General features: G+C 39.2%; 1 protein-coding gene across 5 annotated transcripts; it reads left to right on the forward strand.

The window, feature by feature from the left end:
• The first annotated feature begins 47,602 nt into the window (after positions 1-47,602).
• On the forward strand, positions 47,603-58,678 carry LOC130987392 (paired amphipathic helix protein Sin3-like 2). 5 transcript variants are annotated; one of them, XM_057910908.1, is made up of 25 exons: positions 47,604-47,893; positions 48,061-48,139; positions 49,138-49,431; positions 49,517-49,700; positions 49,794-49,892; positions 49,965-50,138; positions 50,214-50,493; positions 50,813-50,949; positions 51,316-51,391; positions 51,470-51,499; positions 51,664-51,857; positions 51,957-52,111; positions 52,329-52,456; positions 52,787-53,041; positions 53,691-54,233; positions 54,429-54,520; positions 54,744-54,858; positions 54,973-55,361; positions 55,615-55,712; positions 55,792-55,930; positions 56,009-56,161; positions 56,254-56,417; positions 57,107-57,218; positions 57,966-58,128; positions 58,224-58,678. In XM_057910908.1, exons 2-24 carry the CDS (start codon positions 48,063-48,065, stop codon positions 58,095-58,097), a joined length of 4,020 nt encoding a protein of 1,339 aa, XP_057766891.1. In that variant the 5' UTR covers positions 47,604-47,893; positions 48,061-48,062; the 3' UTR covers positions 58,098-58,128; positions 58,224-58,678. The 5 variants fall into 5 exon arrangements, 4 of the variants coding, with proteins under 4 accessions (XP_057766891.1, XP_057766892.1, XP_057766889.1 ...); XM_057910909.1 differs by having other exon boundaries at positions 51,667-51,857; XR_009089713.1 differs by having other exon boundaries at positions 47,603-47,893; positions 54,744-55,361; positions 57,982-58,128.
• The last annotated feature ends 4,388 nt before the right edge of the window (positions 58,679-63,066 follow it).

The raw sequence follows: 63,066 nt of genomic DNA on the forward strand, positions 1-63,066 counted from the left end.
GAACAGAGGAGCATTTGTCGGCTCAATATGAGCGTTAATTCCCATATTTTGGAGACATTCCTTATACAAGATGTTTACAGCGCTGCCCGAATCCACGAAAATACGGTGAATAATGCAGCCGGCAATGTCCGCCGTGATGACCAGCGCATCATCATGCGGATACATTAGTGTGCGTATATCCTCTGCTCCAAAGGTGATTGCCGGCTCCTCTGCCGCGCTAGTGACTTCCATGACCCTTTTAGGATAATATCCTGTTTTTACTGCTCTGACGACTTGTTTTTTAGCCCGATTTGATGTGGGCATCCCGTTCTCTCCGCAAATCATGTGAACTTCCCTCCTGTACGGGGGGGAGGAAGAGCTTGCCTGTCTGCCCCCTCTCTGCGATTATCCTGGTTGTCATCAAGCCTGCGATCTCTGTTGTTGTTCCCTTGTTCTCGTCGCTGATCCCGGTTATTTCTTTGATCCCTCTGATCTCGCTGATCTCTCTGATCCCTCTGATCCCGCTGATCTCTCTGATCAGTCCTCCTCTGACCTTCATTTCCCCTGTCAATAAGATGGTCGAGATATCCCTGACGCACCAGTAATTCCAACTGGTGCTTAAGGTGTCCACAATATTTCGTGTAATGCCCGAAGGAATTGTGATATTCACACAACTTATTGTTAGGCCCTTCCTGCGGCGGCCCAGTCCGGTAAGTCCCCGGTGCCCTAAAGAACGGCTGATCCTTTATCAGATGAAAAATTTCTTCTTGTGGTTTATTCAAGGGCGTGTATTCGGTAAACCGCGTTACTTCATTCACTGTGCGCTGTTGATTAGATGGCATTCCTCCCTGGGGTGGGAGTACCCTGGGAGGCAACCCTCTGAATGGGGCCCTATCTTGCTGTCTCTGTCTTTCGGGTGCTTCCTCAGCTTTCTTGACCCTGTGTTTCTCATTTTCCACCTTCCTCGCCATTTTGGCATCCTCCAACTGTAGATAACCTGGCAGCCTTGCCATGATGTCATCAAAATCCCTTGCTGGTCGAATTTGTAATTCGTCAAAAAAGATCCCCGGCCTGAGTCCTCTGACATAGGCGCAGTTTTTAATTTGCGATTCTGCCTCTGGCACCTCCAGAGCGGCAAGGTTAAACCTCGCTGTGTACTCCCGTAGCGTTTCTCCCTGTTCCTGCTTAATATCCATCAGCGAAAGGGCTGACTTCCCTACCCTTCGTGAACTCGCGAACTGCCGCAAAAAACGAGTCTGTAATTCTTCGAAAGAGTGAATGGAATTTGGGGGCAGCGTCCCAAACCATAACTGAGCCGGTCCAGTAAGCGTAGTTGAGAAGATTCGGCACTTAATGCCTTCAGTGTACATGTGCAACGTGACCAACCCTTCAAACCGATTGAGGTGTACCTCCGGATCGGTAGTGCCATCGTAATCCAGTGAGATGGGCTTGTAGCTTCTAGGTAAGGTATCTGCCAAGATATCGTCCGAGAAAGGACTGCGGTTGTTGATCGGGTGGAGCCTTGATGTCTTAGCTCTCTTGTCCCCCTTATGCCTCCCCTACTCCCTTCTGTCTCTGGGCGCATCACGAGCGTGGCGTTTGTGGACTCTATATTCATGTCTGCCAGAGGAATACTCCAGCTCCCTCTCCTCTGACCTCTCTGTGTAGCGCGATTTTTCCGATCGATGGGACTTCTCCACCCGATGCGATTTTCCTGACCTTTGTTCCCTATCCTCCCTTCGGGATTTCTCCCTAAGTGATTCCTCCAGATCCTGGAGTTGATGTTTCAGCTGAGACACTTGGTTTTTTAACCGAGCCTTCTCCCTTGGTCTCTCCTCCTCGAACACCAGGGAGACGGATTGACTATCAGACTCGTCAACCCTCTCCTTTCTCACAACACTGTTGAGTCTGACCCGGCTCCCCTCTGGTCTTCTTTCCACTTCCCTGTCAGCCGGGTCCCCTTGCACTTCCAGAGGCATCGCAGCTTGTTTGTTGATTGCTAAAGTGTTTACCTCCTGAGCAGCGGGAGGTGGGGCCTCAGTGCCCTGCAAAGTAGCCGTTCCCACCAGTGGAGCTACAGTGGGAACAGTGGACAACATGGGAGTTCCTAGTGCTTGACGCACAGCGGAGTAGTGAAGCAGCGCCATCATCTGTTCCATTGACCCAAACGTAAGCTGTCCCGCTCCAGGCGCGGGAGTTAAGCTTGGCATATCAGATCCCGGAGTTACCAGAGCAGATCTCTGGAGACTTGCATTCAGCCCTGTCAACGGAGTGGCGGAGATAGCCTGAAACCCTGGTGGTGCAGCGAAGGCAGCATTGCCCTGTAGGCCAGTGAACAAGGAGGCAGGCACCTCAGTGGTGAGAGCAGCGGAGTCGAACTCTTTCTCCAGGTTGCGGTGAGCATCTGACGATCCCATAGTACCTACATGTAAGCAAAGTGAGAAAAGTCCCAAGGACAAAAGAACAAACCCTCCGTTACCGATAGGAGTCCCAATATAAGAAATCCAATAAAGAATCCCGAGCACCGGTACAAAGACCGTTAAAAAGTTCCGAGTAATTCTACACTCTGGAAAATAAACCCAGAGTATAGATTGAGAAAAACAGAGCCCTCAGTAAAATCCAGCAGACGCGAGATACCCAGAGATGAGTGCAAACAGAGCAACCACCAGAAGACATGTTAGCACGATTCATTAAACATGATAACAAAAAGAATTATGTAAAATACTACCATAATACGAAGATTAGTCAAGGAAAACATGGAGTAGTTTCCCATAAGTGAAGATCGTCCACAAAACAACAATATGAATCTCACCACAGCTAAGACAAAGTGTTTAATTATCATATTACTGAGGTAAATCCCTTGCATCGACGACAATAAATACTCTTGAGATCGAAGACAAGCCACAAAACCCATAGATCCACAGCAAGAAACCCCAATATATCAGGAACAGAACAGAACTTCCAATTCAATCATCGAAATCGAAGATCAACCACGAAAAACATGGAAAACGCCCATAAACCCCCTCCCTTAAACGAAAAACGTCTATAAACCCCCGGCACAGAACCATCGTAACAAAAACAGATTATCACCCCCGATTCAGCGATACAAAGCGAGGATTAGTCACCAAAACATAGGAAGTAACGGTAATTATCAATTGCAAACAAAGAATACCCACGGATTAGCAATGCGAACCCGAGCACAACAGAAGCAAAGTATTAATCGGCGTATTATCGATGCAAACCCATGAATTAACAGTAATAACCACACGCTTCACCGCAAACAAGATAAAACACGAAGATCGCCCACAATTATCGCACTAATACGCAAAACAACCACATACAAGCAACATAAACCCAAAATATCGGGGATCCGTAAGGAAACGACGAACACAATCGGAACAGAGCACCCAATTACAATTTCCTCATGCAAAATATTAGATCGGCGAGGAAAACCTCAATTCTACAAGAGAACCCCTTATTCGCAGATAGCTACCCCAAACAAGCGGTAAATAATCGTAAATTTTCCCCGATTCATGTTTTACGCCCGTCGCCACCTTTCCCCATGCACCCAAAACACAAATCAACGCAGAGCTCAGCAGATTAACAACATATTAAACCAGAAAACACAATTAACTGATTAAACACAGCTGGGTGTCCGGATTATCGGACCAATCGGTGCCAACGCCCGCAAATCCGATTGGATTCACAGATCTGCGTACGTCGGCGACCGTAACCTCACGTCTTAATTCAGTAGCTTTCCCACAGACGGCGCCAGTTGGTGTTTAACGTAACCAACACCTAAATCTATAAAGGGAAAACATAAAATTCTACCTAGTCGAGAAGGCTGGAAAGAGTAAAAATAGCTGATCGGAAACCTTGCACGAGAAAGAAAACAACTATTGTATTCGAAAATATGAGAGAGCGTAAGTCATAATACACGAGCTCGGGCCCTATTTATAGATTTACAAGCGGAGGGGTAAAATAGTAAAAACATCTTCGGTGCATGCGTCTTGCATGGTGGAAGGGTACGCTGGTAATTTCGATAATACGCAGGAGACCTTCCCGCGCATTTAACAACTCCTCTGGTGGAAGATATCTCCTCTGGCAAAAGCGTCTTCTCTGGCGATGTAATCTCTGGTGGAGATGACCCTTCTGGCAAACACGTCGTCTCTGGCAAAGGCGTCTCCTCTGGCAATGGTGACCTCTCTGGCGAGGATGACTCCTCTGACGAAGGTAGTTCCCCTGGTGAGGGTGACTTCCCCATATCCGCGATTTCTCTGGCAAGAGCCATTCCTCTGATGGATGAAATCCCTCTGGTAAGAATGATTCTTCTGACCCATACGGCTCCTCTGACGAAAGTGATTCCTCTGATTTGTACTCTCTCCCTACTCTGCACATATTGCTCCTCACCAAAAAGTAAAGAAATTCACTAAACATAAATTAATCAAATACACTAATCAAGTGTGCCACAACACTTTAATCCCTAATTTAACTTACATTAATTTCCGTGCCCAAATGAAGTGTGTCTTGGTTATTGGGACGGATGGAGTATAATGCATTACATGCTATTGTCAATGTGAATTTTTATCATATTATAGATAAATCTTTTTATAAATATATATTGTTGCTTTTTATTATATAAGTGAAAATAGACATCATATAATCATTGATAATAAAATTTTGATAATCGTGAGATTTAGAATTAGTGAAAATGGATATACCCATATTTTTGCAGAGAAGACAAATCTATAATCTATAATATATTAAAAAGATTTCAATTTGAAACCAATTTTAAATTGATTTCAAAATTGAGTGACAATTTGGTAGTTATTATATTCATAAATAGTAATACTATGATGATTGAGTTGGTATCAATTTTATATAAATATATAAATATAAAAATATTTTTCGCGCATTGCACGGAGTGCGAATGCTAGTGCAGTTTATGTCATAGCCATATAAAATAGTAAAAATCAATAATTATCCTGAAACATAGTTTCAATAAATTGTAGCTAAAATTAAGTGTTTTGGAATGAACTACCTTAGAGTTTATAAGGATTAAGAATGAGATTCATGGTTAATACTATGATAAGGTGAAAGGAATGACGATTCTCATAAACGTAGGAATGGTAATTTCTATAAAAAAAAAAATTACCATGCAAATGAATGGAATGAAGTAGGAATCATCATTTCATTCCCTTCTACATTTCATCATTCCTATTCTTCAAATCGAGATTCGGGCGAATCTTGGATTATGGTGAAATATCATTCTCGATTGTATGTCTTAAAATTGGGGATGTCTTCTTCTTCTTCTTAATTTAGAGGGCAACAACCGGTTTGGTTTTTGGGAATGAATATGTTGTTTGTTTGTTTGTTATTAGTGCAAATCATAATAAAGTAAATAAATTTCAAAAGGTATCTATCGTATAATTACAAAAGGTTAAATTGATATAAGGTTAAAGTAGTGTGTAGGTAATTATTTTAATTATATTTATAATTATAATAAATAAAATAATATTTATACCAAAGTAATGAATTTGCTATGTAAATAATGATTTTATTGTTTGTTTTCATTTAAAAAATGAACAGTGACTTGTGTTAAATATCCACACATATTTACAAATATAATTTATCATAATAATTGGTTATCCATATCATTAGAGACTCCAATATTGAAGAATAAACATTCATATTCAAAATTAAGAGAAAAAAATTAGAAAAAAAAATCATGTAAACATGTTGATAAAATGTTCGTATCCGTAAAAAATGTATGTTACTCATACCCAGATAATTTGAATAACAAAACAATTAAAATTAGAGAAAATTCCACTCGTCCCAATTTTGATTAGTTACACGAACTCATTTAATTTTATAGATATAAGCTGTTACAAATTTATATATTTATTCTCTTTTATAATTTATATGCTCATATTAATCTCAAATTCAATTAAAATATATTTGTGTACCCATTCATGTTTCAATCTCTTATAGTAATATTCGCCACTTAAATAATATACTCCCTTCGTCCCCCCAAATAACTTCCTATCTTTCTTTTTTTGGGTCGTTCCCCAAATAGCTTCATATCCATTTTGGGACACTACTTCAGCACTAATAATATCCAAATTATTCTCATTTTTAATCTTTTCACCACTTTCAATACTAATTGGGTAAATATCATGAAAACCCCTGAAGTATACCCGCTTTATCAAAAATACTGTGAAACTTTCAAAATGTTCTCTAAACCCTCAAACTATCTGATTTTTATCAAATATATCCCGCATTTATTTTTCGGTCCGCATTTATTTTTCGGTCACCAAAACCATGACGTGACTCGCCGGATACCACAATGTAATTTATATTCTATTTTTTAAATGCAATGGCAAAATGGCGTCGTTTCATACCATATCATTTAAAAAAATTCACTTTGAAATTTAAAATTCGCTCCTATCGTATTTGAAATTCACGCTAATAACCCAGAATTATGGATAAACATGATAGAATATGGTACGAAACGAAGTCGTTTTTTCCATGTCATTTAAAAAAAATAGAATATAAATTACATTGCGGCATCCGGCGAGACACATCACGTTTTTGGTAACCGAAAAATAGATGCGGTATACATTTGATTAAAATCTGATAGTTTGAGGGTTTAGATTAACATTTCAAAAGTTTCAGAGTATTTTTGATAAAATGAGTATACTTTAAAGGTTTTCATGATATTTACCCATACTAATTACTATGGTTTTCAGTTTAGGATTAGTCAGGACTAAAATTATCCAGAGAAATTAGCGTGGATTATTTTGGATTACTATTATTGGATGGGTGTTTGATATCATGGCTAATTAATCTTAAAATGTGTTTGATATCTATATGATTATGTTGGATAAACTTATCAAATACCAAAATTATCCTCATCTAATTTTTAAAATTCCTTGCGTATCCTCCAACAAAGCCCACTGCCCATTTATCACCCACACAAGCAATTTGCATCGAGATGAGTGAAAAGAGTATCAAAAGTTAATCAAGAATGGCAGTACAAAAATAATTGAAGGGGGCGGCGGATTATTAGTGTGGGTTATTCCCACAAAATAATACAGAGAGGTGGGATAAAGTTGGAGTTGACCGTATAAATATAACATAATACCAAACACTACACAAATCTGTATTAACTTAACTTATCGTGGATATAAACCAATATCAAACAACTATCTTTATAAATAACCCATCTTAACCATAAAAAAAATATTTTCTATTACTATATTTTATCAATAACCTACTTCAACCTAAAATATTTTATTATACTATTATTTATTGTTATATATATATATTTTATAACTAACATGTCATGATAATAACTTAATAAGAGAGATAATGGATTATCTTAGGTTGGTCTGTGCACTATGCACATGACCATATATTTATTTTCTTTTATAATTTATGTACTCATATTAATCTCAAATTCAATTAAAATATATTTTTGTACCCATTCATGTTTCAATCTCTTATATTGATTTTCTTTTATAAAATTGTAACATATGTTTAAAGAAAATTATAATATTAAAAATCATATACTTAGTTATATTGATTTTATTTCACACATTCTTAGAATTTCATGAATCAAATATCACATTTATATATATAATATTCTCAAATACAATAAAAATTATATTGTGTAAAAAATGAGAGAGATGAGAGAAAAATGTTTTATTTTAAAACTTCTAGTTTGTATAAATGGTTAATTGCCTATAAATACACGAACTATACTTAAATTTTGGTTTTTTGACCAGATCTATTTATTTGGTCAAAAAATATATAAACTTTTATATTTTTGGAATTTGACCGGAGCCGAAAGTTCGACGGCTAAATTGAAAACCCACTTCGCCCCCCTCCTCCCTCTCTCCTCCACTCAGATACCAAATTTCAGATACCAAATTTGAAGAGGCTCGGGGCGTTAGGCAGCGTGACTGGGAGACAGAGGCTCACCGGAGAAGGCAAGTCAGGGCGGCGATTCTATTTACGGCGCAAACCCTAGGCGGCACGAAGAGGGGGCAAAACCCTAGCTGCAACTCTGAAAACGTGGGTCAGAGAGAAGGGTTCTTAGGTCGGATCTTTGGAGCGCGGAGCCTTTGAGGAGAGCGGTCATCGGGGCAATCTGTAACATACTGGGATGAAGGCGGTAGTCTGCCGGTTTTTTGGAGGAGATAAGCGGCGGCGATCGGACTTTGAGAAGAAGGTGGTGGACGTGGCAGAACGGCGACAAATTGAAGAATAACAAGCACGAAATGTATAATAAATACTACGTTGTTTTATTAACAAGCCGGCGTGTCCACGTCACTTAATTTTGATTCCACGTGTGATCGAATTTGGCCTGAAATTCCGTCATGAGAAAATTAGGAAAAATCAATAGTTGGTGGTTTTTTATGGGAAGTACAAAGATTGAGGGAAAAAACGGAAAATGACTATAGTTTAACGATTTAGAGATAATTAACCCTAAAAAAATGGCATGAAAGTTGAGGTCATGAAACTTTATATTTTTTCTTTTTTTTTCGACCACTTCCGGTTACCAAAACCCAACAATATAAGTATAATTAGAAAGACAACGTCAATAGCTTTTCAACTGTACCTTCAGATTGGCCATCAGAATTCAGTCAATCAAGTTATTGGCCAACGAACTTTTGGGGTCATGTCAAATTCCAAAAAATTAAAAGTTTATGTATTTTTTGACCAAAAAAATAGATTTGGTTAAAACCCAAAATTTGGGTATAGTTTGTGTATTTATAGGCAATTAACCCTTGTATGAATTTCTTAGTTTAAATCTATTATTTACATATTATATATCAAATCAAAGCTCTTGCCACGATCTTTAATTTGATATGTATATTGAATATTTTTTTTATTAACTAAAAAATATTTTTTAAGGAAAAAAGCAAGATAAAAATAAGAATAAAAAGAAAAACGTAAAAATAAATAAAGAAAGTATGATAATTAAATAAAAATTCTATGTTTAGTTTTTCCATGTTTAAATTTATGTTAAAGGCTATAGAATTATAGAGATTTAAAATAAAAATCTTTCATGAAGCCACATAGGACCTAAAATTAAGGGGAGGCAAGGAATCCCAAACCTTATTATATAATGATGATTGGTTAAATCTAGTGTAAATAATATATATATATATATATATATATAGAGAGAGAGAGAGAGAGAGGAGGGTTCGAATAAAAACCATCCTTGTCATAAGAACGTAGAACCAATCTTATCCATTTATTTTTGTAAATTTAATGGTTGATATTAATTTTAGTTTTTGTATTTTTTTTATAACTAACGTGGAGTAACTGTAATCTTTAGTCCCGCTTTTTATGGCTTGTAAATATTTATGTATGGTTTTTTTATTTGTATATTGTTTCTTCTTCATGTTTTCATTTTAATTGATTGTTCTTCCATTAGCATTCAAAATGGTTGACATCGATTAGTATCTTAATTGATCTATGTGAATGAATTCAATATTTCCTTCTTGTTTGATAGATTCATGCTGTTAAATATGTATTGTAGTGCATGTTAATTTATGGTTCTGTGCAAATTAGTTTTGTAATCTTTTTTTTTTTTTTGTAAATTTAATGCTTGTACAATTATGTGGTAATGCATATTCGTTTATGTTGTTGTGCAGATTAATTTTGAAATATTGCATTAAAATACGTTTTAATATCTCAAAGTAATTCTAATATTATATTCATGCTCCTACATAAATACTTATGTGCAATTACAACCATATGTTTGTGCAACAAACAAAAATCGTGTATTATTTCAGATTCAAATAATTTTTTTTATCAGTAATATACAACACACGAAGAACTATCAATCTGCACGCATAAGGAAATCGAATACCAAATAGAATAAATCTTTTTCAATATTTTGATTCTTCGAAATGGACTTTGTTCAATTCGTTTTTCCTTTGTGAATATTAATGAGGAATTAGCCATGTATTTTTTGCAAATGAGAAGTGAAACAAATGGCTATGGAGTTGTGTAGTTTATGGTTGAAGACTCATTTCTTTTAAATGCACCTAGATTCTCGTCATTATTATTTAGTTGATGACCTTTTTACCGTTTTTTATTTACTTAATGTTTTGTTTAATAATTAATCACATATTTAAAGCTTTTATCGTAGGCATTAAATTATAGTTGATTAAGGGTGTAGATTAGTTCTACATTCTTATCTTAAGAGCGGTTTTTATTTTAACCCAACCCTATATATATATATATATATATATATATATATATATATATATATATATATATATATTGGCTAAATCTATCCAATGAGTGATTACAAATTCATCCCCAAAATAAATTCAAATCACACATCCAATGAGCCATATTGTTATATCGGAACGAATAAGACCCTCCAAGAAGCGATTATAAAAGTGAGAAGCCAAACAGGACAATCAAACTAAGCGAAAAAATGATAAAAGTGAGAACATGATAAATACAAAGAGTATAGTCTATTCTTAAATTTTAACCTGATTAGAAGCCTTACAATTTCACAGCTTTGTGGCAAGGGCATTTAGTGTTCTAGCAAGTAATTACTAAACCAATATTAGATGAATAGTTTTGTTGAGTATTCTTGATATTCAGAATAAGTTTAACTTTTGCGCAGTATCAATTTTTTGAGAAAGAGTTTTACAAACATGAAAAAAAAAGGAACATATCAAGGGCACATGTTGGGAACCTTGTGGAATAGCCTAATCCTTGTTTTGATGATACCAAAATGCATAGGTCTTAATTGTAATAGACTAGAATTGTTTTGAACTCAAGTGTTAGAGTTCGTTTCTAGTTTAGCTTGCGGTTCTGAAGACTGAAGACTGAAGGACGAAGGACTGGAGACTGAAGACTGAAGATACCAACTGAAGTATCAGTTGAAGAATCAGTTTGGAACTGATTACTTAATGTGTGCCGCGTGGTCTCAGCGGACTGATACTAAAGTCAAATATCAGTTAAACATTCTTCCTCGGACTGAACTTCCAACGTTCAAAGGAAGCCACGTACTCACAAAAGTACAGCCGCATTAAATGCAGAGATCTCAGGATCTCCTTATCTCTGCAGAGGTCATTCCTATTTGGTGGCTACTTTATCAGAGACGTCACATCTCCTGCCCCTCAAGAGAGCCGTTTCCACCAAACAAGGAACCTCGAAGATTGAAGCCTCAGCCCAAATTCGAATTGCTCTCCAACGGAAGAAATCTTGAGGACGTTCTACGCCAACGAATCTATTCAAGATTTCTCCTACAAATAGCGCTCGAGGATCACTTCAATCTTCACCGATTCAACGACATAAGCTGAAGCTCTGCCAAAATCGCTACTCAGCCTAAAGCTTAACCTCCCCAAAGCTTGAATCGAAGAAGAGAATTCCAAAGCCAAAATCAGTCACTGCTGATTACATACATTCTCTTAGACCTTAGGCAAACCTCTGTTTACCCAGAAGCCAAGGTCAAACTTGCTCCAAAGAACTTGTTCTTTGCAGTATAGTTGGCACCCGTTCAAACCTCATTTCAGGAAGAAAGATTAGAGTGTTTGAGTGATTCGGAGTTCAGGAAGGTACTCTGACTCTGAGAGTCTTAGCGCGGGTTGTGCTAAGCAAGAGAAATCCGACACAAGTGAAGTGTGGGTACTGAAGAAGTGGTTTCTTCAGTGGTACGGTTGTGTGCACCCGGCAAGCACACGGTTTGGTTTGCAGTGCACCTGTTAAGCACTTGCGGAGTGGATTGTTGGTCTGATCAACCGACCGTGGATGTAGGAAAGGGTTTTTCCGAACCACGTAAAAGTCTCTGTGTTGTTTACAGCTTTCTGTTTTACTTTCCTACTTGTGTTGTTTCAATTGATAAACTGAATACTGAATAACTGCAAAGAGAAACCTAAGACCAACAACGTGCTCAACCGAGGCTATTGCGAAACTAAGTTTAATTTCCGCTGCGTATGATATTAGTCTGACTGATCTATCTTCTGATAGTCAAGAAGAATGTTATCATCTCTGTTTTAGCAAACTCGACTGAAGCCCTTACGTGCATTAGTTAAGTTCCAGTAACTTAACTGATAGCTCCTTACTGAAGAGCTTTCAGTATCAGTCGTCAACCCTGTTTGGTCAAAACTGTTTTCAGTTAACAGGCGTCACTGTTTGCGTGTAAAGTTTCGTTTTGATCTCTATCTTGAGATCCCTCAGTTTGAGGAAGAAGAAAAATAGCCCATAGATGTATTCCCCCCCCCTCCATACACCTATTCGAGACCCTCCGAACCTAACAATTGGTATCAGAGCAGGTTGTTCGCAAGAACACTCTGTATCTGATTAGGTTCTAATTGAACTAGATCCTTTTTCTCAAAGGTCTCGAAAAAGTTTTCTCTTTCAAATTGTGCTTGCTATTTGTTCTATCTGTTGTCATCTATTCTCTCTTTTTGATGGAGACTAACCACAGCAGATTATCTTCTCTACCTATGTTTAGTATTGAAAAATACAGCATATGGAAGTTTCGGCTTGAAAGCTTCCTCACCGCCCAACATTGCCGAATGTGGAAAGTCATCACCAACGGACCAATCACCATCACCGAAACTGTCAAAAGGGTTCCTGTTGATCCACGACAGGATCCTTACGATGAGGTCCAGCCTAAGCAAAAGGCAGACTTCTCCACCGAAGAAAAAAAGCAAGATGAGCTTGACAACCTCGCCAAAAGCATCATCTCTGGCACCATTCCCGACAAGCATGTCATGAAGATCATCAAGTGCGGAACTGCAAAGGAGATGTGGGACATTCTTGAAAGAATGTGCGTAGGTTCCGAGGAAATCAAGGAGAATAAGCTATACATAGCTTGCCAGAAGTTCGACTCCTTCCTCATGCTCAAGAATGAATCTGTCGAAGAAATAGAACTCAGATTTAATCAAATCCTGAATGAAGTTCAATCCATTTCTAAAGACAAATACACTCAACGAGAAATCAACCTGAAGATTCTTCGAGCACTGCCACGAGGAGAATGGCAGATCTACTCAGTCGCTCATCAACATAAGCCTGAATTCAGTCAGCTCCCGACAAACAAGCTTTTCTCTGATCTCATGGCAAATGAGTTCGATCTTCAGAGAAATCTTGGAATTAAGAAGGCTGGAGGATCAGACGAAGATGGTCCATCAACCTCAAGAGGAGCAACACTGAAAGCTTCAGCAAGAGAAGGCAAGAAGCAAATCAAGGAACCAGCGGAACTCAACCCTGAGGACTTCTTCAGTCAATATGCTTTGTTAACTGAAAGATTCAACAAGATGGAGTCCAAATTCTGGAAGTACAGAAGGTTCCACAAGCAGCACTACAAAGGAAAGGAAAGAGAAAGCAACTCCAGACATTCCACTGATCGAAGCGGAGAAAGGAAGTCAGCCGCTTACGACATCAAAGACATGGAATGCTTTGGATGCAGAAAGAAATGACACTTTCGAAATGAATGCCCTGAACTGACTCAATCTGAGCGCAAAGAGCTGAAAGCCAAGAAAGATCGCAGCTTTTCAAAGAAGAAAGCAATGGTTGCTGACGATGCTGATTCTTCCAAAGACACATCAGAATCATCCAACTTCGACAGCACCAGCTCAGACGATGAGAGTCAAGCCCTGATGGCCAATGGATCTGAAAGCGTGGCTGACAATAGCTACGACAATGGAATGAATGGCTCAGAGATAATCTCTCATTCAAAAACTCTTTATATTGATAACTTCCTGATGTTTTCAGGAGACCACTCAGAATCTGGAGAAAGCTCATCCGATGAAACTGACGAGTTCAATCAGCTCATGACTGATTACTGTCAGTTGAGGAAAATGTTCGAAGATCTCCTCAAGTAGAATCAGAAAATGGAAAAAGAGATCAATGATGAACGAGCTAGGAATCAGACAATCATCTACTTTTCAGATGAAACTTGTCTTGATCAGCTAATCATGGAGAACAGTCGACTGGAAGAAAAGCTCAGAATCTCCAACTCGGAATGTGATAGAGCATCTCATGAGATCAAGAGGCTCAATCACAAACTGGAAGAAACAGTCAAAGACTGCATGATGAAGTCACCCATGATGAGCAACTTTCCATCAAAAGGTCTTGTTGAAAGCATTGGAGGAAAGGTTGCAGCTGACAAAGGAAAGAATGTCATGATCATTTCAAAGGACGATACTTCTGAAGTCACAACATCAGAAGAATCAAGAGATCATGATATGGATGAAGTTCGCAAACGCAAACTGATGGCAAGATCAAATGTTCCACCTCCACAGAGCTACAGACGAGCAAAGGAGGCCCCCAACTAGATCATCTTACTGAGAAGACTGGAAAGCAGATTTCAGTCAAAGATCGGGGAAGGAACATCAGGAATCAAGAAGAATCTTCCTCACCAGTCCAGGGGGAAGAACGACCACATCAGTCAGAAACTGAAATCAGTTCAGTTTCAGAAAGAACATCCATGGAGACAAAACAATGATGAGTCCAGACGAGCCAAGCGACATCCACGACGACAAGCAATTGGACATCAAACGACTCATGTTCCACGACATCAGTCAAGTCTCCACCAGTCTGGAATGACTCAAGTATCTCAAGAAAGATACTTCACCGAGCAAAGAAGACCTCAACCACTCATCAGACAGAACTCCTACAAGGGTGAGGCCTTCAAAAGAAAATCTCAATAGAAGAATGCTCGTGTGCCAACTGAAGCGCCAACAACTTCAGTCAGACGATCAGCAAAGCGCAAGAGATCAGCCAGACCAATTCTGAAGCAGATATGGGTTCCAAAGAGAACTCGAGCTAACATCGAAGGACCCAAATCTTGATTGGGTACCTGAAATAACTCTTCCTTGCAGGTCAAAATCAGGAAACACAAAAAGAAGGAAGAAGTTAAAGCTTCAATCAGGACATGATATCTGGATAGCGGCTGCTCGAAGCACATGACGGGCTACAAAGAATATCTATCTCAGTATGTTGAGAAAGCTGGATCCAAAGTTGCATTCGGAGATAACTCAATCGGAGAAACAAAAGGTTATGGTGTGCTCTGATCACTAATTTTTTAGCAACAAAAATGACTGCAACTAACACAGGTAATTGTAGCAAGCAACAAGTAATCGAGTATCGTATCCACATGGACTGAAAAATCGAAACAACTCTAGCTATCTCCTAAACAGACACTCACAATAGACAGGCAAACGAAAATAAGGAGGATTGATTGACTTAAACTAAAACGCAGATAGCAATAAATAAAAGCATGTAGACTATTGGCCAAATAATTCCGCTAGGTCTCAAGGTTAAAATCATATCATACATTCCTGAATCCGCTAAACAGTTATCTCCGTTAGGTCTCAAACCGAATAGTTAAACATGCAAACTATTGGCCAAATAATTCACAAGAAATCAAGCACCAGGAATTATGAATCATAAACTGGAAGGCACAAAGGTATTAATAAATAAATCACATAAATTCAATCAACTATTTACAAACCCTAGAATCAGCTAAAGGAAACTAGCCAGACATAGCAAAAGAAAGCATAAACATAATTAAAAAGAAAGCAATAATAAAAACTGAATTAAATAAAACTCGGAATGAATGTTGAATGACAGCTGAAATCTTGCAGGAAAAATAAAGCTAATGTATGGAAGCAATAAAATTCTAAGTCTAAAAATAAAAAGAAGAAGAAGAAAAGAAATAAAGAGATGTAAAGAGATGTGTCTAATAGGTCAAGGAAAGGACCTATATATAGGCACATGAGATAAATACAGTGTAGAACTCGAAAATACTGAGAAAATATAAAAAAAATCCGAAAATTCCCGAAAATTTGGAAATTTCCGTCAACACTATTCACTGCTGTGCGCGACTTTATTGTTTCGGCCATATCTTTCTCGTCCAAACTCCAATTTATGATCCATTTATGCTCACGAACTCGTATCGAGACGATCTACAACTTCTATTTCAGCCAAATTTTCCAAATTCGAACTTAATAAACCTGAAATTTCCTTCAAAGTTCGAGTAAGAATTATGTTTCACAAGATAAAGCAAATTAAGCACAAAACAATCATCCAACACTCAATTTCCTATAAAATTAACTTCATATGAACACTAAAAACAATGGAAACATGAGTGTTATCAACTCCCCCAAACTTAAGCCATTGTTCGTCCTCGAATAATGAGAAGAACACAATCAATAACACGAATGGATAAGAACTCTAGCTCATCGATGCCTCCGAAAAATAAAGGATAATGAAATTCTCAAATCTTCAATAATCAAGCACAAAATTCACCAATAACACAACCTATAGCAAAATCAACCTTGACATTCCAAACAATTGAATCTCACAAGGTATGTATCACTCAACTCTTAATTTGATGGAATATATAGGACGTGTATGCTCTCATCGAATTCAATGCAATGCAGATCTCTTACCATATGCTTGCCAATCGTCTACAATCTCCATCGCTAAAAGTGTGTCAGGACTAAGATCAAAAAGGTCTTTTTCTTCGGGTTATAATGTAGGGACATTGGTTAAGGTAGGGAAATATAGGCTAAGTGACTCAAATAGATCAAAAACACCAACCTTATAGCTTCACAAATCAAATATGGAATAAATTCCATCTTCCTCCCAACTATGCCACCATAATCAACAAAACTCAAGGGATTTAATCATCACAAAATAGAACTAAACACTCTTTTATGCTCTCCATTTATTTTCAACACACAAAGTCGATTCTCTAATAAATTTCTCAATAAACACTCGACTTCACACTTTTTCTTATTCTTTTTTTTTTCTCTTTTTTTTCTTCTTTTTTTTTCTTTCTCAACAATTTTTTTTTCTTTTCTTTTCACAACTTTTCTAGAGCTTATAAAAGTAAATAGTATCACAATATCATCCCTTCTTTTTCACAACCCACTTTGAACATTCACCACATAAGGATCCATATATACTACATCACCCCCTATCATCCGGCTAAAGAATAAAAGCTAAATAGGCTCAAAGTAGATAACAAAGAATAATTTTTCCGTTAAGGACAGTGTTTGGGATAATAATGTGGCTAACAAAAGTGGTGAAGCATGAAATCTTACCCTAATTAAGAAACGATAAACGAGACAAGATGTACGTGGTTCGATCATAAATGATCTACGTCCACGGGAGTTCTTCGTTGGTTTCACTATACTTTGAGATAGTATTTTCATATTACAAGTGTTGCTCAGAAATAAATCATCCTCCTTAATGCTAATGCTAACCTTCTATTTATAGATGTGATAGTAAACCCTAAAGGCCTTAGGCCCATGAGCTTTGATAATTGGGTTTAGGCCCTTTAAGGCCTTAATACACTTTAATCCTGATTTGACCCATCTGCGCTGTCCTTCGTTGCCCGTGTTGAGTAGTTCCTTGAGCTGCGCAGGCGAGTCTGCACCGCTAGGTCCCTTCGTCTACGCTGCCAAGTTCGTTTCTTCGTCTACGCTGCCAAGTCCGTTTCTTTGTCTACGCTGCCGAGTCCAGCTCTTCGTCTACGCCGCCAAGTCTGGCTCTTCGTCTACGCTGTCAAGTCCGGCTCTTCGTCTACGCCGCCAAGTCCGGCTCTTCGTCTACGCCGCCAAGTCTGGTTCTTTGTCTACGCTGCCAAGTTCTGGCTGTGTAGCTCTTTGTCTACGCTGCCAAGTCTGGTTCTTTGTCTACGCTGCCAAGTTCTGGCTGCGCAGCTCTTTGTCTACGCTGCTAAGTCCTGTTCTTTGTCTACGCTGCCAAGTTCTGGCTGCGCAGCTCTTTGTCTACGCTGCCAAGTCTGGTTCTTTGTCTACGCTGCCAAGTTCTGGCTGCGCAGCTCTTTGTCTACGCTGCCAAGTTCTGGCTGCGCAGCTCTTTATCTACGCTGCCAAGTCTGGTTCTTTGTCTACGCTGCCAAGTTCTGGCTGCGCAGCTCTGCTCTGGCCACGCAGCTTTGCTGCCCTGTTCTGGTCTGCGCCGCTCTAGCTGCGCAGCTCTGCACTTTGGCCAAGACTGATTGACTCTTCGTATTCATTTGTTAGTAAGTCTTTTTAATTAGACCTGCGCTCGTTAGTTCCTTTGATAATAATAACAATAATCAGGTAAAGTAGATTTAAACTACTAAGCACAGCGCTGATGAGTATTCCAGTCCTCATCAGCTACTCCCCCTAGTCTGGTTGAACTGTGTCTTCTTTGTTCAACCAGTGATGCGTGATATAGAGTCGGCGCTGTGCTGCTCACCCGAGTAGGGTCCAAGTGTTTTTTAGCCCTGTAATTCATCCCGAATCGAGTACTTGTAAGCTTGCAAAATAATCAATGATAGAATAGTACATCCCTGCCAATTTGTCAACACAAAAATATCCCAACTCTGTCAAAATATTTAGAATAACAACAAGAATAATAAGAGTGAAGCAACTCCCTTTCGAACGTGCTCGTTGAGCCTCTTTTTGATTATTATCATTGTGCTCGTGCTAAGGCAGCTCCGGGAGCTTTGTACTTAGGCAGCTCTAAATTTCTTAGGCGGCGAAATTCCCCGAACTTCTCAAACTTCAAAGCATAATCCCCTAATTCATCAAGAATTAACATAATGAAAGTAGATAACTTAGCTTCCTCTTGTATTAGTGTTTATCAACACCGAAAATTCAGCGCAGGCGATGAGATGGACCGGTATATGGCATTGACCTGGTGAAGAACAAAGAATGCGCCGCAGCGCTGGTGAAGAGCAAAGCATAACATCACAGCGCTGGGAACTTCGTTGTATCAAGATCAATAAATCCCATAGAGTTGAGACGCTAGAGTAATTTGTTTGGCTTGGTGATCATAAAAACTGAGACTTTGTCATCCCAGCTAGTTCACCTCAGTGGTGGGTGTGAGTTGCCGACGACGTGATTTAGATTTCGAAAGGCGACATCTTCGTATGTCAAGGAGCTCTGAAGCTGAGAGTGCATCTTCAATAACATCAGCCCATCTTCATCACGAGCGGCGACAAAGGAGAGAGGCGGCGCTGGCTTCGTTGCCGAGCAGCAACAAGCGAGGAAGGCGGCGCTGCCGAGCAGCATCAAGCGAAAGAGGCGGCGCTGCCGAGCAGCAACAAGCGAGAGAACAAGTTAGAGAGGCAGCGCTGCCGAGCAGCACCAAGCGAGAGAACAAGTGAGAGAGGCGGCGCTGCCGAGCAGCGACAAGCGAGAGAGGCGGCGCTGCCAAGCAGCACCAAGCGAGAGAACAAGTGAGAGAGGCGGCGCTGCCGAGCAGCGACAAGTGAGAGAGGCGGCGCTGCCGAGCAGCACCAAGCGAGAGAGGCGGCGCTGCCGAGCAGCAACAAGCGAGAGAGGCGGCGCTGCCGAGCAGCACCAAGCGAGAGAACAAGCACGAGCCCCTTTCCCTTAGGTTTTGAATTTTTTTATCCCTAAAAAATAGGATACAAGACGTGATGGGGGTATACACCCCCTTTTCCCCCTAGTGTCGTGCGCGTACTTTAGAAGTCAAGCACGATTGTCGCAGACCTGGAAGAGCTGAGAATGCACCCGAGTAGAGCTGAAAGGCCGGTGCCGAGGAGTAACCCAAGAGAGCGGTTGAGTTGCCATTTAAGGCTCGTCCCCTGTCGATTAGGCATACATGATTTCCTGCACTCGTTAGGTAAGAACTTGACAATCTTTGTAAAAATAGTAAAGACAAAGTATTTCAGCGCTGCAAATGAACCAAGATAAAATAGAGTAATTTTTCCTTCGAATTGTTTGGATGTCATCAATGATGACTAACTTAAGGCTCAAATATTCGCAGAGCGGCTGAGTTGCCACTTAAGGCTCATCCCCAGTCTAACTTTCGCGGCTTACGATGTTTCTGCGCGGAGCATAAACATTGAGGCCTTCGTCGCGCAATTTATGCCTTGAATTTTGCAATTAATGCCTTGTATATTGCAATTAATGCCCCTGTCGTGCAATTAATGCCTTAAATTTTGCAATTAATGCCCCGAAGTTTTGCAATTAATGCCCCGAAGTTTTGCAATTAATGCCTTGAATTTTTGCAATTAATGCCCCGAAGTTTTGCAATTAATGCCTTGAATTTTGCAATTAATGCCCCTGTCTAACTTTCGCGGCTTACAATATTTTTGCGCGGAGCATAGACACTGTGAACTGACAACGACTCGGACATTTTGTGCCGACCGAGATAATTACTGAGATAACTGTTTTCCCTGTACTTGAAATAGCTGCTCTGACTGCGCTGAGATAGTCACGCTGGTTGCGCTGATACAATCGCACTGACTGCGCTGATATGATCACTCTGACTGTACTAAGATAGCCACACTGGCTGTACTGGGATAGCCGCACTGGCTGCGCTGATATGATCATTCTGACTGTACTAAGATAGCCACACTGGCTGCACTGGGATAGCCGCACTGGCTGCGCTGATATGATCACTCTGACTGTACTAAGATAGCCACACTGGCTGCACTGGGATAGCCGCACTGGCTGTGCTGATATGATCACTCTGACTGTACTAAGATAGCCACACTGGCTGCACTGGGATAGCCGCACTGGCTGCGCTGATATGATCACTCTGACTGTACTAAGATAGCCACACTGGCTGCACTGGGATAGCCGCACTGGCTGCGCTGATATGATCACTCTGACTATACTAAGATAGCCACACTGGCTGCACTGGGATAGCCGCATTGGCTGTGTTGAGATGATCGCACTGACTGCGCTGAGATAGCCACACTGGCTAAGATAACTGAAATATCCGCTACGCGGCTGAGTTGAGATAGCCGCACTGGCTGTGCTGAGATAGCAGCACGGGCTGAGCTGAAATAGCCGCACTGGCTGTGCTGAACTGAGATAAATGCCGAGCTGGCAGTCCCTAGAAATTCCGGTCAGCGCTGTCGCGTACCGCCCACTAATTCGAGAGTTCTCGTGAATAAATATAAGTGTGGAAATACCCATTTTGATGGCCCTTGTAAAGAACAAAGTAAAACTAGAGCAAAATTAGTTCAAAGACAGATTCGAAACCAAAGATTATAACCAAAGCAAGTAGACGAAGATAAGGATGAGCCAGAGTTGGCTGCGCAGCTGAGGCGCTGCGCTGCTGAACCGCGACGAGAGGGAAAGGCAGCGCTGGCTGCGCCGCTGAACCACGACGAGGGAGAGGGCAGAAGTAGTTGGCAGAGCTTCCTTCTTTAGTTGATGCATTGACTTGGTATTTTCCCTTTGATTTGCTTCCTACGCTTCCTTCTTTTCAAATGACTACGAAGCTTGCGATCAGCATTCACATCGTCTTCCTGAACCGCGGCGAGGAGAAGAGGCAGTGTTGACGTGCTGCCGAACCGCGATGAGGGAGAGAAGGCAGCTGCGCTGCCGTGCTGAACCGTGGTGAGGGAAAAGAGGCAGCTGCGCTGCTGAATCGTGGCGAGGAAAAGAGGCAACTTTGACGTGCTGCCGAATCGCGACGAGGGAGAGAGGCCGCTGCACCGCCGAACCGCGACGAGGGAGAGAGGCAGCTGCGCCGCTGAACCGCGACGAGGGAGAGGGCAGCGCTGACTGCGCTGAACCACAGCGAGGGAGAAGGCAGCGCTGGCTGCGCTGAACCACGGCGAGGGAGAAGGCAGCGCTGACTGCGCTGAACCACGGCGAGGGAGAAGGCAGCGCTGGCTGCGCTGAACCACGGCGAGGGAGAAGGCAGCGCTGGCTGCGCTGAACCACGGTGAGGGAGAAGGCTGCGCTGAACCACGGCGAGGGAGAGGGCAGCGCTGGCTGCGCTGAACCACGGCGAGGGAGAGGGCAGCGCTGGCTGCGCTGAACTACGGTGATTGAGAAGGCAGCGCCGACTGCGCTGAACCACGGTGAGGGAGAAGGCAGCGCTGGCTGCGCTGAACCACGGCGAGGGAGAGGTACGGCTGCGCCGCTGAACCTCGGCAAGGGAGATATGCGGCTACGCCGCTGAACCACGGCAAGGGAGAGGTGCGGCTACGCCGCTGAACCACGGCAAGGGAGAGGTGCAGCTGCGCCGCTGAACCACGACAAGGGAGAGGTGCGGCTGCGCCGCTGAACCTCGGCAAGGGAGAGGTGCGGCTGCGCCCCTGAACCGCGGCGACGAAAAGGACAGCGCTGGCTGTTCCAGCTGGCCTCCGACGACGCCGTGGGTGTGGCGTGGAACGAGCGGGTCTTGAAATTCTGGCCGCCATATCCATCCGTGGAGGAGACCGACGAGAGCGTATCATGCGGCATGGGCTGCTTCTTGATCATCTCTTTGGGGTCTGAAGTCTCGCTGAAATACTTCTGCACGTCGAAGATGCTTATCTCCGTGTCGTCGACAGCGGCAAGGATCTTTTGTTGGGATTTATGCTCGTTGGATTTGAGGTATGAGGAGAAAAATGCATCTTGGAAAGAGGTGGCGTTCTGTGGGGATGAAGAGGAGCTTCCAAGACACCAAACATGGGCTACTGCTGCTGTGTGGAGCTGTACTTGAAACTTTTGACCATTGATGTTGGACCCATTGCTGCTGAACCGCGGCGAGGAAGAGAAGCAGCTGCGCTGCTGAACCACGGCGGGGGAAAGAGGCAGCTGCGCTACTGAACCATGGCGAGGGAAAGAAATAGCGCTGGCTGCGCCGCTGAACCATGGCGCGGGAAAGTAGCAGCGCTGGCTGCGCCGCTGAACCGTGGCGAGGGAAAGTGGCAGCTGCGCTGCCCTGCCGAGCGGCAACAAGAGAAAGAGGCAGCCAGAGCTGGCTGCGCTGTCGAACTTCTATTGCTTGATTCCGATAGGAGGAATTTGACATTTCTTGTAATGAAAGCTCAAGAGCGGCGGCGGTGCTCGCCGGACTTCGATCATAGCAAAATACTGGTGATCTGCTTTGAAACACAGAGAAGTACAAAGAAATATTAAGCTTTATCAAGATTTGTATGAAATTATTGAGGAATACATATGAGTAAGAAATTTGGGGATTTTCCCCTCTTCCAAACAAATCGAGAGAGTCAGCCCAGAATCGCAGGTGTTTATCGATCCCTAGTTTGGGATCTTTGTTGCCGATCGAATCAAAAAAACTCAGGAAATAACGTTAGTAATCGTCGATTTGCTGTGAGAGATTTAGGATTCTCGATCTGGGCATGGCGGCAATCGCCGATTTGAAGAGATTGGAAGAGATCTGGGTATTGACCAATTGGTGTATGACGATGAACAGTAACCCTCTCGATGAATAGTGATGAATAGTGATGAACAGTAACCCTCTCGTTTCTTACCCTAATTAAGAAACGATAAACAAGACAAGATGTACGTGGTTCGATCATAAATGATCTACGTCCACGGGAGTTCTTCGTTGGTTTCACTATACTTTGAGATAGTATTTTCATATTACAAGTGTTGCTCAGAAATAAATCATCCTCCTTAATGCTAATGCTAACCTTCTATTTATAGATGTGATAGTAAACCCTAAAGGCCTTAGGCCCATGAGCTTTGATAATTGGGTTTAGGCCCTTTAAGGCCTTAATACACTTTAGTCCTGATTTGACCCATCTGCGCTGTCCTTCGTTGCCCGTGTTGAGTAGTTCCTTGAGCTGCGTAGGCGAGTCTGCACCGTTAGGTCCCTTCGTCTACGCTGCCAAGTTCGTTTCTTCGTCTACGCTGCCAAGTCCGTTTCTTTGTCTACGCTGCCGAGTCCGGCTCTTCGTCTACGCCGCCAAGTCCGGCTCTTCGTCTACGCTGTCAAGTCCGGCTCTTCGTCTACGCCGCCAAGTCTGGCTCTTCGTCTACGCCGCCAAGTCTGGTTCTTTGTCTACGCTGCCAAGTTCTGGCTGTGTAGCTCTTTGTCTACGCTGCCAAGTCTGGTTCTTTGTCTACGCTGCCAAGTTCTGGCTGCGCAGCTCTTTGTCTACGCTGCCAAGTCCTGTTCTTTGTCTACGCTGCCAAGTTCTGGCTGCGCAGCTCTTTGTCTACGCTGCCAAGTCTGGTTCTTTGTCTACGCTGCCAAGTTCTGGCTGCGCAGCTCTTTGTCTATGCTGCCAAGTCCTGTTCTTTGTCTACGCTGCCAAGTTCTGGCTGCGCAGCTCTTTGTCTACGCTGCCAAGTCCTGTTCTTTGTCTACGCTGCCAAGTTCTGGCTGCGCAGCTCTGCTCTGGCCACGCAGCTTTGCTGCCCTGTTCTGGTCTGTGCCGCTCTAGCTGCGCAGCTCTGCACTTTGGCCAAGACTGATTGACTCTTCGTATTCATTTGTTAGTAAGTCTTTTTAATTAGACCTGCACTCGTTAGTTCCTTTGATAATAATAACAATAATCAGGTAAAGTAGATTTAAACTACTAAGCACAGCGCTGATGAGTATTCCAGTCCTCATCAAAAAGATGGCCTAAAATCATATCCTAATCCTGGGCACAACAGCAACCTCAACACAGAAACCATGGCAAGTTCTAGAAGATCACCATATGCATGACAAAACTCACAACAAATAATAAACTGTGTATAATAAACAGCTATGGCTCAAAATCTCACAGGTTTATTCAACGTCCAAAAGTCAAGGTTAAAATCACTCTAGAATTATGCAAATTAGTTCCAATTATGCTCAAATCATTAAAGAAAATCAAATTCAATTTTTTTTTCACAGAAATCATCATTGGCATCTCACCAGAAATCTAATGGAGCAATAATCAACTCAAAAACAAACAACACACATCACCAACCAAGCAGGATAAAACAATAAAGCTAACATAAAGATAAAAGTGATACACATATCTACTCTCACCCCCTCCCCCAAACTTATTACAGAACATAAGTTCGAAAATAAATTTGGAGGGATGATGATATGTGTGTCACTACTCACAGAAACACATGCTCCATGGTGGTGGTATGAACAAAGCGCGAGTTCCCGCATCTTTCAAGTTCAACACTGCACTAAAACCCCAAAACAAAACAAAGGAACAAAAAGAAACAAAACGGAACTAAAAGAAAGAGAAACAAAACAAAGAAAAACAGTTGGGTTACCTCCCAACAAGTGCTTAATTTAACGTCTAGAGCTCGACGATACCTCATGGCACATGGAGGTCGGAAACAGCACTCTAACCATTGGAAAGCTTTTCTACTCTTGGGTGCCCTCTCCACAAAAACACTTCTCTTGGCCCGTACATCCTCCACAAGCATTGCCCCCTTCTCATTCTTGTTCCGAAAAATCCAGAATTTCACTTTCTTCTTCTTGGGGGTATGAGTTTTCAATGACCCCCCATCATGCTCCAAAAATAAACACATCTCAAAATTCAGAACTTCTTTTGGCTTTGGAGTTTTTTCTTTGGCTTCATACTTGGGCAGCTCATTCTTCTCAACCTCTTCATCCTCCGAATTTGCTAGAAAACTGTCAGCCAAATTAATCACTTCATTCTGGGGAACTTCCTTTGGTGGAGGTTTTTTGAAAATCACAGTTTCCCCATAGGCTCCCAATGATATCGCCCCCCTTTGCATATCTAGCTTTGCGCCACATGTGGCAAGGAAAGGTCTCCCTAACAACAAAGGCATATTTGGATTCTCCGGAATATCCAACACTACAAAGTCTACTGGGAAAAAAAATCACTCACCTTCACAAGCACATCTTCCGCAACTCCTAGAGGTTTAGAGCAAGACTTATCAATAAGCTGAATTGTCTTGTTGGTTGGCTTCAAATCCCCCAGCTGCAACTTCCTATAAACTTTGAGAGGCATGACATTTATGCTTGCTCCGGTGTCACACATCACTTTCTCAAACAATGACTTTCCAATCTTCACAGGAATATTGAAGCTGCCCGGATCTTCTCTCTTTGGAGGCAACTGATACTCCTTCACTACGAGCACCTCCTCAAATTCATTGAATGCACTCTTCGTTTCCATCACAGCCTTCACAATTTGCACCTCATTTGGCTTATTTCTCAAGATCTCCACGGAAGGAATATTCACTGCCAACTTCTTAAATGTCTCCAAAAATTTGGAGCTTTGCTCATCTGATCTTGGCCTCGGGAATGGAAGAGAGGGAGAAACAGAAATACCTTCATCCTCAACTGAATTATCAACCACCCGGATGGAATGACATTGCTGATTTTGCTGAGGCTGTTGATGTTGGCTCTTCGGATTAAACTGAGTGTTGTTAGGAAATTGGCTTGACTTGTTCTGCGCAGCTGCTTGGTTGGCCATCTAACCAACTTGAGTCTCCAACATCTGCACTCTTGCTTGGAAAGTGGTGAAAAATTATTTCCAATATGACCCACTTGAGACTCCAAATTGGTCATCCTTGTATTAACAGTTGTCTTCATGCTAGACACCTCTGTCAAAACCTGCTGCATCATATCCTCAAGCGATCCCTTCTTCGGCTCATTGATAACTCCTCCACTAGACACAGAAAACCCAGGTGGAGGCTGCAAAGCATTGTTTGGGTTGTCATAAGATAGATTCGGATGCGGGCGTCCTCTTAGCCGGAACTGCTACTGACCCGACTGATATTGCTGACCTCTGCTATACATTCCTGGTTGTTCTCGCTGAAAATTCTCATAGTTACTGCCATTAATAAAATTAATGTCTTCCATGCCTAACGGGTCTTTTACAGCTTGCTCAGGACGTCTAACATTCAACTCACTAATTTTAGTAGTCAGCTCTGCCAGCTGCGTAGCAATCGCTGCCTGCTGTGTAGCCATCACTGCCTGCTGTGTAACCATAGCTGCCATAGGATCAGAACTAGAAGCAGCTGCAACTTTTTTCAATTGTATTCTCTCCGATGGCCATTGGTAGCTCGTAGAAGCCATACTATCAATAATGCTCCATGCTTCACAACTGCTTTTCTGGAGTAGAGAGCCACCTGCAGCTGTATCCATATGCATCCGTGTACGCTCCCCGCAGGCATTATAAAACATTATCACGAGTGTGCCTTCATCAAATCCATGGCTTGGGCACTTTCTGAGCTTTTCCTGATACCGCTCCCAAGTTTCCGCTAGCTTTTCTCCTTCAAACTGTTGAAACTGCACGATGTCCATCTTCAATTTCAACATAAGGCCAGGTGGATGAAACTTGCGTAGGAATGCATGAGCCAAATCCTCCCACATGGTATTCTCGCCCAGCTGCAGTGTATGATACCACGACTTTGCCTTATCCTGCAGCGAGAAAGGGAAAAGACGAAGACGGATAATATCATCGGGAACACCATTCATCTTTACCGTGTTGCATAGCTCCAGAAAATACGCCAGGTGTGCATTAGGGTCCTCTATAACGTGCCCTCCATACTGATTCTGTTGGACCATTGTAATTAAACCAGTCTTCAGCTCAAAATTATTGACATTGACTCGTGGAGGTTCCTGGTAAATATACTGAGGAACGAACATCTCTGCAATCGGAGGCTGATTCTGAGCTTCTTTAGCAGCTTGAGCGTCCAACAGCTGTTGCAACTGCTCCTGTAGAGCACGAATTTGTTCATCAGTAGCCATCGTATGCAGTGCTTGAAAAAAAAACGAGAATTAGAAAAAAAAAAAAAAAAGCCTGAAGTACTACTAAGTCCTATCGGAGATATTAAAGAAACTTCTAATCAGTCCCCGGCAACGGCGCCAAAAAGTTGATCACTAATTTTTTAACAATAAAAATGACTGCAACTAACACAGGTAATTGTAGCAAGCAACAAGTAATCGAGTATCGTATCCACAGGGACTGAAAAACCGAAACAACTCTAGTTATCTCCTAAACAGACACTCACAGTAGACAGGCAAACGAAAATAAGGAGGATTGATTGACTTAAACTAAAACGCAGATAGCAATAAATAAAAGCATGTAGAAAAATCAAATAAGGAAAAACAGCTAATCCTAGGGTAGTAAGTTCATTAATTAAATCTACGCAATTAATCTATTAATCCTATGTACCAGTTTAATTCAGTTATGATGAGAGATCACTTAATTAATCAATCACTCTCGCTAGAGCAGCAACGATCGTAGATTAGTAAATTCTCTATCTCCGCTAGGTCTCAAGAAAATCTTCTAACTCCCAATAGCTCCTAAGAATAGCTCCCTATGATCCACCTATCTCCGCTAGGTCTCAAGGTTAAAATCATATCATACATTCATGAATCCGCTAAACAGTTATCTCCGCTAGGTCTCAAACCGAATAGCTAAACATGCAAACTATTGGCCAAATAATTCACAAGAAATCAAGCACCAGGAATTATGAATCATAAACTGGAAGGCGCAAAGGTATTAACAAATAAATCACATAAATTCAATCAACTATTTACAAACCCTAGAATCAGCTAAAGGAAACTAGCCAGACATAGCAAAAGAAAGCATAAACATAATTAAAAAAGAAAGCAATAATAAAAACTGAATTAAATAAAACCCGGAATGAATGTTGAATGACAGCTGAAATCTTGCAGGAAAAATAAAGCTAATGTATGGAAGCAATAAAATTCTAAGTCTAAAAATAAAAAGAAGAAGAAGAAAAGAAATAAAGAGATGTAAAGAGATGTGTCTAATAGGTCAAGGAAAGGACCTATATATAGGCACAGGAGATAAATACAGTGTAGAACTCGAAAATACTGAGAAAATATAAAAAAAATCCGAAAATTCGGAAATTTCCGTCAACACTATTCACTGCTGTGCGCGACTTTATTGTTTCGGCCATATCTTTCTCGTCCAAACTCCGATTTATGATCTGTTTATTCTCACGAACTCGTATCGAGACGATCTACAACTTCTATTTCATCCAAATTTTCCAAATTCGAACTCAATAAACCTGAAATTTCCTTCAAAGTTCGAGTAAGAATTATGTTTAACAAGATAAAGCAAATTAAGCACAAAACAATCATCCAACACTCAATTTCCTATAAAATTAACATCATATGAACACTTAAAATAATGAAAACATGAGTGTTATCATGCTCAACATGGGTAACGCCAGTATTAGTAATGTTAGCTTTGTTTCTGGTCTTAAACATAATCTGTTGTCTGTGAGTCAATTTTGTGACAGCGGTTTCACAGTGAAGATAAAAAAGGATGAATTCACTGTTAGAAACAATCAAAAGAAGGTGGTTCTGAAAGGTTTCAGACAAGGGAGTCTCTACGTCGTTTCATGGGAAGACAGCCCACCGAAAACGTGCCTCATCAGCAAAAGCAGCTCGGAGCTCAACTGGATGTGGCACAAGAGACTCAACCATCTCAATTTCAAGACGATCAACAAGCTTGCTAAACATCAACTGGTAGAAGGTCTGCCTTCTATTGTGCTCCAGAAGAAGCACGAATGTGAAGCATGTCAAAGAGGAAAGCAGACGCGAATGTCATTCAAGTCAAAGACAGGACACTCCTCTGGAAGAATTCTTCAACTACTTCACATGGATCTGTTTGGCCCAATCTCTCCAAGAAGCTACAACGGTAGGAAGTACACCTTAGTTGTTGTGGATGATTATTCACGATATAATTGGGTTATCTTTCTCTTCAAGAAGAAAAAGACACTGGAGGAACTGCCAAAGCTGCTGAGAAGACTGAGCGTGGAAAAAGAAGTCAACATCATCAGATCAGATCGTGGGACTGAGTTCCTCAATACTGTCATTCGTGAGCATTGTGATGAACAAGGAATCAGTCATCAAACTTCTGCAGCAAGAACTCCTCAACAGAATGGAGTTGCAGAAAGAAGAAACAGGTCTTTGAAGGAAGCAGCAAGGACGATGCTAGCTGAATCAAAACTCCCCTTGAAGTTTTGGGCTAAAGCAGTCAACAACGCATGCTACACGCAGAATCGCTCCTTCCTCACTCAAAGACATGGAAAAACTCTATACGAGTTATGGAAGAACAGGAAGCCTTCAATTAATTATTTTCATGCTTTCGGTTCTAGGTGTTTCATCCACAACAATGAAAAGAAGATGTTAAACACATTTGATAGCAAGGCTGATCCAGGAGTCTTTCTTGGATACTCTGGAACAGAACGATCGAGCAAAGCCTATCGAGTGTTTAATTCTCAAACTCTTTGTGTTGAAGAAACACCACATGTGGTCTTTGATGAGTCTACAGATGATTTCAGGGAACAGGAAACTGAAAGGTGTGTCCAGAACACTGAAGTTTCCAAAGCTGAAATCCACAACACCGAGCCTTCTACTGTCTTGGTATGGGGACCAGGAAAAGATGAAGATACTGAGAAGCTTCAGTATCAAAAGATCAGCCAAAGGTCTGAAGTTCAGACTGGAGCCAATGCAGATGGCATCAGTCAAGGGGAAACTCCAGTTGTTGAAGATCGAGTTGAACGTGCCGAAGCAGCTCCAGCTCAACTCTCCCCTACTCCAGAAGGTGCTCAACACTTCAGAACCATTCTGACTGAAGAAGCCCCACCATATCTAGAAGAGATCAAGAAGTATCGAAGATAGTTTGAACTCCATTCAAAGGAGAACATCATTGGAGAACCATCAGATTGCGTCAAGACTCGAAGATCAATGTGCAACCTCGTCTTTGATATCAATCAGAACTGCATCAACGAAGATAAGATTTTCAACTGTTTCTTATCATCTACAGAGCCCAAGGATGTTGAAAAAGCTCTGAAGTCCACTCAATGGGTCATCGCAATGCAAGAAGAACTCAATGAATTCAACCGGAATTCAGTTTGGGAGCTTGTGGATCGACCAGACGATGCAAAGGTGATTGGTTAGAAATGGATTTTCAAAAACAAGAAAGACGAAGAAGGAAACGTTGTGAGAAACAAAGGAAGGCTTGTAGCAAAAGGATACAGTCAAAAAGAAGGAATCGACTACGACGAAACGTTCGCTCCAGTTGCTAGATTGGAAGCAGTCAGACTCTTCTTAGCCTTCGCAGCTCACAAAGGTTTCAAGGTACACCAAATGGATGTGAAGTGTGCATTTCTCAATGGAGTGCTCACCGATGAAGTCTACGTGGAACAACCTCCAGGCTTTGAGGTTGCTGGACCAGAAAAGGTGTACAAGCTGAAGAAAGCGCTCTATGACTTGAAGCAAGCTCCAAGAGCGTGGTATGATACTCTCTCGGAGTATCTTGTTGAACAAGGTTTCAAGAAAGGATCTGTGGACAGAACGTTGTTCACTCTCAAAGAAGGAGAAGATCTCTTACTTGTTCAGATTTATGTCGATGACATAATTTTCGAATCCAAATCCGAACGCATGTGCAAAAAGTTTGCTGACATCATGACCAACAAGTTCCAAATGTCCATGATGGGAGAAATGAATTTCTTTCTCAGATTGCAAGTCAAGCAGACCAGCGAAGGAATACTGATCAGTCAGTCCAAGTATGCCAAGGAACTGATAGCAAAGTTCGGTATTCAGCACATGAAGTCAGTCAAGATCCCAATGAACACAAACTGGAAAGTTGATCCAGGTTCAGAAGGAAAATATGTCTCTTCGACAAAGTACAGAGAAATCATTGGATCATTGCTGTATTTGACTACGAGCAGACCAGACATCGCATTTGCAGTCGGGGTATGTGCAAGATATCAGTCAGATCCAAAGGAAGCTCATTTGGATGCAGCAAAGCAGATACTACGATATCTCAAAGGCACACCCAACTTAGGATTGTGGTACCCAGCAGACGACGACTTCAAGCTCACCGGATATCTAGACTCAGATTTTGTTGGATGCAAAATTGATAGCAAATCAACCTCCGGAACCTGTCAATTCCTAGGCAACAAGCTCATCTCTTGGTTTTCAAAGAAGCAGACTTCAGTCGCCACCTCCACAACTGAAGCTGAATATGTTGCTGTCGGAAGCTGATGTTCACAACTCCTGTGGTTAGTCCAACAGTTGAAGGACTATGGGATAGACGAAAAAGAAGTCCCAATTGCGACAGCTCCAGTGCTATTGCAATCTCCCAGAATCCAGTTCATCACACCAGAGTTAAGCATATTGTTATTCGACATCACTTCATCCGTGATCACGTCGAAAAGAAGAATATCTCTGTGGAATAGATTCCAACTGCTGTTCAGAGAGCGGACTTGCTGACCAAAGCTCTTCCAGAAGAAAGGTTCAACGATCTGTGTGGAAAGATCGGCCTCATCAACCCTGAAGAGTGATGCTGTGTTTGAAGATTTTCTCAAACAGTCATGCTGACTGGTGGTCAACCAACTGCTGTTCTACGACCGCTGACGTGGAAAGCAAATGAAGTCAAGCGTTCATCTGAAGAGAAGTCATCCTGATGATTCAACCAGGATCAAGTGGTATCGACTGACTACAATGATCAGTCGATCAGTAAGTATTTTTAAAGCTTACTATTTAAAATCAGTTATTTCAGTTAAGAGCTTTGAGTTTTAATTCAAAAACTTTCTCTAACTGATCAGTTTCTTTCAAAACCTTTAACTGATTGTTGGAAAATGGAATATCCGTGAAGGACAAGTATTTTAAAAGGGAAAATCTGTTTTGATTGAACTTGTCCAGATCTTCTCTAAAAATCTTTCCAACCTGTTGCCTCTGTGATAAAATTTCTAGAGAACCTCATTGACATGACATAATGCAATGATAAAAATCTTTCCAACCTGTTGCCCCTGCAGTGACGGCAGACGTGAATTTTTCTTCAAAAACACTTTTAGGCACAGTTTTCGAAAAACTTTTCATCTTCTTACTTGGTAAAATTTTGTCTATTTATACCATGTTGTCTTCACTCTTTTTCTGCATCAACTAACAACTCTCCACAGCCTTCACTGTGAGAAAAGTTTCAATCTTTCCAAAGTTGCAGAAAAAAATTAGTTCCAACTAAAGGAGAAATCAATGACTGCAAAGTCATGGAGTGGGAGAATGACGCTCACATACCTGGTCTTCACCGGACCCTTCCACTGGATCTCAACGTCTCTCCGACGTCAAAGTTTGCTCTACCCTCACTTGTATCCAGCGAAGCGAGTGTCTTCCATCCTTATGCCCAGACCATACGGCTTGAAGTACATGTCTCAAGAAGACGGACTTCCCCTGTTTCTCAGGCGAGCTTCTCACCTTTTTGTGAAGCTTCCATGTGGTGCAACAGCAATGAGCAGGAGCTCATTGTCAACTGGCGCAACATCGACAGTGTCTATCCTCATGATAGCCGCTGATTTGATTTTCCTTACCCACACACCTCCCATCTTATGCTTCTTTCTTTTCACCAACAACCCCCTCCTCAACCTCCTTGGGTTTGCATGATTGCTGCTCTCTTCTTCCCAGTCTCAAGAGCCATGCAAATCCGCCCCTGGCCCTTTCTTCGTCTCCCTCATTCTTTTCCTCTCTTCTCCATGTTTCACTTTCTTCTTTTTCTAAACCTCCGTATTCTCCGTCTACCTCTTACCCTCAGCATCTTTCTCTGGACCATTCTGCGATTCTGTTCCCACGCAGTGGTCTTAGCTTCATCCTTCAGTCAATCCCACCTTTTTGATGTTGCCAAAAAGGGGGGAAATTCTTAAGAGACTTATTCTCAAAATACTGAAGACGATCAAGCAAAATGATCATCCGATGATCATGAGGAACATTAGCCAAAAGGATAAGACCTCAACTCAACGGAAAATAAGTGAGAGTGGAACAAGCTTAGGAACATGAAGACACGAAGACAGAAGATGAAGATCAAGAAGTTCAAGGTGCAGCCATGCAGACTGCTGGAGTCCATGGGTTTCCCATGTTGTTTTTGTTTTTTCTTTTTTACTCCAATGTAAGTCTTGCTCTGTACCTCGACTGATGGCTTATCAGTCTTTCATTAATGAAAATAACTTCTTTTTTATCTCAACCTGAAGACAATGACTCTTTGTCTAGGCTTTGATTATGTTTTTCTGTCTTCTCCTTGTTCTGTTTTAGAACTGTTTCGTTCTTGACTCTAAGCACAAGTTTTTAGGTTCTATTGTTAAGGGGGAACTGTTTTCACCCCAGTTTTAGAACTTGTGCTGTGAGTTCAGTCTTTTTGTTGTCTAGAACTGTTGTATGGTTTTGGTATCATCAAAAAGGGGAAATTGTTGGGAACCTTGTGGAATATCCTAATCCTTGTTTTGATGATACCAAAATGCATAGGTCTTAATTGTAATAGACTAGAACTATTTTGAACTCAAGTGTTAGAGTTCGTTTCTAGTTTAGCTTGCGGTTCTGAAGACTGAAGGACGAAGGAGTGAAGACTGAAGACTGAAGATACCAACTAAAGTATTAGTTGAAGAATCAGTTTAGAACTGATTACTTAATGCGTGCCGCGTGGACTCAGCGGACTGATACTAAAGTCAAGTATCAGTTAAACATTTTTCATCGGACTGAACTTCCAACGTTCAAAGGAAGCCACGTACTCACAAAAGTACAGCCGCATTAAATGCAGAGATCTCAGGATCTCCTTATCTCTGCAGAGGTCATTCCTATTTGGTGGCTACTTTATCAGAGACGTCACATCTCTTGTCCCTCAAGAGAGCCGTTTCCACCAAACAAGGAACCTTGAAGATTGAAGCCTCAGCCCAAATTCGAATTGCTCTCCAACGGAAGAAATCTTGAGGACGTTCTACGCCAACGGATCTATTCAAGAGTTCTCCTACAAATAGCGCTCGAGGATCACTTCAATCTTCACCGATTCAACGACATAAGCTACTCAGCCTAAAGCTTAACCTCCCCAAAGCTTGAATCGAAGAAGACAATTCCAAAGCCAAAATCAGTCACAGCTGATTACATACATTCTCTTAGACCTTAGGCAAACCTCTGTTTACCCAGAAGCCAAGGTCAAACTTGCTCCAAAGAACTTGTTCTTTGCAGTATAGTTGGCACCCGTTCAAACCTCCTTTCAGGAAGAAAGATTAGAGTGTTTGAGTGATTCGAAGTTCAGGAAGGTACTCTGACTCTGAGAGTCTTAGCGCGGGTTGTGCTAAGCAAGATAAATCCGACACAAGTGAAGTGTGGGTACTGAAGAAGTGGTTTCTTCAGTGGTACGGTTGTGTGCACCTGGAAAACACACAGTTTGGTTTGCAGTGCACCTGTTAAGCACTTGCGGAGTGGATTGTTGGTCTGATCAACCGACCGTGGATGTAGGAAAGGGTTTTTTCGAACCACGTAAAAGTCTTTGTGTTGTTTACAGCTTTCTGTTTTACTTTCCTACTTGTGTTGTTTCAATTGATAAACTGAATACAGAATAACTGCAAAGAGAAACCTAAGAGTAACAACGTGCTCAACCGAAGCTATTGCGAAACTAAGTTTAATTTCCGCTGCGTATGATATCAGTCTGACTGATCTATCTTCTGATAGTCAGGAAGAGTGTTATCATCTCTGTTTTAGCAAACTCGACTGAAGCCCTTACGTGCATCAGTTAAGTTCCAGTAACATAACTGATAACTCCTTACTGAAGAGCTTTCAGTATCAGTCGTCAACCCTATTTGGTCAAAACTGTTTTCAGTTAACAGGCGTCACTGTTTGCTTGTAAAGTTTCGTTTTGATCTCTATCTTGAGATTCCTCAGTTTGAGGAACAAGAAAAATAGCCCATAGGTGTATTCCCCCCATACACCTATTCGAGACCCTCCGAACCTAACAGCACACAAGTAAGTAACTCTGGCTCATAGCTGACTTATGTCAATAAAATTTTCACAAAAATATTCCAAACACATTTATTAACAAAAATAATAGTATGGACTGAAGGTCACAACTGCTAACAAAAATAAGCATTAGCCACTAATTACTTTTCCTAACTTCTCAAGGGCATGTACATTTTAGAAATTACATGACATATTGATGATCCATGAAACTACAAGAAGCATACAGTTTGCTCTTGACAAAAAGCAACAACAATCCGGAAAAGAGATTGCTATTGGGCAACATGATCTTTCAGCGAAGATGCCTTCACATCACCCTTGTCTCAAAGGAGCCTCATTGCTTTTGGAGGAAAACTTAAGCCGCATAAGTACATTAGATCATTGCAACTAAACACAGTAAACATCCAGATGTGCATGGTCTTGTACCATTTCCAGGAAAACCACAAAATCCCCCTAGTTTCAGAATTGCTATCAATTTCTAAAATCCTAAGCAATGCAACAGAAAAGAATATGCAAATGAACAACATAAAGCACTTGAAGATAAACAATAGAAATATGTAAACATCAAACTGTTTTTATGATTATGGACTGTGAGATTGGCAAACATAAACATGGAATGTGAACTTATTCTCTTATGACTGATCAATATAAAAGTGATACGAATTAAACACCAACCAAAAACTGAAAATATTGGCATATGGGTTGGCGAATGGCTGTTTTCCTCACACCGGCGTCGACGTCCGAATTTGAGTGGTTTAAAGGGTGGGTTGTGACTGATATGGATCATTTTCTAATTCCTTCAAATTATACTAAAGATGAAGGGATTCGAATAGTTTTAGAAATATATTAACTTGAGATCAAATTAAGGGACAATTTATCAACATAGAGAATCAAGCACGTACCTTAAAAATAGTCTGAAATCAGGTGGGGAAGGTGGAGCACGACATCATGATTTCCAATTTCGATGTATCGGCGGCGGGAGACGCGGTAGATAGAGATTAGTATATCAATCTCTATGATAAAGATTTGGAGACGGCGGGAGAAGATTGTTGTGACAAGGATTTGCAGACGGCGGGAGATCGGATTTGAGAACGGTTGTTAGGTCCGGAGGGTCTCGAATAGGTGTATGGGGGGGAATACACCTATAGGCTATTTTCGATTTTAACACAAAAATCAAAACGAAACTTCAAACACAAACTCAGACACCTGTTTACTGAAAAGAGTTTTGACCAAAACAGGGTTGACGACTGATACTGAATACTCTTCAGTAAGGAGTTATCAGTTAAGTCAAAAGAACTTAACTAGTGCACGTAAGGCTTCAATCGAGTTTGTAAACAGAGATGTTATAAGTCTTACTGACTATCAGAAGATAGATCAGTCAGACTGATAACACACGCAGCGGAAAACTTTTGTTTCGCAATAGCCTGTGAGTTACACACGTTGTTAGTCTTTAGGTTTCTCTTTGCTATTAATTAGTTTTCAGTTTACGAAAGGAAGAGCACAAGTAAGAAAGTAAATACTGAAAGCTGTAAATATCACAGAGATTTTTACGTGGTTCCGAAAACACTTTCTACATCCACGGTCGATTGATCAGACCAACAACTTCACTGTGCAAGTGCTTACGGGTGCACTGCAAACCTGAACATGTGCTTACGGGTTCACACAACTGAAACAACCGAAGATCTAATTTTCAGTACCAACACACCTTGTTGGATTTCTCACTCCTAGCACGCACTGGGCACTAGGATCTCACGGAGACAGGATACCTTTCTGAACTCCTTTACAACACAAACACTCGATTCAGTCGGTTGAAGGGAGGTTTGAAAACCTGCCAACTAAACTTCAAAGAACAAGTTCTTTGCAGTTAGTTTGACCTAGGCTTTGGGTAAACAAAGGTTTGCCTAAGGTCTAAGAGAATATGTGTAATCAGCAGTGACTGATTTTGGCTTTGGGATTCTCTTCTTCGATTCAAACTTTGGAGAGTCTGGGTTTTGGCTGAGAAACAATTTTGGCAGAGTTTCAGCTTATGTCGTTGAATCGGTGAAGATTGAAGTGATCCTCGAGCGCTATTTATAGGAAAAGTCTTGAATAGATCTGTTGACGGAGAAGGTCTTCAAGATTTCTTCCGTTAGAGAGTAATTTGAACTTGGGCTGAGGCTTCAATCTTCGAGGTTCCTTATTTGGTGAGAACGGCTATCTTAAGGAGCAGGAGATGCGACATCTCTGAAAAGGTAATCACCAAAGAGGAATGACCCCCTGAGATCTCTGCATTTAATGCGGCTGTACTTCTGGAGTACGTGGCTTCCTTTGAACGTTGGAGGTTCAGTCCGAGGAATAATGTTTAACTGATACTTGACTTTAGTATCAGTCCGCTGATTCCACGTGGCACGCATTAAGTAATCAGTTCAAAACTGATTCTTCGACTGATGCTTCAGTCGGCAACTTCAGTCTTCAGTCCTTCGTTCTTCAGTCTTCAGTCTTCAGAACATCAACTAAACTAGAAAAAGAACTCTAACACTTGAGTTCGAGCAGTTCTAGTCCATTACAAAAGAAACCTATTGATTTTGTATCATCAAAATAATGATTATGATATTTCATTAAGTTCCCAACAACGGTAATTGCAGACTGATGGAGAGAATTTTGAGAAGATTTGCAGATTAATTACTATTCTTATTTTGTAACGGTGATTGGAGAGATTTGAGAAGTATTTGAAAATTAATTGCGCCTCTAATTTTGTAACGGATGATTGAATGTGAGAATTGATTTTTTTGGCAAAGCTCGAGAGTTGAGGAGTAAGCTTAAGAATTAAGGACAAAATGCAGAATTAGATAAATCAAAATAGAGACTTGAGAAAGCGCCACGTAGGATAGAGAATGAATGTGAGCTCTCAAATATGTATTGTATTACATAATAGATAGATTGTTTGATTAAATATACAAGGAAAGTATATATATCGAAAATATAGATGTGATAAGAATTAATTATTGAAAAAAACAATTGGAGCTATAAAATTATAAAATAAAAGATTTTAGATAAATAAAAACAGAGGATTGTGATTTGTGAAGATGATCCGTACGACCCCAAATTAAAAAAAAAAAAAAAAAAAAAAAAAAAAAAAAAACTTAAATCACTGATCGCATTATATACTCCTTCGGTCCTTCCATCCACGAATTCACTTCTTAATTTGTCATTTTCGTCCGTCTATAAATTTATTATCTACTTAATTTTTAGAAATAATATTATTCTTTAAATTCTCGTATACGTACACATATTATTACTAATGGACCCACATAAACTCACTAACTATCATTATGTTTCCTAATTCATGAACTTCTTCTCTACTTTGAAAGATTAATCTTGATAGATAAAAATAGTAAAATTAATCCCTTATTTACATTGATGAATTGAAACTTTAGGATTGATATCTCAATATCCTTGATTATTTTCATCATTTAAGCTAGTTTTACTTGATTTATATCCCACTAAAAAGACGAAATTAGAAAAATCTTATGCTTGATGATAAAAATCATGCAAAGTAAATGTTTCCTAAATATACTTCTCAAAAAAAAAATGTTTCCTAAATATTCAATTAATTTTTTCTTAAAGTCATTATGAATTTCATTTAATAAATGAATTCGCGGGTGGAAAGAGCATAAAATTTATAATTGAGGCCTTGGGAAGATTTTTATTGGGTTGGAACTTTGAAGTCCGCTATTTCGATATCCTAAGTTTGCAAAAATATTTAACTCAAAATTTACATATTAATTCTATATTTTTTGAATATATATTTCGCCAAGTCATATTAGGATCCGAAATGGATCCGAATAATCCCGACTATTACTCCCCAAATCTGACCCCCGATCTTACCGGCGACTACCATCCCGATTTATCGGGATTCAACTTAGGGGAGGAGCCACTAACGACCGAGGAGGCGACATAAGAGGGAGACACGCCGGCAGCCCATAGTGAGGCGGCGATGCCGAAGCATGGCGGGCGGCGGAAGGCGATGGCCTTCAAGGAAAAGGCGCCGGCGGCAGAGTCCAGGGGTCATCATACTTATACCCTTAAAGAAACGGACCTCATCGCTCGAATCTGGGTGGAGGAGATGAACAACGCCATCTGTGGTGTCGATCAAAAGGGTGATGCCTATTGATAACGCATCCTCGACCGAGTGAACGCATCATTGGTGTCAACCTCAACCATCGCCAAATAAAATCTCATTGGGCCCGTGTGAGTTTGGAGGTCAAGCTTTGGGAGGCGATTTGAGTCGAGACCAACGCAAAGTGACATTCCGGGCATTCCGACGACATGATTATGGAGAAGGCCCAAACTCTCTACGCCTTGTGGAGCAAAGGCGGTGCCTTTAAATAGTGGAACGCGTGGAAAATATTTAGAACGAACGTGAAGTTCAAGAACTTGTACCTTGACGGAGACGTGCATTTCTCCAAGATGACAAAGACGAGTGATAGCGGCGGCTTCACCACCTCGGCTTCGGATGAGGAAATCTCGTCTTCCCGCCTAATTGGAAACAAAGCGGCAAAGGCAGCGGCGAAGGGAAAGGGAAAGGCAAAAGGCTCGGCGTTGCAAGGCTCAGAGGCTCCACCTGAATGCAAAGAGTACATGGTGAATACCGACGCCAAGCTCAATAGAATGATCGATGAGTACGCCATGAAGAATACCCTCAAGAGGGAGATCTACGACGATTGGATCTTGTTCTTGAATACTGCCAACATGACACCGGAGCAAAAAGATATCCATGCTCAACGGGTGTCAAAGATTCTAGAACGACAAAGGGGTGGCAATTAGTTAGTTTAAATTTATTAGTTTTTTTTAATGTAATTTTAAATTTTTTTAAATTAATGCAATTTTAATTTGAAGTAATTGTGTTATTTAAGTTGGTGCAATTTAAATTAAATGAAAAATACAAAAATCAAAACTAATGAATATGAGTAAATAGACGAGTCTCCCCAACTCCATTGAGTAAGCTACTTAGATATTCTCATAAATGATTTTCCCTCAACCCAACCCTCAATTAAAATATGTATTTCTCTCTTCTTAAAATACACAACCCAACTTTCATCTTATTTCTACTCCCATCAGTGACATTCACATGACCTAATTATTTTTCTATTTTATGGTATAAAATTAAAAGATATATTAATATATAATTAAGTGGCACCAATAAAAGAGTGCCACATGGCGATGCCATTCTCATGACATTGGGTTGGTTAGCCAACCAAAGTCACACAAAATTATATATTTTTGATTTATTTTACAATTATAAGTTTTTGTCTTTTTCCATGACTTTGGTGACAAAGTCACCAATGGGCCAATGGATGTGGATGCTCTTACGTTTTGTAAAAAGACAAAAAATTGTGTGAACTCTTTCTTAGAATAAAATCCATGAAAGTTACACTATCTTTTTTTTTTTTTGAATTACAAGAGTTATCTAATATATAATCAAATAAGCTATGTAAATGTGAGAAAATAATCGCACGCAAGCAGGACTACTATCCATAGTTCTTTCTTTTGAAAATTACAAGAAGTATCTATTATATAATCAAATAAGTCATGTAAATGTGATAAAATAATTGCACACAAGCAGGATTACTATCCACACTTTTTTTTTTTGAGAATTATAAGAAGTATCTATTATATAATCAAATAAGCCATATAAAGGTGATAAAATAATCACACGCAGGCGGAAGTAGGGGTGTGCAGCGGGTCGGACCCGGACCGACCCGCCGGGTTTGCAGACCCAAAAATTTCAAAAAAATGGACCGACCCGGACCGAAACATTCGTGCGGGCCGACCCGGGACCGGACCGAACCCGAGCAACGGGTCCGGTTCGGTCCGGGTCAGACCCGGTGATAACTTACCTTTTTTTTTCCTGTTTTTGTACCTATTTACACCTACAAATTCCAGATTCACCCACAATCAATTCAATTCGGTTAATTTCTAAACGAAGCAACATGTAATAATTCTTTGAAAATCAAAACATAACTGTGAAAATATTGAAAGCTTCGACATTAATTTTTTTTCCATTCTCCTCAAAACAAGAAAAAATGTCCATTACTAGATTTAATTGCGTGAAAAAATGTGGTTTACAATTTTCACAGTTTTCATGTTCCAAACTAAATCGAAGATGATTTTTTATTAAGCTAAAACAATGTTTTCTTTTGCAATCTACAGAATTTAGAAGTCATTAAAATTCATGCAATTGTAACTTCGTATAAGTAAATGGACAGCTTGAAGCCAGCAGTTCAATCAATAAAGCACAACACAAATCCAATAATATTTATTATAAATATTAAATATATAAATTAAATATTAAATTTATAAGAGACCGGGTCGGTTTCGGGTTCGGCGGGTTCGACCGGGTTTTGACCCGGACCGACCCGGAACATATTCGGTCCTAGAAAATGGACCCAACCCGGCCCGAACACATACAATGGTCCGGTCCGGTCCGGACCAAACCCGTCGGTCCGGGCGGGTTCGGCGGGTCCGGGTTGAATTTGCACACCCCTAGGCGGAAGCGGAACCACTAACCACACAAAGATGAAAAAATTAATCGCACGCAAAGGAGATTGAATCCAAGACTTCTCACAAATGAGAGTCTATGGATGTCTCAATTTTGCCACTTGAGTTATGCCTTATTGGCTTCTTAATATTAATGATTCTTTTATTTGTTAATGTTACAAAAAAATTGAAATACATTACTTTTGGTTTTTTTTTTTGACTTGGGGGTAGGGTTGTATACGAATCAGATAATTTTGTTCAATTCGGTATTTGTATTCGAATTTTGATATTCGTATTCGAAAAGTTACGAATCGAATCCAAATACAAATAATATTTTTGATTCAATTAGTTACCAAATACAAATTGAAAATTTTGATATTTGTAAGTATTCGATTCGATTAAATATTTATATAATATATATAATATGTTATTTATAACTATCTAATTTAATTATAATTGAATAGATATAACTAATGAAAGAAACGTATAACAACAACCAACCTAAAACTTATGGTTAAATAGATAGGCTAATAAATTAATTAAATGAATTAAACAAAAAACAAAAATGATTAAAACTAAATCTTAATATCTCTGAGCCCTAAATTAAAGTGCTCATATTTCTTTCACTTTCATATCCTAGGTTGAATATAAAATCTTATATTGTTTACAATATTATTTTAGATATTTTTTTTATATAAAATTTTGAATTGAATTGAATATTCGAATCAAATACGAATAGTTCGAATATCAATACGAATCAAATTTATTATTCGAAATGTATTCGAATATTAATTCGAATCTTGAATAATTTAATGAATACAAATCGAATATAGTGATATTCGCTTCGATTCGATTTGTTTACAACCCTACTTGAGGGAGTTGAGTAAGGGGAGCAGTGAGGTTTGAACTCGGAACCTCACTGTTCACACACAGGAGGTCGCACCAGTTGGTGTCCCTTGAGGACTTGAAAGCTAGATTCTCTGCCAACAAAAACGTGCTCTAAACGATTTTATACAAAAGCTAGACATTGTCACCAAACGAGGCCCAACCAGTTTCAAAACAATATTGTTTCTATAAGCCCAAAGATGATAGATCGTGTAACCACTCAAATAAAAACTTAATTATATTGCTATTCATTCAAAAAATTTACTAATTTTTAGAGTATCACTCGCTATTAAATATTTTGGAAGAAATAAAATTTTTAGAGTATCACTCGCTATTAAATATTTTGGAAGAAATAAAAAAATATACCATGTGGTTTAATGAGTAATAAATACATTATTTGTTTCGATAAATTCTTCATATAATTTATATTAATTAAAGATATTCAGTTGATACTCAAATTTTGATAAAATATGATATTCCTAAACACCTCATCTAAGAAATATCTTATTAAGTTGTAAGTACTAACTAGTCAAAACATAAAAAAAAAAACAAAAAAAAAATCTGACTGAATTAGGAAATGTAAACCGGCATTTTTCTTGTAGTTAAATTACCCACATGTTGAAGATTGGATCACGCTGAATCATTATTTTAGACAAAAATGATACTAGTTGAAATACTCCAAATATTAACTTTTTAATATAATTATCCCAAACTATATATAAGTAACTCTAAATCTTTATGATAGTTTAGTGATATTTTGAATATAGAATTGTAATTATGTATAGTTTGACGTATTTTTAATAAAAAAAATTAATAGTTGAATATTTAATTATAACTACGCATGACTGAGGCTCAAAAACAGAAAAGAAAAACACTATGCATAATTTGAGAGATATACATAGAAGCTCAATAAATCCACCGGTATTACCATTTTATAAAAAATGCAAGAATATAGAAGTCACATAGTAAAATTATTGCAATGAACTGCGGCACATAGTGGCACACAGTTCACGATCATCACACAATATTTAAATATATATTCATCGGTAAAAAAATGAAAGAGAAAAAGAGAGAAAATATTTTAATCAATGAAATGGAGATGTAACATTAACATATCTTAACAGGATCGGTCCTGAGAAAAATGAGGCTCTGACCTAAATTATAAAAATGGGCCATCAATATATTAGCGCATCAATATATTAAAAAATAAAATTTTCCATTACTTATAAAAAATGATTTCATCTAGCATTTTTACTTGCAAAATCATTTACGATATCGTTCAAATCTATGTTATCTAAAATCTCTTAATAAAGATAATAGAATTAAAATGAAGATAAAACCATCTTATAATTGGAGGATATAAAATGAATGACCAAGATCTTGACAAAACCTTTTTAACTAACGCTTATTATTATCTATTTAAAAAAATTCCACCAAAATATCTAGATATTTTTCTTTCAAATTTTCTATTAATTTTGAAAGGGGTTTTGGAACTTTTAATTACTTTTTACTGATTTGCATTTCATAATATTTTTTTAAGCGTGAATTGACTGTAAATCCACAAACTATTAGTGAATTTGCTATTTTTTCAACTATATAAAGTTGCAATATAAATACATAAACTTTAGCTCATTCATGAATTTGCCCTGAATTTTAATTTCGTTCATACATGACAAAATTAAAGATGATATAATATATACACGTTATATTAAAATAACTTATACAAAATTTCTACTGAAATATACACAGTACTATATATATAATAAATATATAGTTTAATTTTAAAATTTGTATTTTGATAAAATTAACAAATACTCCCTCCGTCCGCCAAAAGTAGACCACTTTTACTATATTGGGCGTCCGCAAAGAGTAGACCACTTTCCTCTTATGGAAATGGTCCCACCACCCACTTTAATATTGGGCTAAGGTGTAGATTGGTCCCTGAACTCGACCCCCCTAGAGCGTTGAGCCCCCCATACTCGGTCAAGGCGCGCTGACCTCCCTGAACTCCCGAAAGAATGGTGCATTTAAGTCCACTCGTTTAACGGCTGTTAAACGTCGTTTAACTTTAATCTTTTCTCTTTTTATTTTGCGGTGGGTCCCACTCCTCTCTCTCTTTCCCCAATGGATTCCCTCACTGTCAAAGCGTACACGACGGGGACGCGAAAGCGTCGGAAGGTTTCAACGCCGATGACGGCAAAACAAGGTGGCACAAGACACATAAACCCCGATCGATCTCCAGCGGCGAAAGCATGAAAGGGTACAAGAAAATTCTGGTGTTGTACACCGACTACGAGCGGCAGCGGAAGCTGGAGAAGACGAATGCTGTACACCCACCATAACGATGTGCCCACCATCTCCCCATGCAACTTCCACGGCGTCTCCTGCAACTCCTCCGCATCTCCAAACCCTCACTCTCCAAAACTCAAACATCTCCGGCTCCATCTCCGCTGCCGCCAAACTTCCCTGCGCCGCCGCCCTCACCTCACTAGATATGTCCCAAAACTTCCTCTCCAACCTTCCCGCCCTCGCCGCCTGCCCCGCCCTCACCTTCCTCAACCTCTCCTCAAACTCCAACGACCCACTCCCCCACTCCCCACCACGCGCCACCGCAATACCCTCCCTAAAACCCCTCGATCTCTTCCACAACAACATCTCATGCGACACCTCCGCCGCATGGCTCCTCTCCGGCACCGAATTCCCCTCCCTGCAGCATCTCTCCCTCCAATTCAACAACCTCGTCGGAATCCTCCCCTCCAAGAACCTCGCGCATTTGGATCTCGCTAGAAACAACATCTCCCGTAATTTCCCCAAATTCAGCAACTGCTCCAGCTTGCAGCACCTCGACTACTTTAGTTTCATACCAAAATGTTAACAGAGACGGCGGAGTCGAGCACGCAGACGAACTAGTAGAGGCCACCGGCGAGGACGATGGCGGCGGTGGAGAAGAGATTGAGGGAATCCATTGGAGAGAGAGAGAGGAGTGGGACCCACCGCAAATATATAAAAAAATTAAGTTAAACGACGTTTAACAGCCGTTTAACGAGTGGACTTAAATGCACCCTTCTTTCAGGAGTTCGGGGAGGTCAACGTGCCTTGACCGAGTATGGGGGGCTCAACGCTCTTGGGGGGTCGAGTTCAAGGACTAATCTGCACCTTTGCCCATTTAATATTTTATCCTTACAAATACTCTTTATTTACAAAAAAACTCACCTCAAATTCAATCTCAACCACACATCTCATAAAGTGGTGGGACCCTTTCTCCACTACATCAAAATCATCACCAATTTTATTAAATCCCGTACCCAACCAAAGTGGTCTACTTTTGGCGGACGGAGGGAGTACAACCTAGCAAAGATGAAATTTAAAATTTGTCATGATCAAGAATCATAACATTTTAAAATTTGTTTATTTTATTATGTTTTTTTTTTAAATATTTTTTACTATATGGTATTATTTTTATATTTATATTTTTTATTATAACAATTTAATGCAGTTACTAAGATTAAACTTATATTTTTTCATTTTAGAACTCTTTAGCTTAAAATATAAATTTGTAGATAAATAATTATATATATATATATATATATATATATATATATATATATAGGGAGAGGTTCAAGAAAGAACCATAAATAAAAGAAGACCGAAGAACCATTTTCAGCCATTCGATCATCAAGATCTACGGTGGATGCATCATCTTGTTGGATGAATGCAGATCCTGGGTTCGAATCCTGAATGGAGCATTTCTATTTTTATTTTTTTAGTGCATTAATTTTAACAGCGAAAGCATTAATTTTTACAGTGGATGCATTAGATTTGATGGTTCTCCCGTTCTCACAAATAATGTAGTTCTCTCTAGAACCACACCACATATATATATATATATATATATATAAATATATATATCTTAAAAATAGAATTTCTAGTATGATTTACATTTATTAAATTTTTAGTACGCTTTTGTATGATTTTTATATTATTATTATTATTATTATTATTATTATTATTATTATTATTATTATTATTATTATTATTATTATTATCTAGAGTAGATTGATAAAAAAATTTGAAAGAAAAAATTATTTTCAAAATTAGTAAGGTGATTTTTGGCAGGAAAACAAAACTTACTATTTTTGAAAGTGATTGAGCTTTTATATATGTATATAGATATTGTCAAATCATTCCATCTCTTTAGGGACATTGACGATCTCAAATACGTTTTCAACAATTTTAAATTTGAGAAGCTCATTTTAGACCAGTCTGTTAGTAACTGGCATTGTCAGCATAATTTTACATTTCGATTTGAACTTTGAAGTTTTAATATAATATAAATTTGATAAAAATATTTGGAGTATTGCCTAATATTTTTAGTATATATAAAGTCTATAATTAATGAGATATATTTAAAATTTTGGGCCCTCAAAATTATGTTACAAAATTATTATCAAATTAATTTGAAATTGATTTTAAATTGAATTTTAAATTTTTGACAATAAATTATGTTATCTAATATTGTTTAGTATACATAAAGCCTATAATTAATGAGATATATTAAAAAGAAATTGGGCCCTCAATTTTTTAGGGCCCTGGATGGTCGCCCATGCCCGCCCGCCCTCAGGGCCGGCCCTGTATCTTAAATGAAAGAAAAAAAAAGATACTACAAAGCATTTTATTCAAAGAAAAAGAAATGGAGAGGTAACATATCTTAAATGAAAGAAAAAACAATGCAGAGGTAACATATCTTTTGAAAAAAAACTTACTCATATCTAACTATAAAAGACTCAGCGCACGTAATAATAAGATACCTATTTCTCTCCCCCGGCATAAAACTCCAAAAAATTCTTGTAAAACTTACGAAATTCTTTCTAAATCCTTCACCTCTTTCATTTGATTTTGGTTTCTAGCTTCTATTTATTGTTTATTGCTGCGAACGGCGGTGGGGAGAGAGGGAAAATGGAAATAAATTAAGGAGAGAGGGTGCAAAACCAGAATTCTTGAACTATAACTGATTGTTGAGTTCTTGGCTGCTGAGTTTAGATCTGTTCACTTTTCCCTTTTCTTAAGGGAGCAGCGTTTCCTGGTCGGTCCTTTTATCCAAAATTGACAAAATTTGTTGTTTTCTCTTGCTACTTGAAGTCGCTGAAATTGTGTGTTTTTTGTGGAGTGTGTTTTCTCTTTTTGATGTTTTATTTGGTTAATTGTGTTGCTCAATTGTTATTAACGTCGAAGTTGGTATGTTCTGCACAGGGATGAAGCGTTTGCGGGATGATGTGTTTTTAAACCCTCAATTCAAGAGGCCATTTGGCTCTTCTTCTCGGGGAGAATCGTGAGCTTCTCTCTCTCCCTAATCATCTTCGCTTTTCAGTTTCTACATATCACGAATTGTTCTATGTTTAGTGATTTAATTGTGTTTATATTTGCTATCCCCTTGACGTTTGGTTGGTTTAATGTTTCTTCAGAAAAAGAATGTGGTTTTGTTGATCTCTTTGTAACCTAATCAACTGGATTCTGTTGTCGTCTTCTTGATCAAAATCATTTGGTACCGATTCTTGTCTTCTAGCTGAAGTTTAACTAGGTTACCTTGTAATTGGCAGCTGCAAGAATTGTAATGGAAATAGAAGATTAATTAGGCTAGTGTGTTATACTGATTGTTGTAGAGCTATCTGAGAACGAAATTACAGATCTTCATGCTTGTCGGTGCCTTTTGGCCATTTTCTTAGCATGCATTGCTTTAGCACTCGCACTTTCTCTTTCCTAGATGCTGGTTGGAATAGATGGGGGTTGAGGGCGAGATCTTGAGAGAGTGCTCATTAATTAACGAATGTATTGATTTTTTTTTCCACATTACTTGGTGCTATCTGTTAAACCTGTTTGCTGATAACTGATGAGTCTTACAAACTCATACTGACTAGGATTTCGTTGGTTGGAATTACTAAATAAAACCTTTAAAGAGTGTGAGGAAGTTAACTACAAATTCTCTTCCCGAGGGGCTGGTTGCGTTAGGTGGGTTTGGGGGGCGTGATTTTGAGAGATTGCTCATTTATAAATGACTATTGATTTTTTTTGGCTACATTACTTGGGGCTATATCCCAAACCTGATTGCTGATACTACTTATAAATTCATAATGACTAGGATTTCCGTTAGTTGGAATTACTAAATTAAATTTTCAAGAGCATGAGGAAATTAACATAAATTAATTTGAGTTTGACATGCAGCATATAGCTTTCACCAGCATTGAGTTGGATTTTAATAATAAATATGTTTGGGGGTAGTGTCGGTTGTTTGCTAAATATATTGAACTTAAATTGAGTCTTTTGTGTAAGGTATGGGCTGCCAAATCCTCCTATAGCCGGTGGAGGTGGGGATGGGGTTGGTGTTGGAAGTGGGGGTGGGGGTGGGGGTGGGGGTGGAGGAGGAGGTGGTGCTGGTGTCAGTGTTAATGGTGGAGGTGGTGGTGGAGGTAGCGGCAGTGGTACGGCTGTTACAGCTGGAGGTGCACAAAAGCTCACGACAAATGATGCATTGAGTTATTTGAAGGATGTTAAGGACATGTTCCAGGATCAAAGGGAAAAGTATGATAGGTTCCTTGATGTGATGAAAGATTTTAAGGCTCAAAGGTACATGGGTTTCACTAGGTTATATCTTCTTGCGTGCTTGGTATGAATGGGATGTTTTTTGGTAACTCATTATTTATTTTGACAGGATTGATACTGCTGGTGTCATAGCTAGGGTGAAAGAGTTGTTCAAAGGACATCCTAAGTTAATACTTGGCTTTAACACATTCTTGCCTAAAGGATATGAAATTACCCTAACTGATGAGGAAGAGGCTCCAGCAAAGAGGACCGTTGAGTTTGAGGAGGCTATTAGTTTTGTCAATAAGATCAAGGTGGAAAATTTTGTTACTTGTATAATAATACAAGATTTTAGCTTATGAGAAAGTCCAATAATATGATTCTATATCCATGGCATTTACCTGCAGAAACGTTTTCAAAATGACGATCACGTGTATAAATCTTTCTTGGACATTTTGAATATGTACCGGAAGGAACATAAGGGTATAAAGGAGGTGTATGAAGAGGTCTGCTTCTCTGCTGTTATCAATTCCTTATTCATTTTTTTTAATATTAGGTCCTAATATCTGTAGTTTCAGGTTGCAGCACTTTTTGAGGATCATCCAGATCTTCTTGATGAGTTCACAAGGTTTCTGCCAGATACTTCATCCACAGTGTCAGCTCCTCAGGCTTCTTTTGGACGGCATTCTTTTCATCGTTATGATGAGAGGAGCTCTGCCCTACCCACAATGCGACAATCTCATGTAGATAAGGTTTCTTTCTCTACATTTATCTGTGTACATGATTTGTCACTTCCTTGCTGAAATGCATGTTACACAAATTTTTAGCAACGGTCGCGAAGGGAGTCAAGGGACAGGATCATCGGTCCCCATGGAGAAAGAGATCTTAGCGTTGAGCGTCCTGATGTAGATGATGATAAAACTGTTACACGATTGCACAAAGAACTAAAGAAACATTCTGAAAAAGAAAATAGGGATAAGAAAAGTCGTGATCCTGATGACAGAGATCCTGACATCGAGAACAATGGGGACGCTACCATGCATCGGCCTTCTGAGAAAAGAAAATCTGTTCGGAAAGACTATGGGGATGATAAAGATGCATCAAAAAGTGAGTAGTTTATTTCAGTCTTCTTTAGTTGTATGGAAAAGCTGGTTTGGTTTCACGCGAATAATCATCTTTTTGCCTCACAAAATCATGAAGTTCTGATATGGAAATATCCTCACTTTAATACACCTCCAGAACTCTAATAATGAAAAGGAAAATAAATAAAAGGGAAAAAAGAAACTGAAAGACAAAAGAGGAGGAGAAAAGGAAACTACAAGAAAGCTCCAGTTGCCCTTTTTCTCCTAAATGATGTTAATTGTCTTGCTGTTCTTTTGTCATATTGGGATTTGTACCTATGCTCAGTTGTATTTGATCATTCCAGGTATGTACAGCCATGAGTTCAATTTTTGTGAAAAAGTGAAGGAGAGGTTGCGTAGTGCTGAGGATTACCAGGCATTTTTGAAATGCCTTCACATTTACAGTACAGAAATCATTACAAGAAAGGAATTGCAGAGTTTGGTATGAACATTGTGTGAATCACCATTTATTGTATATTTAGGCCTTTATGGATATTAGAATATGCGCATACCAAACATTTTTAGTCTCTTCTTACTTTCAGAAACTTAGTGTCTTCTGCTCTTCCCCATGTTTCATATTCAATATTTATTTATTCTTTTAGTTGCTTTCACGATTCATAACTTTGGCATATTTTCTTCTCTAACATCGGTCCTATATAAGTACTATTGAACTTATCCTTCTTTCGGCACATAGCGTCTTAATTTATTAGGGGATAAGTAATTCTTTTCCTCTCTCTAAATATTGTTTTTAGAGATTTAAAACTTAATATGTTCACTTTGATCCGGTTCTTATGCAAGGTTCTTTCAGGTTGCTGATTTACTTGGTAAATTTCCTGATCTCATGGAAGGCTTCAATGAGTTTTTGGAGCGCTGCGAGCGTTTAGGTAATCAGAGATTTCTACTTTGAAGAGCTTGATTTTGATTAAATTGCTTTTGCTCCTAATCAATTGCGTATTGTGCAGAGGGTTTCTTGGCTGGTGTTATGGGCAAAAGTATGTAACATTCCCTTTATTTGCTCATGCATCTATAAAATAATTCCTTTTTCTGTTGCATCAATTTCCAGTTGCCCCCTCCCCCCTCAAATAGTCTAATTCTTGCACCTATCAGCTGCCACTTAGCTTTTTGGGTTTTTATTCTGAGTCAGTTTTCTTGATAGCAGAAACATTATGGAATGAAGGAAATTCTTCAAAAACTTTGAAAATAGAGGAGAAAGAGAAAGAACCAAAACGTGAAGTGGAAGGAGGGAAAGAGAATAGATATAATTTGAAATACTGGGGAAAGTCCATTCAAGAGCTTGACCTTTCCAACTGTCAACGCTGCTCCCCCAGTTACCGGCTTCTTCCAGAAGACGTGAGAATGTTTTGCGCTTATTTTGAAACCTTGTTTAGGGTGGCTGTCTCGTTTTAATTTTTAATTTTTTTTTTTTTAATCGCGGCTTTCCTGTTGCAGTATCCAATACCCTCTGCTAGCCAGAGGTCAGAGCTTGGTGCTCAAGTTCTAAACGATCATTGGGTGTCGGTGACATCTGGCAGTGAGGATTATTCTTTTAAACACATGCGAAGAAACCAGTACGAAGAAAGCCTCTTTAGGTGTGAAGATGATAGGTATGTTACCGAAGAATTTGGCCACCATGTCCTGTATGCTTAACTATGAAAGTACAGCTAGTGTGATATTTTGCTATACTTATGTTCACTGCATAGGAGCTGTGTCCCCTTGTATTTTCTGCACTCTTACATATCATATAGTCGAATGAAAGTGTATCTCGAAAGTTCCCAAAGGGATGTTGATTTTTGTCCTTTCTGGTTTTGATTTACATATCAGATTTGAGCTAGACATGTTGTTGGAGTCTGTCAGTTCAACCGCAAAGCGAGCAGAAGAGCTTTTGAACAGTATTAATAACAACTCAATTGGTTCAGATAGTCACATACGAATTGAAGACCATTTTACAGGTTTGTCATTGTAAAAAATCTTGAGTAGGAACATGTTTCAAGAGCTATTCAACTCTGATCTCCTCTCGTCCAAAAAAAAAACACAAACCCCCCAAAACCAAGCAAAACGTAAAAAATGTATTAACATAAGAGGTATGCATATCAATGATGAAGGGGTGCTTCTCTTTTTTCTTGTAGCTCTGACTTTAAGATGCACTATTCAACTCTGATCTCCTCCCGTCCAAAAAAAAAAAACACGAACCCCCCAAAACCAAGCAAAACGTAAAAAATGTATTAACATAAGAGGTATGCATATCAATGATGAAGGGGTGCTTCTCTTTTTTCTTGTAGCTCTGAATTTAAGATGCATTGAACGCCTATACGGTGACCATGGTCTTGATGTGATGGACATTTTGCGTAAAAACCCATCTCTTGCATTGCCTGTTGTCCTAACCCGCCTGAAGCAGAAGCAGGAGGAGTGGACCAAGTGTCGTTCGGATTTTAACAAAATTTGGGCTGACATATATTCTAAGAACCATTACAAGTCTCTTGACCACCGGAGTTTCTATTTCAAGCAACAAGATTCAAAGAACTTGAGCGCAAAAGGTGAGTTAGAAACTATAGCTGTATATTCTTCCAGTTGTAATTCTTGTTCCATTTCTGGAATTTTCTTTGCTTTTCAAGGATTGCTGCTGAACCCTAAAGCAGTAAACAAATTGTACTTAGGTTCAGTTTAGTATGATAAGCTCTAGGTTTTTGTTATCTGCATCCCTTTTGACTTCAAGCCTTCGCCAATTGTTTGTTTCATGGAGCATCTACCCCCCACCACACAAGCTCACACACACCTCTCTTCATCAATTGTTATATTATGCTAAGGTCAGTACAGTTAAGTTCTATCTCTTCTATTTCTTACTGCCACTAAGAATCTTTAGTCATTTACAAAATCATATGTTTAACTTTTTGTTGTGACTTCATAGTACTATTAGCATCAATGTCACTAATTATGTATCACCTGTGCAACTAAATTATGATGCAACAATGTTTGCTATTCATCTTCCTTGTTCTAAGATACTTCTGATGGGCAGCCTTAGTTCTAAGTTATTAATGAGGCTTGGCATGGTACAATTGGCATGAGATCCATAATTCTTAGTTATCCTTGAATCACATTGGCAACTATATACAAATCAAAGATATTTGCCTTTTTGTCTATATTACTTTTTCTGAAAAGATATTGATTCATGCTCCCAATGGACAGCTTTAGTGGCAGATATAAAGGAAATCAAGGAGAAAAGGCAGAAAGAGGATAGTGTTCTCCTAACTATTGCTGCTGGAAATAGACACTCTATCGTTCCAGACATTGAGTTTCAATATTCTGATGCTGAGATTCATGATGATGTTTATAAGATTATCCAATACTCATGCGAAGAAGTTTGCTCAACAAAAGAACAAATCAATAAAGTTTTGAGATTTTGGACAACTTTTCTTGAGCCAATGCTGGGAATTCACTCCAGGCCAAATTGCTCTTTGGCTATCGAAGATGATGCTGCCACCAAGCATCAAATGATGAAGAATACTGTCACAGGCGTAGCTGAAGGTGAAGATAGTCTCCATGCCGATGTTCCTATGACAAGCTTGAAGCAACCGAAGCCCAACTGCAATGGTGATCTGTCTACATCTCCTCAACACAATTCAGGCAACCTTAGCTTAAAGAATGCAGAGGCCAAAGTAGGGCTTACAGCTGGCGAAAGATTAACCAACTCTGATGTAGCTCTTTCTTCTGGATCAGATGCTAATCTTGGTATGCATTTAGGATACATAATGAAGCATTTATACGTTCTGATAATTTAAGTTGGCAGTTGTGGTTTGTGAAAATTGTTTCACACTCACTATTTTGGCTGACAGACAATAGAATCTTTATATGAACTTTCTTTTACTTTTCATCTCTAGATTTTGATTTACTTTGTCTTCTTTAATTAATATTTATAATTTTAAGGGCATGGTGCAAACTTATCGCGATTGAATAATGGCCACTCCAAGGAAAATAATGGAGCCAAACCTATCACAGGAGATTTACACTCTTTAGAGGTATGGACTTAATAAATTAATACTTTCTGGCTTGATCTTCACAATTTATGCTTCCCTGTTTCACTCCCTTCTCACTCATTACTTATGCTATATATATACATGCCCTCTCTCTGTTGGGTTGCTATATTAATTATATATTTGGCTTTTGGGAATTGGGTCTAGTAAGACATGTAAAATGTTGCACTTCATCAGTAGTTTCTCAAACTCATTCTTGTGGGTACAGGTCGGGGAGACTGTGAGATTGAATCAATTGAAAAAGGGTGAGTTTGCAGACGGATCTAGACTATCTGGATACAAGGAAGATTCAATTGGTCCTTGTAAAAATGAGAAAGAAGAGGGTGAGCTGTCACCTAATGGTGATTTTGAAGATAATTATGGTGCCTATCAGGATGGCACTTCACCAGCCTTGCCTATGAAAAATCGTGGCACTGATGGCGTGCAATATGAAACAGGGAGTCGCGAAGAGAATTCTGCAGATGCTGCAGGTGAAAATGATGAAGATGCGGATGATGAGGACAGTGAGAATGTTTCTGTGGCTGGAGAAGATGTTTCAGGCAGCGAGTCTGCTGCAGATGATTGCTCACGTGAAGAGCATGAGGAAGAGGAAGACGGAGAGCACGACCTTGATGGTAAAGCTGAGAGTGAAGGCGAGGCTGAGAACACTAGCGAAGCTCTTGATACAGGAGCAGATGGTGCATCAGTACCACAGTCCGAACGTTTTCTTATGACTTGTAAACCTCTGTCCAAGCATGTGGCCTCTCCATTATTAGGTGATGGAAAGAAGGATCGACGGTTTTTTTACGGAAATGACACCTTTTATGTGCTGTTTAGGCTGCATCAGGTGTGAAGTTATGATTTTTTTGCGCGCTTTTTATTTGATTATCTCGTGGTAGTCATAATGCTCGGGATTAACACCACTATTCTCCGATTTCCTAACTCTTGATCCATTGAGGCTCTGATCATGAGACAGAGTTCTAAAATAAAGTTCATAAATGATCATAGAAACTTTATAAAGCAGGAAAGGCACTTCATTGGTTAACCTTTCCTATGATATTATTTTTGATGATGAACAATACTCTTTTCTATGTTACCAGACACTGTATGAGAGGATATTGTCAGCTAAGATGAATTCAGTATCTGGTGAATGTAAATGGCGAACAACAAAGGATGATAATGCTGATCCATATGCCAGGTTATTTAAAGGCATAGTTTAGTTTCTGAACATCTTGTAGCTATATTGCTTAACTGATTTAGCTGTAAGTTGTTTGCAGGTTCATGAGCTCCTTGTTTAATTTACTTGATGGATCTTCTGATAATACAAAATTTGAAGATGATTGTCGATCATTAATTGGAAACCAGTCTTATGTGCTCTTCACTTTGGATAAGTTAATATATAAACTGGTCAAACAGGTATTCTTCATTACGTTCTTCTGGATTTTCCTGAGTTCAGTATCCTCATATCTCTTGAGTACCGTGTTTCCTTTGCAGCTCCAAACTGTTTCAAGTGATGAAGTGGACTGTAAGCTTATTCAGTTGTATGAATACGAAGATTCTAGGAAACCGGAGAAGTATGTTGATTCAGTTTATTATGAAAATGTCCATGTCCTCTTGCATGAAGAGAATATATACCGGTTTCAATGTGTAGGTTTCACTTAATAAGTGCCTTCGCATATACCATTAACTTTGTGTATTACCTAAAAATTTGTTGCTGAGTTGTTTCATGTTTCTTGTAGACAACTTCACCAACCCGCTTATCTATCCAATTAATGGATGATGGAAATGAGAAGTCTGAAGTAGTTGCTGTTTCAGTAGATCCTAATTTTTCATCCTATCTTCATAACGATTATCTTTCGGTTGCTCACGGGAAAAAGTTATCATCACCAGTAATGCTGAATAGGTATTGATTGCAGTTCCAATCTTGAAATAGAGGAGCATCCCTTTCTTTTAAGAAATGGTTAAATTCAGTGGATTGACGCCCTGGCATTTCCTGAACAAAATGTATAAAATCAGCAGGGATGGTGGAAATGGTCTCAGTTGTTTCCAGATGTGTAAACGCTTTGGTCTTTTGAATATTGAATATGGACTTGAACCTGGATTACTGGGAATATTGAGTGATGAGATACATGGTTGTCACATCAATGAGTGCTGTTTTCTTCTTTGTTTGCTGAACTTTTATGATATAGTGAATAGCTTGTACACTTCTGCATTTGATTATGTACCGGTTACTAATTACTTATTTGGCACTTTCTTGTATTCTCCATGAGGTAGCCGGAATGATTAGAAAGGAAAATTCTTGATTGCGTGCAATTTGAAAGAACATTGATTTTGGTAAGGTTGTTATGCCTCGAAAAAGTAATGGTTTTGGGGATTCTGGAAACATTTAGGGCTACTCCCTACTACTACTGCTCCTTCAAACTGAACTATTGCCAGGCAAAATCAATGACAAGAAGATGAGGAAGATATACTTACCCAATATTCGTTTTTCATTTGAGCCCTATATTTCAGGATACACTAAAATTGATTGGTTTTCTGCTCAAAGTTTTGATTGGTTTATCTCTAAGCCTGATTGGCTTGTGACACGTGCAGGAATTTGCAAAAGTATGCTAACCTTGATGAATCTACTGCACTATCTATGGCTACAGAAAACGTTCTGATAATGAATGGGTTGGAATGCAAGATGGCTGCCTCCTCATTGAAGGTACTATTTATCTTGACCCTTTTGGATATGTTGGGAGTTTCGAGTCAATCATTGTAAACTCTCTTGTATGAAAAGTGAAATATACACACTTTTATAGGTGCTAATAGATCATTCTTGTTTGACCAATACAAATAAGGATTTCTAACCTAGCATATCTCTGTGAGGGACAAAAGCAGCTACCAATTACTAAGTTCTCAATCCAATTCTTACATTCATTATTCCATTTTTAATGCATTAAATTAATTCAGCACCACTGTAGTTTACAGATCTTATTGAAGATCTACAATTACCAAAAAAATTACAGTGATGGCTAGTCAGGGACAAATTAGGATGTTTGATTTCTTGGCATGCCCCAAGGCACGGTAAGTTCGGTAGACATTATAAATCTGGATTTTGGGGATGGGGGTTAGAGTTCTCATATGTTATTTGAGTTACTCGGGATCCACTTATTTGTGTTTGTGCTGTGCGGCAGGCAGTATTGCTTGTAGATCATAATACTGATACCATTCCTGATTGAGGGAAAGGTTACATTATGTAAGCATTAATAGAAAATTTAGAACCTCTTTGCATCCTTTTTTAGTTTGGTAAAATTCCTACTTTTCTTATGCTGAAGAGATCGAATTTTATATCATTAATTCTGCCTATTCAGTAGTTATGTTTGAATATTAGTTCTGTTTTACTCGTTATCTGAAATCTGTTTTTGGTAATTTTTTAGTTTTACCTTCGTTTGATGATAATGTGTATCAGATCTCCTATGTCCTAGACACAGAAGACTACTTTATTCGGTTAGGAAGGAGAAGGGAAAATAAACCAGCAAGATTGCACAATGCTCAGGCAAGGGTGCAGAGGTTCCGTGGGTTTCTGGCAGCATCTCCGTAATCCGGCAGTCCCCTTTCTATGACGCCATGAGGTACATGTGTTTTATATTTCAAGGATACGTGGTCTTTTTATTTATGCTAGTAAGTTTTTGATTCAAAAGATCTCTCGTCTTATATTTTTCTGCAGACTTTGCTGTCATTTGTCAGTTAAGGAATTGCCCCATCAAGTTCTGCCTGTTAGCCTCTGGATGAATCAAACAACCACGAGGGGCAGTTGCTTGAACCCGACCATGTTGTGCTCTTTAAGCCAGCAACAGGCTTGGCGTCTGTATATAAAAAAGGCTTGGTCGATAATCTTAATTGTAGAGTCTTTTATCATTTCATTATATATTTTGCTTTTTGCAGTTGAAAAAGCAGTCTCCTGCATGTTCTTGTTAATAGGGTTTACTGTATGTTTCTGGCAGTTATTTCCTGCTGGAATGATATTTAACAGGTAAGGATGGATGGGATTGTAACAGAATATAGCAGAATTTCCATGTTTTCAACATGTTTTCTTGGCTTATGGCAATGTGTATACTGTATAGAGTCGTTTACACGTGCATTATGTATTTTCAACTTCAGATCAAGTTTCATCTTATTCAATCCTTTTCCTCTGTGTGTGTGTGTGTGTGGAATTGAGTATTTTCAACTTCGCTCTCTCTCTCTCTCTCTCGTGTGTGGCTTGTGCAGGATTGATAGCCCTTGCTATGGCTGGGCTCTGATGAAGCTGCTCGAGGTGCTTCCCTATGCTCAGGTTGAGCAAATGCCCTTCTTTTGTTTAATTACAGACTTGCCACTGGATTGACGAATATCTATTTACTTTAATTTATTTATTTTTTGGAAATTTCGCAGGTTATGTGAAAAAGTCGGGTGTAAGTTAGGCTCATACAGCCAAAGATTTGATTTAACGGTTTTCGTGGAAGTTGCTTCATCAGAACTACATTCATGTAGTTTTGTAGTCCTAGGAGGAGTTTTAATAAAAGTTGTGGAGTGTATTGTGCGTGGTGAAAGAGTCTCACTTAAGAGTAATAGTTTAGTGGGATGATCTAATCCTTAATTGTTTATGATGTAAATTCATTATTTTAAATTGAAAATTAATGAGTACATTATTTTTGATTAATTTTGAATTTAATTAAAAGAATTAAGAACTGTTAAGGATGAAAGAAGACAACACGGCAAGAGTAACGAGGAAAATTAGAGGGAAATTAAATTGCACCATTTCAATTTCCCACCAAAACAGTTGTTCATATGAAGAGATCTCTGTATCCACTAGTGAAGATGGGTAAAGCCCAAACTGAATAAAGATGTCACCATGGATCAAAAATGTCATTGCTCAATTACTTCTTCAACATTAAAATAGCAATGGGCAAATTTTTACTGGAGCTCAAATAAAGGCAGCAACATCTTTTGGCATAAGCACAAGGACTATACCTAGGGGTGAGCATCGGTTCGGTTCGGTGCAAAACCGAACCAAAAACTCAAAATCGAAAATCGAACCGATGGTTAAAATTGGAACCGAACCGAACCGTACCAATTGGGGGTTCGGAACCGAACCGAAACCGAATCGATAAAACCATCGGTTTCGGTTCGGTGTACCGAATCGAACAATGCAATTTTTGTATTTTATTTTTTTCAAAAATACCAATTAAAAATTGTAAAATAATGTAAAATACACAAATTTCAAATGTCAAATCCCCACAACATGAACATGATAAATAATTATATATTATAATTGTGAATTAGGGTTTTAGTTTTAGGTTAAAAAATTAGAAAAATAATTATATATAATAAAATATTAATATGTATCGGTTCGGTTCGGTTTAAAACCGAACCAAAAATAGAAACCGACATCAAACCGAAAATTTTCGGTTTTTACTTTTCAAAATCGAACCGAAAATCGAACCAATAGAATTGGAACCGAACCGCACCAATCCAGTTCGGTTCGATTCGGTTTTCAGTGTCGATTCGGTTTCTGCTCACCCCTGACTGTTCATTTCAAGTCTGCCTGTTCATTTCAAGTCAAGCAAGGTACACAACATATCCATAGCAAAATGGTAGATGAGGAGAAAATAAAGTCATTATCTGTGCTAGAAAGATCAAGCGTTAGAAAAATGGCTTCAAAATTAGACATGAGCAAATCATTATTGGGTTCATGAATCAAACAAAAAGAATTTGCATTATTCGCTATTTAAAATTAAAATTCAGGAATATTTGTATGAATTATTAAAATTATGGGCAGAATTTCATATGCAGTATGATTACGTAGCTCCAACTATAAACAAAAAAAGATGGAAGATGTTAAGAAATATTTTTGATGAAAAATGTATTAAAAAAATGAGTCATTCTAATTACCATAGTTAAGTGCCTAATGAATTCCATAAAATAAACTGAGGGGGTTATTCGTTGTGGATTTTCACAGACTTTAAAAAGTCCATGGATTTTAAATTCCATGGAATTCACATAGATTCCAGACGACCTTCAAAGAATTCGTGGTTGGATTTCACCCCGATTTTCACTGATTTTCGAAGAATTTGAGGGATAATTCTGGAATTGAAATCCATGATGCCAACGCCCGCTGAGTCCCAGCACAGCGAGCGCTAGGAGTAACTATCTACTAATTGTGATATGGTCCAATCATTGTAAATGTCGCCCATCATTGTATATGTCTTTCCACTACCAGTCTGCAACAAATTATCCAAGATTTGATTATTGTTTCAAACAACCACAACATTCATATCATATGGTCCAATAACAAACTTCCACAATGATACCTACCTGTCCATAAGCAAACATGCAGCTGTTATACCCAGACATGCAATTATCCACCATGGGTAGTCCAGCAACTTTGAATAGCTTTTCCTAAACAATCTCAGAGTATCCAAGTCAGTACCAAGAGCCATTGTCGGAGTTATACTACCCAACGCACGCTCAAACCCAGCGAGCGCTGGACTTTCTCAACGGGTGCGGAGTTCCGGCGCTCGCTGGCTTCTTGGCCGCGGGCGCTGGAACTCAGCGCTCGCTCAAAACTCCATGGATTTCAATTCTCGTGGTTCTTGGCCGGATTTCGTCGTGTGTATTTTTTGGATGAAATCCATGAAAGTCATTCCGGATTTGAAGTCAAAGGAATAACGAATACACCTAGATTTGTATGGATTTTAAAAAGTCTGAAACGATTACACCCAAATTTATATGGACTTTTAAAAGTCTTGAACGAATACACCAAGATTTCTGCAGACTTTTAAAAGTCTGGAACGAATACACCCAGACTTTTAAAATCCATAGAAATCTATTAAACTCCACAACAAATACACCCCCCTGAATCATGCAGCACAATAGGAAGGATGACAGTCACATCTAAAGAGAAAAATAAAAAATAAGTCGCGCGATAATCGTCTATGTTTATGCTTGCGTTCCCCTTATCTTCCACAACTTGGACTGAAATGCTTCAGTAGTCTTCTGCCTTTTTAATAGTGCTCTTTACGTACAATGAATTCACATGTGGCATCGATAAAATTGATATCTATTCTCTAGAGATCGAAAACATAATCTAATGCATCATTATAAATAAGAATGTGTAAAATTTTTAATCCGTCTAAAGCTATATCAAGATGAAACAACCCAATAACTAAAAATCATGAAATGATTATATATATAACAATTTGCCCATGACAATAATATAAAGAGTCAATAAAGAGTCAACTTTTGAGATAGTCATATTGAGCAATGAAATTCGATATTTGGCTATCAATCATAAAAACATAAAATTTGACAATTTTTTGTAATTTCAAATTGTATTGCCATTAATTTGGGCGGTGTAAACACAAATTTTATATGTATTCAATTTAATGAAATACAAAAATGTGTACAAATCAAAAATATATGGATTAAAATGATTTGTATGCAGGTTGCGATTCTCGACTTGATCCTCTGATAATCTGATTATCCTCTTCAAATGTTACCTGAAATATTTGGAGGGAAGTTCGCCTTCTTGATCTCCTTGGATTTGATTTGATGACTTGAACTTGAATTTGATATGTTTCTTGAGATCTTTGGAGGGAAGTTCGCCTTCTTGATCTCCTTAGATTTGATTTGATGACTTCAACTTGAATTTGAATTTGATGACGTCAATCCAGAGGGCTTCCACCTTATTTCTGAATTAAATGTTGACTTGACGAATTTGATGAAGAACGCGTTGACTTCCTTGTAGAACGCCTTGAACCTTGAGCTTTGGGCTTTATAACGTTGATGCAGAGGGTCTGCGCCTTATTTCTGGATCAAGTGTTGGATTTGACTTGAGCTTTTGAGTTGCTTCCACGAAGAACGCCTTGATTGTTGGTAGGGGTGAGCAAAATCGGACTAAATCGGACCGAACCAATCGGTTTTTTCGGTTCGGGTTGGTTTTGGTCCATGTATTGGTCCGGTTCGGTCCTATTTTCTTGGACCGAAAATATTTCGGTTCGGCCCCGGTCCCGGGGAGGCCAAAACCAACGAAAACCGGACCGAACCGAATATATATATTTTAAATATATATTTAATATTTTTATAAATATTATTAATATTTTTATTAATATATTAATATTTTTATTAATTTCTAATATTTTTATTAATTTTCTAATGTTTTATTAATATTTTTATTAATTTTTAATATTTTAAAAATGGTCGGTTTTGGACCGAACTGGGCCGAGAACCGATGGCGGTTTCGGTTCGGTCCTAGAGTTTCAGTTGGTCCGGTTCGGTCCAAAAAATATTGAAAATTCGGTCCTCGGTTTTGTCGGTTCGATTCGATCCGGTCCGGACCGACTGCTCACCCCTAATTGTTGGAGATGACTTCGTTATAGTGAATTACTCCTTCAATGCTTGAGGTCTCAAATGATTTGTGTGTGTATGAGCTTCCTACATCTCATATTTATAGTTGTAGGAAAAGCTAATTAAGGAAGCTTAGGGTTGGGCTTCAAAGCCTGAGCCCGTAAATATTGGGCCTTGGGCTGAGG

Source organism: Salvia miltiorrhiza, chromosome 6, assembly GCF_028751815.1.
Source record: "Salvia miltiorrhiza cultivar Shanhuang (shh) chromosome 6, IMPLAD_Smil_shh, whole genome shotgun sequence".
Lineage (NCBI taxonomy): Eukaryota > Viridiplantae > Streptophyta > Magnoliopsida > Lamiales > Lamiaceae > Salvia > Salvia miltiorrhiza.

Bases quoted from the DNA above. Each gene is read 5' to 3' on its own strand.
- LOC130987392 (XM_057910906.1), top strand. From the start codon at position 48,063: ATGAAGCGTTTGCGGGATGATGTGTTTTTAAACCCTCAATTCAAGAGG. The intron at 52,457-52,786 runs GTTTGTCATTGT...TTTTTCTTGTAG, and splicing joins AATTGAAGACCATTTTACAG to CTCTGAATTTAAGATGCATT. The intron at 53,042-53,690 runs GTGAGTTAGAAA...CCCAATGGACAG, and splicing joins AAAGAACTTGAGCGCAAAAG to CTTTAGTGGCAGATATAAAG.